Here is a 72,089-nt window from a genome sequence, read left to right on the forward strand (position 1 = left end):
AAACTCCTGCTTCCTCTGTAACAGATGACCAGAGCTCAGCCAGTGTGCCATCTGAAATCTCCAGCACCGCAAAAACATCTCCTACAGCTTCATCATTATTTAGCACAGAGAAACCCACAGCTCCGCCAATACAAGACAAGGACAGTGTTGGGACGGTTCAGACTGACAAGAGCTCGATTTCTCCTGTAACCGACAAGACAGAGCAATATTCAGTCATCACATCCATCGATGAAGAGAGTTCAGGTGTACATACTACAGATACATCTTTCCTGAGCTCATCAGGGCGAGTTACATCATCCTCTGTAGACTCTACTGAAGATTTAACAACTTTTATGACTGGACCAACAGAAACTGTTGCAACAGATGAGACAACATCATCATCAAGTCAAGAACCATCCTTATATCCAATCAAAACGGATGAAACTCCTGCTTCCTCTGCAACAGATGATCAGAGCTCAGCCAGTGTTCCATCTGAAATCTCCAGCAGCCCAAAAATATCTCCGACAGCTTCTTCACTATTTAGCACAGAAAAACCAACAGCTCTACCAACACAAGACAAGGACAGTATCGGCACAGAGCAGACCGGCAGGAGCTCCTTTTCTCCTATAACTGTTGAGACAGAACAATCTTCAGTCATCACACCCATTGATGAAGAGGGTTCAGGAAAAAATACTACAGATATGTCCGTCCTAAGCTCATCTGAGAGCTTTACATCATCCTCTGTATTCTCTACTGAAGATTTAACAACTTTTATGACTGGATCAACAGAAACTGCTTCAACACATGAGACGACAACATCATTGATCAGTGAAGGACCATCCTTATTCCGAATCAAAGATGAGACATCATTAAGCCCATTAATGGTTTCTCCAAGTGACACATCTGTTATATCATCCACAGTCTTTCATATTGATGAAGATGATAACAGTACTGAAACTATGGCAGTGGAGTCCATTCCCTCTATTAGTGGGTCAACCACTAGAAGTGAAACATCATCCTTCCTCGGTAACATTGATTCTGAGAGTTCGGGAGATGGGACTAGTTTTTTTAGCAAAGATTCAATTATCATGTCAACTACTCTTTCCACTCTGTTGAGTACTGAAATTACTTCAGCATTAGATTCTGAGACATCTGAATCAGCTGCTACCTTAAAAACGGGTGTAACAGCAACACCATCTCTTTTCACTACCAAAAAACTACCAACAGTATCACCTGAGAGTCAAGAAACATTCACAAGTATGGCAGAACAGGATTCACAAACAACAGAGCAAAGTCGTTCTTCCTCTGCAACAGATGATCAGAGCTCAGCCAGTGTGCCATCGGAAATCTCCAGCATCCATAAAACCGCTCCTACAGCTTCATCATTATTTAGCACAGAGAAACCAACAGCTCTGCCAATAGAAGACAAGGAAAGTGTTGGTACGGATCAGACTGACAAGAGCTCGGTTTCTCCTTTTACCGAAAAGACAGATCCATCTTCAGTTTTCGTACCGATCAATGAAGAGGGTTCAGGTGAAGAGCCTACAGATCCGTCCTTCCCAAGCTCATCTGACAGATTTACATCCTCATCTGTATTCTCTACTGAGGCATTAGTGTATTTGAAAACTGAACAAACAGAAACTGTTACAACAGATGAGACAAAAACATCATCATTAAGTCAAGAACCATCCTTATCTCCAATCACAACGGATGAAACTCCTGCTTCCTCTGCAACAGATGATCAGAGCTCAGCCAGTGTTCCATCTGAAATCTCCAGCAGCTCAAAAACATCTCCTACAGCTTCATCATTATTTAGCACAGAGAAACCAACAGCTCTGCCAATACAAGACAAGGACAGTGTTGGGACGGTTCAGACTGACAAGAGCTCGATTTCTCCTGTAACTGACAAGACAGAGCAATATTCAGTCATCACACCCGTCGATGAAGAGGGTTCAGGTGTAAATACTACAGATACATCTTTCCTGAGCTCATCAGGGGGAGTTACATCATCATCTGTATTCTCTACTGAGGATTTAACATCTTTTATGACTGGACCAACAGAAACGGTTGCAACAGATGAGACAAAAACATCATCAGGTCAAGAACCATCCTTATCTCCAATCACAACGGATGAAACTCCTGCTTCCTCTGTAACAGATGATCAGAGCTCAGCCAGTGTTCCATCTGAAATCTCCAGCAGCCCAAAAACATCTCCAACAGCTTCTTCACTATTTAGCACAGAGAAACCAACAGCTCTGCCAATACAAGACAAGGACAGTGTCGGCACAGAGCTGACCGACAGCAGCTCCTTTTCTCCTATAACTGTTGAGACAGAACAATCTTCAGGCATCACACCCATTGATGAAGAGGGTTCAGGCAAAAATACTATGGATATGTCCTTCCTAAGCTCATCTGAGAGCTTTACATCATCCTCTGTATTCTCTACTGAAGATTTAACAACTTTTATGAGTGGATCAACAGAAACTGTTGCAACAGATGAGATAAAAACATCATCAGGTCAAGAACCATCCTTATCTCCAATCACAACGGATGAAACTCCTGCTTCCTCTGCAACAGATGATCAGAGCTCAGCCAGTGTTCCATCTGAAATCTCCAGCAGCTCAAAAACATCTCCTACAGCTTCATCATTATTTAGCACAGAAAAACCAACAGCTCTGCCAATACAAGACAAGGACAGTGTCGGCACAGAGCAGACCGGCAGGAGCTCCTTTTCTCCTATAACTGTTGACACAGAACAATCTTCAGTCATCACACCCATTGATGAAGAGGGTTCAGGCAAAGAGCCTATAGAAATATCCTCCCCAAGCTCATCTGACAGATTTACACACTCATCAATATCCTCTGTTTTAAATCGAGAAACAGCAACTTCTTCCTCTATTGACACCATAAATATTTCAAATATCACAGTCTCAGGAGAACTATTTGAGGAGGTTGACTACAGCTTCAGTACCGATTTCACTCTTGTTGAATCCTCACCTCCTACAAGAAAAACCACTGTCAATCCTTCTACTATTGAGTCAAATTCATCATTCAAGGAAGAAGACGATTCGATAGATGCCACCAGTTCCCATGTTTCCTCCATGAGGGGTACAGACACACTGACAAACTCCCCAAAGAGCACAGCAACCGATAAAACATTTATTATGTCTCAAGAAACCACTACAAGTGCAGCCATCACTGTTTCTCCAATTATCAGCACAGCGAAGCCAGTATCTTCAACTAAAAGATCTGAGCTTTCAACCACTGTTTCTACTCGATCCGAAATCAAAGTCACACCAGAAAGTGAAAGCTTGGTAGGTTTGGATCATACCACATCACAACTTGGTCTTGAATCATCAACCCCCGCTGAGTTCCAGACACAACAATCTACTGATCAAACCACGTCTGAGTTAATAGTATCATCGGTGTCTGATTCAGAAAGTGGTGACTTCACTGAAGCTGAATATTCAGGGGATAACATATCTGCATCCACAGATGGTCCTCATCACGAAACACAAACACGGGTAGCTCATCCCTCTATGACATTTATGACTACCACAATAAGTCCCTATATGTTTAAAACGTCTCAACCTATGGCATTACCAAGTGTTACCGTGTTCACTTCAAAGGACACCTCTACCTACATTGATGGGGAGGGCTCTGGTGGTTTGCCTGAAGAGGATGATTTGGAGTCAACTCCAGATGGGTCTGGTGCAGAGGCATCCATTGACGCTAGCACAAGCCAGCAGCAAGAATTTATTGTAACAACCGATGAGACTGAAATAGATGAGAGTCAGAGCACTTCTGTCATGTATGATGTTACTACATCAACTCAATCCAGTACACAGTTTCCAAAAGTGTTGATGTCATCAACCCAATCTCCTCATAAGACCAGCACTGAGATGTACCCTCAGGAACAAGGCAGTGGGATGTCCACAGATGGTTCTGGAGATGAAGACGAGTTTTCAGGTGATGACATTAGTGGGTCGACTGCATTTGTACCAATGACCTCAACTGTAGCACTTTCAAAGCAAGTCCAGTCCACGGTTGGTACTAATATACCGAAGCCCACTGGCTCCACAGCTTCTTCTCTATACAGCACTGAGAGACAAGCAACAATGTCTCCTCAAACAGATACCTCAACCGTTCAGGAGAGTTCGGTGTTACCTCCCATAAAGTCATCAGAACGATCTTCAAATATTACTACTCCCACAGATGGTACAAGTTCAGTGTACACAGAGGTTGCCTCCAATGAGCAAACTACTGATGTGCTTGCTAAATTGGATGCTACATTATATTCAGCACACACCACAAAGAGACCAACAATTACAGCCTCAACTTATGAACCTGCATTCGCTGACACCACAAAGAGCGTTGCCTCTTCCCTCTCCGGCACAGAAAAACCTAAAACAACAACAGCAGTATATGAAACGTCATCAGTGAAAGAGAGTATCACATTTGGAGAAGCAGCAGGCGAAACACAAACCTTTGTTTCAATGACACCAACCGCCGATGTTCTTTCTTCATCACAGGGGGTTGGAATAACGACAAATACAGAAACCCCCATCTTTTCTGAAGCAGCAGAACCCCCTATTTCAGGCTCGGTGAAAGATCAAGCGACTGAGCACATAACTCAAACTTCCAATACAAGTGTTTCAGTCCATTCAACTGGATCTTCGTTTAGCGATCATACTGTTGTCGAATTCACTTCACTAAGCTCCAGCAGTGAATATAAGCAAAACGAATTCACAGCATCGCCCACTCCCATTCCCAGCATAGTTTATCACAGTGTTACAGATCAACAAGTTGTGATTATTACTCCAAGCAGCAGCCAAAGCAAGACTAACCTAACTGAACACACACCAACCATGGTCCTACATGCATCTAAACCATCAAGCAGCACATCTATCATATTCACAGAGGAGGCAAAAGATGAAGATGATCTGTTCTCTGCAGTTACTGAAAGTGCAACTGAAGGCAGTTCAACTACTGGGAAAATCATCAAAGATGACACCATCATTGATGTAGACACTATTTCTATAGTTCCCTCCTCGTCATTTTACCCAACTATTCGGACAGAGGAAGCTGGAGGTGTCACGGCAATCACAATGACACAAATGATGGAGCTTACAGAGGAACCAGAGGGATCAGGAACTACCGCAATAACGACACATGCACCTTCAGTCACTGATTCATCATTAGCCTCAACATCATCGGAAGCATCACCAGGAGTCAGCATTTCTCCAACAGAGACATCGAGTGAAGCAAAGAAGCTCGCAATGTCACCTCAAACCATACATACTACTACTGTTTCTATAACCTCAACTTCTGAAGAAATCCTTGATTTAACAACACCCAATGTTGTTTTTCCTGTTGAGAATAAACCAGAGGATGAATTGATAGGAGAACACGCCACTGAAAATAAAACTGAGATTCCGTCTTCTTACTCCCATTTGCCTTCTCAAACCTTAACTGGAGCAACAACCACAAGTATTCCGTATGTAGAGGGCTCTGATAAAGAGATCACTGACAGAACAGCTGCACCATCTGAAACAGAGGCGTCCGAGAGTCAAAAGACCATACCCACCCCTCATTTCAGCACAGAGGAACCCAACACATTTACCAAGAAGGATGACAATCAGGCCACAGATGAAGAGAAAGTATTATTGCCCACCACTGAAGGAATTTCAACCTCAGCAGGTGACAAGATCACTTCTATATCCAAAAATGAATCTGCTTTTACATCAACAGTGTTCCCGCTGCAAACCACATCAAAACCTGATGTCATGGTTCAGTTTGATACTACGAATGTCCCACAACCAGGAACGACACACACTGAGGTGGCCTTTCAACAAGCGAGGTCTGAGATCACATTCACACACCAACCCCATATTGACACCTCTTCAGAGAAAAATAATCTGGCCACAACCAGCCCAGTGTTGTCTGGTGAAGAGACAAGAAATGAATTTGATTCCACTTATGTGACTCCTCAGAGTGCAGCCATTGTCACGTCACTGGGAGGCAAGACAGATGTTACATCAAGCCAGCCAGCTGCAACCAAAGAGAATTCAACTGGTGCTGAAAGTGGCTCAGACAAAAGCAGTGCCATCCATGAAACATCTACTCATCCTGTAGTGACATCAACGCACACAATAACAGTTACAGAGAGAGCATCTGCAGGGGATGACACTATAGCTACAAAATCTACAAGTGACATACCTGTCAGACCTTCAAGTAATGCAACGACATCTTCAGGAAGTGGAGAGGTATTCGTATCAACAGAAAAAAGCACAAACCTTCATCCAGATGTTCAAGTAACTCCTTCCCCACCTGATTATTTTGACAAAGATCCAGATTATCCAACGCCAGATTACGATGCATCAGACCCCAACAAAGTAGAATCCATTCCTTATGACAGTGAACCAACAACACCAAGAGAAGATGGAGTACTTGCCACTACAACGCATGCTGTGTCTCGGACATCTGAGAGCCCACCTCTTGACCCACTGAGCAGCTCTGAAAGTATTTCAGGAGAAAAAGGCACCAACTCACCTGTAGGAGCAGCAGCTATCTCTGTCATTGCATCAACTCCCGCACAATCAGGCAGTTGTTCTGAGAGTGATTCAGGGAGCAGCAGCACCTCAGATGAGAGCATGATCAGCCCAGACATTGCTGATAATGAGGAGGGTAGTGCTGCTGTGCCCGCCAACACTAAATCGCCCGCTATGTCCAGCACCAGAGTTCAAACTGGATCTGTCAGTTATGAGAGTACATCTGTCAGCTCTGATGTGGCCTCTGGAGAATTGATTACAAAGAGTGACGGTACAGCTCAACATCCTTTGTCCCCTGATGAAATCCAAACTGTATTCAAGGTGAATTCTACAGCGACTTCAGAAGTGGAGATTAATAGGATGGGCACTACCTTTGTCAATGAGGCCAAAATCGATACGGATGTCTCTTCTCAAACACCATTTGAATCTACAACAAGGTCTCCAGCTCACGTGCAAAGCCAGCTAGTTACAGTCGCGTCTGTGACCATCCCACCATCATCTTCATCGCAATACCATGACAAACTGGACATCGACTCTACTGCACAGTCTTCACTCATTGAAGGACACCCACCAACCAATGAGGGGACAACGACGCCTGTACCAGATCCAACAGTTGTATTGGGACACGCTGTTGTGGGCGAGCCTGTGGAAATTCCTGGTAAGTTTCTTTCAATATCTTTTATTTAAATTATATTTTTCAGGGAGATACGCATTTTTCTTTATCCTTTGTTTTTCCTTTTCTTAACAGGATTGTATGCATGTACAGAAAACATCTGTCTGAATGGAGGTTCTTGCTACAAGAGGGGAAATGTCTATTCATGTAACTGTGCTCCTGGTTACGGAGGGCTCCGATGTGAAACAGGTATTTCTTTAATCTCAGTACCCTAATTTACACACCAGAAGAATTCAAATATTGCTATAAACACTCCTTTATAAATTAATGATTGGAAGTTGTTGCATTTCCTGTTATTGATTCTCTCTTCTTTTTTTTCTTCTGAAGATATTGACGAGTGCCAGTCAAACCCTTGTCGCAATGGTGGTACGTGTGTCGATGGTCTGGCTTCCTTCAATTGTGTTTGCCTCCCAAGCTACTCTGGCCTGTACTGTGAGGAAGGTAAAAATGACATGCCAATGTTTTGTTTTTTTATCATAATGTTTATTTTATAATTTGATTTATTTAGGCATCTTGTGCAGTCCCTGCAAGTTAACCACAAATAGTTTTTCAGGCTTGATAAATGCATGAAAATTCTCATGACATGATATAATCCAGATCTGTCTGTGTACAACTAAGTATTCTCTTAAGTTTCTCCACGGAATTAGCTGAGTCATGAGCACCACCTCCATCTCATCACTGCAATTACTTTTAACCGTTTCTTTTTTAGTGTTGCCTGACGGTCCATCATGTCTGATAGTACTCGGGATGATTCAAACTCCCGTGAGCTCCTTTAGAGTTTTCACATGCCTCAGACACAAAAGACAGCTCATACATTGTCTCCTTTCCTTATTTTCCACGTCACTGCCTTCATGTCAAGCCAGGGTCACTGCAGGTGGGCCACACTTCATGGCACTTGTGAATATTTCCATCTAGGAAACATGTCTGGACAATATATTAGATTACTTGAATGACTTTTGACATGTAAAGAGTATTTACACATCATTTCATAATGTGGAGAGCTGTATTCTTAAGTTCTGGGTTTTACAGTATTACTAAACCGTGGCACCATACAGCTTTAGCTGATTTCTGTTGACCAGTGTCTACACCCTAAATTCTGTCTGGATCACTCATCAGGGAATCCCACCCATATTGTGTACGCAGACACAGCTGCTAACTGAGCTGTTTTTTCCAAACGAAAGAGGAGAGTGGGAGAGAGCGAGAGAGAGAGAGAGAGAGACAGAGATAGATAGAGAGAGAGAGAGAGAGAGAGAGAGAGAGAGAGAGAGAGAGAGAGAGAGAGAGAGAGAGAGAGAGAGAGAGAGAGAGAGAGAGAGAGAGAGAAACCACATCTTCATGAGGAACAACCTCAAGAATGACTTTTTCACCTCTTCTTTGTCTATTAGCCCTCTGAGTATTAATTTTGCTATGGCGGGATGGGACAAGTTAACCAAAAACTGATTTGTTGTATTATGTTTAGACAAACCCAAATACAGCACAAATACATATTCTAGAGGAGGCATACACTTTGTATTTGACAGTGACTCTTAAAATGTTTTAGTTTTGCTGAAATGAAATACAGAGATCCACCCAATTTTGTAGTTTACATATTACTTGTAGTTTGTTATTAAATCAAGTATATCTTTTTTTTAGAATACTGAATAAGGCATCGCCTGCTTTAGCTATTATTCAAACCTTTGAATAGTTATTGAGACCAAACTTGATTGTGTTTTTGTGAGAGACCAATCCATCACATTGATTATCTTTTATCGTACTTGAATGATCAGAGATGAATACAGATATGCAACATGCTCAATGCAAACAGCACAATAGAGTCAGTAGAGATCAGATGATGCCCATGGATGTTGAGGTGGTGAGAGTAATTGTTTCCTGAATGTCAAATAAAGATCAAACTTTGCTTTATTCAAATCCTAATTATTAAGTTAAATTGAAATTAAATCATTAAAGCTTCTCATCTCACTTTGGTGCTCATTATGTCTACTGTCTTTTCCATCAGATACAGAAATTTGCGACTACGGCTGGCATAAGTTCCAGGGGCACTGCTACAAGTACTTCCCTCACAGGAGAAACTGGGACACAGCAGAAAGAGAGTGTCGCATTCAAGGAGCTCATCTCACCAGCATCTTGTCCCACGACGAGCAACTGTTTGTCAACCGTAAGTTGAAGATAAATAATCAACAATAACTTCTTTTATCCCGGTCTTATGAAACATATTGCACATGATAAGAATGAAGCGGTTATCTAAGAAAGCAGCACTCAATTCACACATGAAGCCTGGAAAAGCCTTCAAAGTGCCACTGATGTCACTCTATTTGTCTTGAATGTTGTATAACTGAACTGTCCTAAAAAGGTCATTTGGCAGAATGTAATCTACATCCCTCTACTCTGCATGGCAGGTCTGGGACAGGACTACCAGTGGATCGGCCTGAATGATAAGATGTTTGACAGTGACTTCCGTTGGACTGACGGCAGCTCTATGGTAAGATATGTTGCTTTCTCACATATTTTTGTCTCAACAAATATGGCACAGAGGAGCGTGTAAATATTTGGAAGTGAAGTAGGAAACAGATTCAGTCATCTAGGGAGAGTTGTTGTTTTAAAGCAACTGTGATGACTTTTTCTCATGACGCACCCGCCTCGACCTCATATCGCTACACCCTGGTGACAGCTCTGGTGATGTATAATAGGATGTAGAAGATACTGTGACTCACCACTGAAAACCTATAGCAGCAACAATTCAAAGTGCAAAAGACAATAATGTAGGGGACAAGTACATACTGTACAGAAAAGCTGTGTTGATCAAACATTGTGGAAGTACATGTTTGCTGTCGAGGCACTAGCTGCTGAGGATGCTCCACACTTGACAGACAGGCAGTTAATCACAATGTGCTTCAGTGTTGTCTAGAAGGACGTGCCCACTTCATAGATGATTCTCTGGGAAAAGAGAGCTGGATTAAACATAAAGATGGCTTTGGGGGGGGTTAAAGATAAGAACAGGCCTCCCATGGGGACCCTGACTCAGTTGAGAGATTGGTGGGTGCCGAAGGCGTCAGTGACGCAGTGGGGAAGGGGGGTTTGGCAGGCGTAGACAGGTATGGTCACCATCTATCCCCCCACACTCATGAGAAGGTCCAGGCAGCAAGCAGCATGCAGCAGGCAGCAGGCAGACACCCGGGGGCAGGGCCACCAAACAGGCAGCCACACAGATGGACAGCACCTGTGTTCAGCTGAAGAAAAAGAAAGAAAAAAAACAAAACTGACCAGGGGGTCTGAGTGGGTGGTCATCTGCAGGGTATTTAAATATAATAAATAAGACTACTTTTAAACAACTGTGACGTCAATATAAGAAGAAGTGAGATCTTTTTGTTTTCTTCTAAATGTATTAACAGGAGGGCACAGAAACACACGAGCCGTAATATTTTTGGACGTGTGTTTAGGTGGGCAATCAAAGTTTGTTTGATTATTCTGAAGAGGATGCAGGCCCGCAGAGCATTTGATGGGTCAGCCATTTGTTAACTGGAGTGAGCAGAGCAGGAAGTTGGTGTATGTTTGTTAACCATAATGACAGAGCAGCACAGCCGTGGGGCCTGATTGGAGAATTAGGGGGGGGGGTCACAGCTTTGAAGAAACTGTTTGAACCTAGAATGTGTTGACAGGCTGCAGGTAGCATCAACTCAAGCCAAAATACCCCACAGCATTCCAGCTGTGTGTACACTGTATGAATGAGTGAGTGTTAATATGCACATGTGTGCAACTGTATCATGTGCACAATTAGATAAACTGTGATGAAATGTCATTACAGAGTTTGAATTGAACACAAAACTCTTTTAGTGGATTCTTATCATGATATGTGATACTGTACCCTGTTTCTTTTTTATGTAGCTTGGAAAAGGCTCTGTGGAAATCATGTCATGAGTTCTTTTAGTCTTGGCAAGATACTATTGCTCCCCCTAGTGGACATCATTTAAAACTACAGTGATTAAAGTGTATTCCTCTGTTTCTATTATTTTAGCCAACCAAACCAACTAAATATGCCTCAAGGGATTAAAAATCCCTAAAACTACAAACATATATTATACGGAATATTGTTTAATTCACTGAACAGGAATGCTATAAAAAAAATAAATTGTAAAGGTAAAAAACAAGCACCCATCTCAATATTACAGATTTAATATTTATGAACCTTTAACTATTTGTTTAAACTACATCGAAGTGAAGGAAGGACTATCACACCATAAAATAAAAAAAAATGTGTGAATTAAAAAAACGGCATCCAGGTAACAGTTTTTGGAAATCACAAGCAACCGTTATTTCTTTCCAACATGATGCACACTACGGTATAAGCTTTGAATTTCTGCCTCAATTTTAGTGCAAACTACAAGTACTGACATCACCAGCTATAAGTTAGTGTAAGATAGTGTCTGCTGCTCCACCGATCCCTCAATGCTGTTGCTGCTCGGTTCCAGGTGTCAGTGTTGTGTTATATCAGGTACTACTTTTAAAACAGAGTGTTCTCCAGGTATACACTGTAGTGATGTTGAGGTTAGAATTTTACATCGTTGGCAAGTTTAATAAACTACATTTATGTTGAAAGCAAAATCCCTCTGAAACCACGGAAACCAATATCACAACTTACACCTTTTCTTCTGCTCTAATTTAAGCAATATGAAAACTGGAGGCCAAACCAGCCCGACAGTTTCTTCACTTCTGGCGAGGATTGTGTTGTGATCATATGGCACGAGGACGGCCAGTGGAATGATGTTCCCTGCAACTACCACCTCACTTATACCTGCAAGAAGGGCACAGGTAAAAACAGACCCAAAAAAAACAACCCCACCCAATTATTTTGTGAAAATACGACGCAGTTCTCATTTAAGTGTTATTGCATTCCTCAGTGGCCTGTCGTCAACCTCCGTTGGTGGAAAATGCTCGCACTTTTGGTACAACGCGCGAGAGGTATGAGATCAACTCACTGGTGAGGTATCAGTGTCGCATGGGCTTCATTCAGCGGCACATCCCAACTATCCGTTGCCGTGGGGACGGACGATGGGATATCCCGAAAATCACCTGCATGAATCGTGAGTACAGCGAGTAAAGCTCTCAGTTGGAGCATCCACTCTCTGTGTCTTTTACAGTAAGTGACGCTGTCGTTGCGAAGAACTAACACATGATTGATGTTTTGTTTTGTTTTTCTTGCAGCGTCGAGTTATCAGAGGACTTTTATCCGAAAGCATCAACACAATAGTCTCTACAGCATCAACAACTTCAGAAAGTGGCCAGATGAGGCCGTCCGCTTTCAACGTCAGCGTTATCGGGGAAGGAGAGACAGAACTGAACACAAGCGGAGAAAACAATGACGGGCAAAGAATACGGCAGAGCTTTACTGAGACGAGTGCACATGCATTGATCCTTCCGCGGAATAAGGAAGAGAAAAAACTCACTAAAAACACATCACGGGAGGATAACCTGCAGTCTTTCTTGCATTTTGGACGATGATGGAATGAAGTGCCTTTCAGATGACATGTTGATTCATGACCATCCTCATGAGGGGGCGCTTTTATTTTTTATTTTTTTATTTTTTAACAATAATACTGGAAAAGCAAAAGTATTCTCTTCTTTTTTTTAAACTGCAAAAGCTTTTTCTTTGTTGTCAGTTTACCAAAGTAATACATTCATGACTGTTTTTCTACACCGACTGTGCTATTTAAAATCACTCCAAGTGTTCCTCATTCATATAAAGAAGGCCGATATGAATTACAGTGCTTGTATGCTCTCGTAAGGAATTCCTTGAATATGTTGTCAAGCGGTTTTCAAGCATGCATTAACCCTTTATCAGGCACATGTGATACATACGGTCATAGAATACCAAAGAATTGTAGAATTCTTTACCATTTCAATTTTCCAAAAGGAACAAAAATGACAATCTTCTGCTATACATATTGACAAACATGGTTTAGTGTTTTAACCAATGCACAACGTGTGAAATAAGTCAGATTTACTGTATTTTCATGGAGACAACACATTTGATGTACTGCTAAATCATGTACAGCCCACAGCAGCAGGATCGTAGAAGCATTTATAGAAATTTTAAACTGAATATTTCTGTCCTCTAAAGGGTGTAATGTGCATAAGCAGTGGAGTTTTCTTCCTCTCTTCTTTTTAACAATGTTTGTTCTCTGTCAAAGAGATCTCTGTTTGGTTTGTCAGAGCACAAACAGGTGATCATGCACAGGACTCATACTGTCGTTTACATATTGTACCTTACTGTACTCTAAACAGAAGACTAGATCTAAATAAAGAATCTTTTTTTTCTCCAGTATTCAAACATTGTCAATGGAGGCACAAATCATACTCAGAGACATGGTTTCACAGTTTACACCAGTAGTAGTTTAGATTACAGCTCAGTAATTCCCCTAATTCTGCAAATCTCTCAGTAATCAGTTGAATACCTTCTTTGCGTTGGCAGCTTTTAAACTACCAAAGTACCACCTTTCATCCTCCCCCGCTTCCAATAGACGTACTCTGTGTCAATTACAATGTTTATAGAGAGATTTCTGTCGAGGGAATCTTCAAAATGGTATTGATATTTTTGTATGGTACAATTTAATATGAAAGGTTACTCTCTAAGTACTTATCGACAAAGCATTTATCCACGGATGGAAATTGATGTCCATCAGCTTTTGTAAAGTGAAAGAAGGAAAGTGTGGCTTGAGTCGCCTGCATCTTCTGCTCTGGAATTGTCCGTGCTTATCTGACAGTTAGTTGCTGCAGCGTGTTTACAATATCTATAATGCTGGTTTTACATACGCACCCCGGAGTCTTGCTCTCACCTCTTTCTGTTGGTCTTTGGCTTTGTTGTATAAACACACGCCTTTCTTTATCCGAGCTTTTCTGTTATTGTGTTCAATTGAAAACAGCCATTGAGAGAATGTATATTGTGAAACACTCAGAAAGACTTGAACTGAACAGCTGTTTAGGCACAGATGCGTATAATTTATTTTCAAGCTGCTCTTGATCTCCTCACTTGTTTCATACTGGCACCTAAAAATACGATGCTGTCACTTGGCCCAGCAGTGTTCTTCATTTATGATACGGTATGTTCAACAGGAGACCAGCCACACACGTTAAAGACGGAAGCTCACCGAGCAATAAGACCAATTTACACGTCTCTTCGCATCTTTAGTGCCACCGGTGGACCAAAGAAGACGGAATGGTCACATCAGCAATAATCTGCAATAATGTTGCTTTTAACACAATATCCAAACATGTGGATGGTTTTTGTGTTTCTCTGGCATTTTGTTCATAGAGAAATATGACGTCTGCCTGTGAATGTTTGTATATGTTTTAGCCTTACTGTGCACATAATATCATTTTATATTTATAACAGTTTGTTTTCAATTTTTTTTTTATTTTACAATGTGAATGTCTGGGATGTTTGTGAATTTTCTAGAAATAGATCAAACAGTTTTTTTTTCTGCTTTGTTTCACCAAATCACCAAAGAAAATAAAAAAAATATATGATTCTTGAATACTGATACGACTTCACTTGCATGTCTACGGTCCTTTGAGTGTTGGCCAAGTTCTCCGTCTGTTTGTGTGACTCCGTGCCAGATGTTGTGGTTTCCTCTCAGACTTCAGAGACATATGGGTATGAGGGAGTTTGCAATATCTCTCTTTTTTCATTGTATATGCTGGGAAAAGAAAATCCCTCAAAACCAAAACAAAGAATGGTGAAAAAGATTACTGAGAATCCTTCATCCTCTTATGTTACAGTCATGTAAATTTCATACGATTTAAGCAGTGAGGTGATTTCACCACCAGGTGGTGCTGTTAGACTAAGTCATAAAAAAAAAAAAGAGTGCGCTGTTTTATTTCCTTCCATATAACACCCACAAAACTCAGAGAGGCAGAACATACTGTGAAGGATTAACACTTTGTGTGAATCACCCTCTGGAGAGCCTCATGCCAAAGTATTGCAGTGTCTTGCACGTACATCAATCACTTAAAACAAACAAAAAAAACTACTTATCAGCCATGCTTAACAAGGCTGTTGGTAGACAGACGGCACATTCAGGGGAAGCAAATAGGAAGTGGCGGTGTGAATTTTTAGCAAACATATGGAGTAAAAATTGGATTCACTCTAACTGATGCTGCACAACTGTGGACTTGCATACGTATGCAGCACTTTACTGTATATTCCTAGTAAATAGCGTGACTGAATGTGTACCTCCTGAATGTCACACACCACTTATGGGTACATGAAGTGTGCATAAATGAAGCAGGTGAATTCTCTCACTATAAAAACACGAGTCATTTTCAGCGCATTACTCTTCACTGCTATTCCCAGAGCAGCGCCTCATGCAGCACAGCAGTCACTTGAAGTTCACATTGACACGGTATAATAGCAGATAAAATACTATTACCTGGGTAATAGCATCAACTGGTAATCACTGTGTAAGTTGCTGTGGTTTTCACCATGACTGCCCACTCTGTCATTAGAGAAGGCTTGGCTTGTGATTAAAGACTGCTCCTGTTTGCCCCTGCAACAGTCAAACCTGCAATCTTTCCTCATGAAGTACAGATGTCTCATGGCAGATCAGTGGAAAAAAAGCCTGGACCCCTTTGACTCAGGTCTCTCTGGGATTTCACAGGATCTCTGGATTTATTTTAAAAAGGAAGTGCACCTTGGCTCCGACTGACATGTTGAGGTCAAGAAGACTCTGTGTAATCCCACGCAAAGTGTCTGGCATTAACTAGTATTTAATATGAGCACATAAAGCAGTCCGCTGCAATGTGTATTTCATTACAGTTATTAGTTACTTCTTCAGAGGCTGGCGTACACACAGTGTGTTGGTCTTTTTGATGTAGTCATTCATTATTGATGTACGGTATTTTCAAATGAAACTCCTGCATTCCACTGCTCATGGACCAGCGAGGCGCATGTAAATTTCTGCAGTCATGCAGAACTTGACATAACACCTGTTCTTGTAAGAAACAGATTTATGAACTAATGACAACTAGAGGAAGCAGCAAGAGAACAGCTGAGATGAACCAACGTGCAGACAGCTCTTATAAAGATACCCAGGCATTCGTATTGGACCGGACACAGCACAGGTGCTGTGGAAACTGGTTTATGTTCATTTTACTCAGATATTTTCCATGATACAGTCAGGAGGAATGAGCTTTTTCAAGGTTTATGAGCAGCTTCTCCTGCAGTAAAGTGAGGGTTAAAAAATAAAAAAATGGACAAAAACACACCAAACACGTGGCCCTCCCTTGAGAACAATAAATTCTACTCAAAGATCAAAAATCCTAAAATTTCCATATATTCATAGTATACCTCCTTCTCTCAATTCAGTTAAATAACAAAATAATATCTTATAAATAGGCATACATTCAGATGTGGGTCCGTGGAGAAATCAAAGTACAACAACAACTAATGGCTCTCTTTAAAAGTCTGACAGGACTTTAAAAAAAACATTAAACAAAATAACGCTAATGTTTTAGAAAGTCCAGCTTTAACAAAAATATGTTCTTGTCTAAAAGTTAAAGTGTTAATATTTTCTGTAAATAAGTGTTCAATAGTGTGTCTCACCACGAGGATTATCGGAATTAATGAGTACACTTATTTTCTATTTAGGGAATTGTCCGCATATCTTTTGTTGCTTTGAGCTGCTGTGTCTCTGTTGCAGTCTAGACTTTTCCTTACCATTGCATACATTCACATTTGTCTGGGATCTGCCAGCTGTATCCATCTGAAACTGACCCCATTCCCATGGATTCTCACAAGCCTCTTAAAGACTGTGATACTGTTCTCTTTGTCTTACTTAGTGGTGGGCTGGCGGCTGAATAAAAAAATGGAGAACGTAATCTTAAGTCCTCTTAAAGACATGGGTTTACGCCAGATACGTGGCCCCTGATTTGGTTGCTTCAACAATGCTGTCTAAATCTGTGTTTAAACTTCCACTTCTCCTCATAATACGCACTGATCCTGCATCAGCGGAAATTAAAAGCTGGTTTAAAAAAAAAAAAAAAAAAGGAAGACTTTGACACAAAAGACTGATTTAAAAGTTTTGCTCTTTATTCCAAACTTCTTTTTCTTTGAAAAAAAAAAAAAAAGGTACATGACGATAAGATACAAAAATACCTTCATCTTTTCTTTTTTTCATGCACAAGTGTGTATAAATACACAAGATTGAAAGGCAAATTTTGAAAAAGGTTTTGCTTTTACAAATAATGCATCGCCATATTACAACATGTAATCTGCAGTAAGTACCACATCAGTGCCCGGGGTTAGACAACATTAACAGGAAATCGTATCAAATTTCTGCTCGCCAGGTCACAGTCCAGTTACTGTTACATGATTTACAATGAATCTGTTTCTGACTGTAAGTGGTCATAGGTATGGACCGGGCCCATCCAAGTTCAAAGTGTCAGTGGTATGAACATAACCACAAAAACAAAACGTAAAACTTCTATCCATGCTAAAGAAAATATCCGGACTCCTTCACTGTGGTGATGAAATCCTGCTGGTATGAACTAGTTAATGTTACTGTTACTGTTTGTATAGGATGAAATCTGCACTTTTTCTTTTTCAAGAGCGCAGCAAACATTATAATATATCATTAAAACCATCATTAAAAAATAAAAATATTTTGTTAGAACATTAAAAAAAAAAAAAAATCCATCGTTTAAAGTTATAATAGTAAAAATGTCTCTCAGAATGTGATTGAGAGTTAATCTAACGGGAGCTTTCGGTGCAGAGAAGGTCACAGACTAAGACATTAACAGTCATTTTCTTGGCAGTTAATTTGATCACAGCTCGCGTGTTTGGAGAACCTTTCTGCAGTTTCAGAGGTTAAAAAAAAAAAGAGCTTCAACTCCGATTAGAAAAGGATCCAATTTTGAAGACTTACTGCAGGATAACATATATAAATGCATAGCTGGACAGTGGTCGTAATGTTGTCATCATTTTCTGTCACTGATGTCACACACCTGATAAAATAAAATCTCACATTGTTCCGTTGTAGACACATTTTTAAAGCAGCACATATCATCTGCACGTGAGCAGAAATTGCTCGAAATCTTGAACGTCACACATTTCTTCATTTAGTGGAAGACAAAACAAACTTAGATGTTGACCATTAAGTTCTTGTCTCTGTCACGTCAGTCCAACTTAACATAACACTGTTGCCATTTCCCCAGCAGCCAATGTAAAAATCGATGAATGCACAGCGAGAGAAAAACAAAACTTAACGGTTACAAAACATTTAGCCATTTATTGCTTATGGGTGTAATGTGCAGTAATTGTTTTAGGGTTATCACAGCTTTAGAACAGTATTGAGTTCATGCTAGGTAAGATCCAAAGCTTATCTGCTTCATTGTTGCTATTACTGGTCGTTGTTGATGCTCTTTGGTGGTTATGGCTTCACTGCTCCTATCTACCCCTCTCACTGGTCGGCTTTGTAGCAATAGACGCCATAAGACTTTTGCTGCTTGTCTGGGAATCCCATGAAGCGCACGGCAGCTTCTGTGGGGCTGCAGTTCTTGCGGGGCCTGGTGATTGGGTAGCGAACGCTGCCGTCAGCCAACCAGCCGGCATCACAGCGATCGTAGGCCTTGAGCTTCCAGGCGGCGTACATTTGGCCAACCTTGGCGATCTCCGCACCGTCATCCAAGCATGCCTGGGTAGCCTCGTCGAAGGTCAGCCTGTCAGGCTGGACCAGCCAGTACAGATGTCCTGACAGAGGAGAAAGCAAATATGAGTCATTTCGTCATGGTATTTTCTCAAGTAAGCTCAACACAACTTGGGGGGGAAAAAAACGAAAAATCTTAAAATCTCACCCTTGAGTTCATCAGTGAAGCAGAAGACATCGTAGCGGCCTCTGTGCTTGTCTCTGCGTCCGTAGTTTCTCAGGCCAGGTCCACTGCTGGTACCACCGCAAGGCTCACGGGGTTTGGTGATGGGATACTGCACGGTGCTGTCGTTGAGCCACCCAGCGTTGCACCAGTCCAGACCCCCCTTCCAGGCCTCAAAGAGCTGGTCGAAGGTGGCGACCAAAGCATCCTGGTCCTCACAGGCCTGCACAGCATCGTGGAAGTTGAGATTGTAGCGGCCCGCACTGGGAGAGTATGGGAATACAACTCCTGGAAGAGGCAGACAAGATCAAATTATAAAAAAAACAAAAAAAAAACATAAACCTTAAGAATCAATATTTCTTTGTATACATAAATCCTAAAACTGTTAGGATGTCTTAAAGATAGACAGATGTTTAAAGTGTGTGACTTCATCAAATATTAACTGGAAACCCAAGCTGAGGTGGTGCAGCCCAATCAATAAATTGGACTGGAGGTCCAGCTGGAATTCGGCAAATGCAAAACACATTTAAATGAAACATAGTCAGCTATCAAATTTTCGATGAATCACATCACATATCCGAAGGTGCCTGAGGTGAAGACACCTTGGAAGAGGAAATAAGCTTTTTTTTTTCTTTTTTCCAGAAATCTGTTCAGATCCGATCCGACTGTAGAAACATGTAATTGAGTAGAGGTTTGACCACTTCAGTTTACAATCACTTTACTGGCACTTCTAGTAGAATTCAATCTTTTTTTTTTAAGATCAATTAATGCGGAAAAAAAAAACCTGATGATCCCCCACAAAAAATCTAATGTTGTCACTCTTTGTGTGATGATGTGTGTCTCATCAGGTACATTTCTTAAGTTTAGTTATAGACATTTGAGGGATATGTTGGTGGCCTTTAAGTCCACTGCCACCACACCAGAAACGTAGGTGGCACAAAGTATGTTCTGAGTTATGTTACATATATGTGAATAGAGGCCTATTATAGGTACAGCAGCTCACAGCATATTGCCAATGGTTTCCAGAAGCTCAATTTTGCTGACTCATTAATCTTGTGATTCTCTGGCACAGTGGGGCGGTGGGGGATGGGGGGTGTTCTCTCATGTAAACTAAGTGTTAAGTTCTGCTACTTTAAAGATCGAAGTAGTGGGAAGCATGGTAAATGTATGGATGTAAGAAGTGGTAGAACAGTTTCAAAATGGAATTTATGCGAAAGTGAAATCCAGCTCAAGACAATGGCTTTCACAATATCCAGAGGTAAATGCTGCAACAAATAAATTACCTTTGTTGAGACCAGCACCGGCACCTTGCACCTCCAAGGTGATCTCCTGAACTATGTCGTTGTCTCCGTTCACAATCTCGCAGCGGTATTTTCCGTTGTCTTCCACAGAAACATCAGTGATTGTGATGGAGCCATCTTCATTGTCATCTTCCTGCAGAAAGGCACGGTCTGCAAATCTTCCATAGGTCTTCTTGTGGAATCCCATTGAGAGCAGCACCTCCTCCTCCGGGGCTGCATCGTCCGCTAATTTGGTCCATTGCACCCGGATACCAAAGGCTGAGCCATCTGACTGTGGCAGCCTGCAGGGCAGGGTGACGTTGGCACCCGGTTCAGAAAAAACCATGACTGGAAAAAGGAAGAAAAAAAAAGACATGCTATAAGTCTAACGTTGCAGTTTAGCCACTTGGAAAGTTTTACGGTGCTTATGTAGCATTATGGATCTCTTTTTATACACTAACTCCAAAGAATTCAGGACTGTTTGCTCTATTTTGTGTTTGGCATACAACTGGTGCCGCAAAACTGTTGGAGAAACACCATAAAAGGAGAAACACTCAGATGATCCCTTGCCAAGCCACCCCACCTTTATCAGCTTTGGCATTTTGTAGTTTTTGTCATGTTCTCGCTTGAAAAATGCTGTATATATTAAGATAATCCACTATATATGTACATACACATGTAGTGCATAAAGGATTACCTTACACAAAAACTACCAAAGAGTCTGGAGGTATCCTTTTTTAGCTAATTAGATGTAGTATTGGGCACCAGCCAGTCGTCAGCCCTTGGAGCCAATCAGCCTCTTCACGTTTTTTCCATGATGTTGCCTGTCCCAGCACTCATAAACCCTTGGTTCCTTGGCATTAACCCTCAAAATGAAATACTTATCTTTCTTCCACGACATCTGATTTTTATTTAATAACTAAGGCACTAAAGGAATAACAGGAATAAAGGGAGCAGATAAAGTTGTTTTTATTTTAAACCATGTGCACTCCTCGCCTACCCGACAGCTGAAAACCGCAGGTTTCAGGGACTCGCCGTGGGTTCCCATCATTTCCATGACCTCTTTGTTAAGACCCCACAGGATTTGCTTAGTTAAGAAGACCCCAACCTGCAAAGGGTTGCAATTTCCAGGCAATAATAGGCACCAGATGAATGGATGTACAGGACCTCTGACCCCACTCCACAGCAAACTCTCACATGCCCCCCTCCCCACTCCAACTTCAACAGGTTAGGCCTTGATGAGTCAAGAGACAGTGCACAGAACTAATTTAATCTGGAAATGAATGAATAGATTAAATCAGCTGCTTGGATTTAAGTTTAGGGCTTGAGTGTCCACTGGTTGTTTGGTATTCCCTGAGAACACTGGCTGCTCTGCATCTGATTTATGTTCTTCCCACTTACTCAGTATAGATGATCTGTGTGTAAACCAGTCTGTCTCTGATTTCTGACAGCAGATGCCAGCATTTATGCTGAGGCGCCTCACTTGGAGCAGGCACACTGGAGCCATTACTGGAATACTGTGTCATGGGCCCCGACAAACGTTTCCCTCATGAATAATACAGGAAATAAAGGAGCTACTGGCTGGCTGCCTTTTGCAGTGATCACCCCATATCCCACTGACAAGGCACGCACGCACGCACGCACGCACGCACGCACGCACGCACGCACGCACGCACGCACGCACGCACGCACGCACGCACGCACGCACACACACACACACACACAGGAGTGACATCAAATTCACTTCTAATCAAACCCATGCCTAAACTGTTCCAAATTTCAAGTTCACTTAAAATATGTGTGTGCGTTTGTGCACGCGTGCGTGCGTGTGTGCGCCCGTGCGTGCGTGTGGACCCTTTTCAGTGGTACACAGATCATTAGTATTGAGTGCTCCTGCACCAGAATTTAATTAGCAGAAGCACTGCTAACTGACCTAATCTACCCTTCAGTCTCACCTTATGCCACTCCATATTTAACTTTCTCAGTTCTTCTCTCAGGCTGCACTACTCGTAACAGCAAATCACCACACCCATCAGCATCACTGGCGTCTGACTCAAGTGGCCAGCACGCTGCCAGCTATTTTATAAGCTGGGAAACACCCTCCTGCTGCTGCTAATTATTAATGTCTTTGAAAAATAAGTAGAGCTTAAATGCCGACTGGACAAGAAATCCCCTTTGCTTATTTTGTCATTGAAAAGTGACTCACAGCTTCTCCGTGCCTCATAAATTCTATGCAAGTATAGCAGCTGCTTAAAGTGTGACTAAAACCTGAATGACTCACTGGCAAAGGTACCAGTGATGTGGGCAACCAGGTGTGATGCCATCAAATATAATCTAAAAATGTCTTGATTCCTAAATTTCACTCAGGAGATTATGTAGAAAGAAGGGTCTCATTGTAATGTCTTAAAACATAGTTCTGCACTAAAATGACAACCAGCCCCAGCCACAGAATGTGTGGGCCGTAATCCTGAAATGTGAGACGAAAGCAGAGGATTGATTAAATGCCACAGCGCCAGTGTCCATGTGAGACAAGAGCTTAGAATAATTTACTGAGTACATACTAACATAATACCTTGCAGAGCTAGGTGAAAGGATATGTGACAACTCTGTCACTCAGGTATAGTATATGTTCTGCAGCAGCCGTGAAGACAATCATGCTTGAGAGACAACAGCAGCAGACAGTGAGACAGTGAGACAGTGAGACAGGCATGTTGTAAGTAATTCCACACTCGTCCCTGCTTCTGCAGTTACCAACAGACACATGTCCCACTGGAGAATGTGGCCCCAGCCATGAGGGGCACACAGCACTCATAAAGCAACAGCCTGTTTTGTGAACTTTTTGGGGGGAAGAGAAGGAAGCCTTCCTTTCCTTGGACACACCTCGAAACACATGTGATTCTCTGAGGTGAGAGATGGGGCCAAATTGTCACATTCAGCAGAAATATGGGAGGACAAATAATACCAAACGCTTCCCATTTGAGAATGTTGACAAGACTCTGGCTGGAAATGAAAACACACCAAAGTACTAAATGAACATGTGTGTATGACAATAAAAAAGCTTGGCAGCTGCAGCCAGGACCTGCTGCCATTTTATTACCAAGCACAATTCTCTCTCACTCTGTAAAAGGTTGTATTTGCAAATGATTGGAACCATCTGCTTCTTTGCGGCACCAAACAGTAAATTAACAACAACATTACAGCAATCCAGGTCTACTCAGTACCCCAGATATTTTCAAACTCTAGTCTAATTAGGCTGTTATACTCTGAGACCTAATTTATTCTTAAGTAATTGAATGGCTAAATGTATTTAATTAGGTTAAATCTCCTCTTCCAGGCAAAAAATGGAAATGGCTTGTTGGTAGCCTCACTGGAGTGCCACACCCTCTGACTGAGGAGCAATGCACAGGATGAAGAGACAAAGCATCCCACAGCTTTGTTCTCGTTTGCTTATGGCCCGCTTGTGTCAATATGGAGAAAGACTTAACAAGCACAGCTGGGACAAACACAGCCGGCCAACTCCTCCACACTAATCCTAATAAGCTCCTTCCTGCATTTTCGCCCTGCAGACCTAGGTTGGAAGTGTGCATGTGATTTAAATGTGTGCGTGTGCATGTGTGTGTGTGTGTGTGTGTGTGTGTGTGTGTGTGTGTGTGTGTGTGTGTGTGTGTGTGTGTGTGTGTGTGTGTGTGTGTGTCTGTGCACAGGAGTTAGCACATAAGTATACAGTCCTCTGCACATGTGTAAAATAGACTGCCAGTCGTTAAAATACACACTAAATGATATAAATGCAATGGTAGCAAGCATGGCTCCATCACCGTCTCATCTCCCAGCCTGAACACATTTGCCACTCAGCCTCCGAGCTTCAGGCCATTTCCAGCCAGGCTCCTTTTCCCAGCCAGCCTTAGCAACTGGGCCAAGCCTCAGTAACCAACGACCACAGTAAGCATTACACTTAACAGACTATTACCTCACAGGGAAAGACAGAGTCATTTGGCTTCTGTTCAGCATGGGGCTCTATACATTTGGCCGTGGGTCATTAATCTTAACTTCGCTCTTGTCAGGCTGCCCGTTACCATGGCCAATTTCCTAAAGCTTCCAGCGCCAGAGTGAGTCAGTAGGTAGGAGGACAGGCAACGCCCAACACCCAGACAGAGAATACACTGGTCTTATGGTAAATATGATATACTGTATGGAACAGTGACTGAACTGGCTGGAGCTGAGCATATGGTTTTATATAATGCATACAATGAGGTCATTTATAAACATTGAAAGTATTCGGACACATTCACACACACACACCCGTGACATCACTGGCCTGTGGCAGAGATGTCAATGTTTGGATAAAACCACACAATCTCCATTCAAAGACAGAGAGAGAGAGAGAGAGAGAGAGAGAGAGAGAGAGAGAGAGAGAGCGAGAGAGAGAGAGCGAGAGAGAGAGAGAGAGAGAGAGAGAGAGAGAGAGAGAGAGTGAGAGAGAGAGAGACCTCTCCCAGTGGATGAGCCAATCCCTCTGCTCTTGGAAAAGAAGGAGCTCAGACATCCTTAATTTGAAATCTACTGAGTCAGCTTGGAGGGCTGCTGAAAGCATATTAAATATCACTCAATGCATATAACATGAGAGCTTCTTGGACCCCCTTCCTTTATTTCATGTCACCGCTACATCTAGTGCTTTTCAGCTCACAGTTACGGCAGCTCAACCATCTCACAGTGTCATCCTGCAGGCAGGTGTGAATATGAAATTCTAACAGTGTTATGATGGAGTCCAGGTCCTTTCCAATGAGCAATATTTCTAGGTTTTCACATTCTATCTGCAGCAGGGAGTGACAGAAATTATTATTGCAAAGGGGGAAAAAAACAGCATTGGACATAACAGTGAGAAATTCCAGGCTGTTAACACATTGTAATACAAATTTACTTGTGAATATGGGACAGCCACTAAATCACTTGTGACCCATTTTAAGAGTGGTTTTTAGTAGTGTGGTCATCATTCAGAAGAGTCAGCAGTTAGTCTCTGTGAACGACAGGGTCATTCATTTATCGGCCAATCCGTGCTGTGGTGGCCTGCACGCAGCAAGTCAATGAGTTGCTGGTGAGCCACACTGTGTCTGTGAGCGTTACCCCAGAGACGACTCTTTTACCCACCGCTACAATGACCCTGTTGTTACTCAAGCATGTGCAGTGATGCTGCTTCACTCACAGCTCATCCTCCTGTTCTTTTTTCTTCCCACATGCACATTGATATTCTTGCACATTGATACAAAATCATTCTTGGAAAAAAGTTTAACAAACACAAAACATTTACTGACATATTTAAATGTATAAAGAAATTAGACGTGAGTTCAGTCTTACCTGTCACTTGCAAGTTCGTGTCTTGACTGTAGGAAATGCCTGTCAGTGTCAGGGAGATTATTGTGATGTAAAGCAGACTCACCATTTTCTCTCTCTTTTTTTTTTTATTTTACACAAAGGGCCCTTTTCAATAGAAATAGAAATATTAAACTTAATAATAAAATCAAATGCACTAAGTTATCTAGGTTGCAAATAGTTAAAGTAAGCTAAAAAGTTGGGTTTTATTCTCTTTTATTCTTATTTATCTAGCTTCCCCCCTTCCTGTTTGTCTTTGTGCAGCAGCCGCCTGTGGTGCTACTGGAAAGTTTGGGCTCCTCAGAGGTCCAGACAAGTGCCTTTTATTGTAACCAAGCATGGTTAGACCACTCCTCCTCCCATCAGCCCATCACCATGCATAGCTCTATACCGGCACCCCTTTGCCACTTTAAAGTATCAAAAATCCCTCCTCTCCTTTGGGAGAAGAGAATGAGCAAACTCTAACGCGTTAAACCTGCAAATGATTAGTCAAGGAAAAATGCAAACTGGATGAAAGTGAAAAAAACTAAGAATTATGTGTAAGATGCAATACAATTGAAGTGAAAAAAAAAGCTTTATTTTTTTTTTTTTACATTATTAATATATTTTGAATCTTTACTATTAAATAAAGTGCTTAAATTATTAAAACGTAAGCACTTCTTTCAAACATCACCGTTCCATTCTAACTGAGATGTGTTTTTATTTGACTCTCTTCTCTAATCTCAAATTAACTGAATCCTACAGTAAACTGTCTTAAAGTAAACGAACTGCTTTGCCCGTACACTGTGCTTTATAAATTAATTCAGATGCAAACAGACAGTTGTGAAATACCAAGAATAAACATGCACTTGATGTAATTCTAGTAAATGTAAAAAGGTTGTAAAATGTGATCCACACCAACTGCCTGCCCTCGAGTCATCTGTTTTGTCTTGCCCTTCTTCCCATTTTAAAGTCATGGTGTTCTCTTCTTTTCCATTTTTATTGTTCCCTGTTGCATGTATTCTTCTTTTGGTATATACAGCTGTAATTAAGGAAGTAAGAGACCAAGTCAGCATCTGCCCACCCACCCCACAGCAGTAAAATGTGTGAGCATGCCTCTCTCGGTCTCCTCTGATGCTGTTGTGGAAGAAACGGCGATTCAGAGAAGCGAAGCAGAGAAGCCCGAGGCAAGTAAAACATGAATTTGCAACCAGTCATGAGCAGAGTAGACCTGTGTGGTCCTTCCAAAATGTTTTCTCAGGCGTTTCGATGGTGTTTGAAAGATGGCAAGGCTGGGAATTGAGCAACATGTGGCAGATGCTCCTCTGGACCGCTCCATCACTGGAGTTATTGCAGCTGGGACAATCCAAACTGTTTTCATTTTCCGCCTCTTTCTTTCTTTTTTCAGGCCCCAGCTGTCAATCCTTCAAGCCATGCAGCGATGACAGCAGAGTCCAAGGCAATCCTTTGTTGTACATTCTGGTCAACTATAGGTCCAAGCTTATTTGGATCCTCCAATCCAAGTTAGGGGCAAAAAGAAGAAAAAAAAAAAGCAGGGGCCCATATAAGGTACTGTTACATAAGATTGCCACAGGCCCTGAACGCTGGGTGAAATTATGATCATACATGGTCCCAGTGTGATGGCACAGCAACCTCTTTCATTCGTTGAGCTCCAGACTGAGCTGCAATCACCTATTTCACGAAGCAGGATATTTAGGCCACTCTGAGGATATCAAAGCCGGCGCTTGTCTGCAGCAGCTTTACCGTTGATGGCAAGATAGCTGTTTAAGTGAGCATTTCCCTTCCTCCCAGCAACTAGCCATTTGTAGACACACAATAGACTGGAAAACATGTGTGGCCAAACTGAACTGGATAATGTTACAATTTTCTCCTTCGGTGCAGCTTGACAAAATAATTAAAAGGTGGATGTTTTATGGGACAACTGGGAGTGTGTTTGAATGATACCGGTATAAAAGAAGCCGGTACAATCAACAGAAAGTGTAACTCGACTCAATGCAATGAAACTTGGACAGTCAACATGATTGCATTTGACAGAGCTTGGCAGTACATGTAAGAACAACAATGTGAGTCAGGATTTAGAGAAGCTGTATGGATTGCAGCCTCTGTGGGACTTTTAGCTTAACATGAAACTCCAGTGTAATCTTTACATAATCGCTGTAATCGCCAGGCATTTGAAGAGAAGCATAATGTACTATTGCGCTAACAAGGGACGATTATTGAGTAATACGATGTCATCTTGGTCATCATAGCAGGAACAGAAAGTCCCACTCAAAGTTGATCGGGTAGGAATTTTGAAAAAGACATTGGAAGATGGATAGAAAGCTAGATTTTTCTTCTTCTGATTTTTATGCTCCACTCTGGAGGCACCACAACCTACATCTGGCATGTCTGGTTTATTGACAGTAATCATGGGACTGCAGTAGATTTATGCTGTAGGGAAGTTCATATTTAATGATTTGCCCAGAAATACACCTGCTGACAAACTCTGACTCCGAAACTCAAAGTCCAGTCATAAACACATTCTATTTTTTTTTTTTTAACTAAAATAACAGTTTCCTTTTTAATTCAGCACTGCAAAAATGTTGCCATTCGTCAAATATAACATAATGGCGATGAAAAGTATCTTTAAGAAAAGAAAAAGGTGATGATGATTCTGGTCCCGGGCAGACACATACGTAAGCTTTCACATGTGCAGCTACATCTGTATGTGTGCGCTCATTTGAGCACTGGGAGGATTTGGAGCCCTGCCCAGGGACTTCTACATGGCTCTGCTGTGTCAGATCAAGTCTCAGGGCCATGAGCACATTCACAGCTGGCTCTCTGCAGGCTCAGTTCCCAGCCTTTGGCCGGGCTGCAGAAAATCCTTGTTAACATATAGCAGCTCCATGGTTTTGAGCCACTAAAAGCATTGAAGAGCAGGAGGGTGTGTAGCATCCAAAAAAAATGACCATCAGAAGCCTTGGGAGTCTCTCATGTAAACCTTCCCATAACATTGGATAGGATGAAATGGAAGATGAACAAGAACGGGTTACCCTGTGTAGAACGTGCACATAAGCCACAGCCAAACATATGGTTGTAATTATCTGTACAGTACCACACGTGATTAGGATTGGAAACATTTCTGTAGATGACGTGGGGATGATGCACAGCTTCGCTGCTGGTAAAGAAACAATGAAGCAAAGGGCTGGGACTTTAAAAGACCTGGGTGGGACGCGAAAGCAAATGTGCTGAATGGATACTTACGTGAGCAGAGCTGCTTTGACGCCACACAGCCTGTGTGTCATAGTCTCATCGCTTTCATATCAAGGAAGATCAGGGAGGAAGAAAAACAGCCTTTTTCATTTTGTGTTTTGTAATGGAGAGTTTCTGTCAACAGATCTTGATTAGAAGGGGCTCCATCCACACACGGTGGCCTTCGCTTGGTTGCTCCAGCTGTTGTGTGCAACCATCTGTATACAAGAGTGGCCAGGCTGGTGGGAGCAGGCCCATGGTACAACAGTGCTTGAATGATGGGATATGTCATTCATTAGTTGGCTTTGGCATAAAAACATACAAAACCACAATGCAGCCATTGAGGAACCCACAAGGTTCAAATGAGTCCTTAGAGCCAAGCGAGGATAACAAGATTAAAAGCTAGTTGAATTTAATTTGGCATTCATTTTATTTGGTGTGCGATGGCACTGGTGGCCCAATGCTGCCTTCACAGATGCACCAATGTCTGTAAATCTGTGGTTACCTTTTTATCAAATTTGCTTTCAGCATCGCATTAGACACCTTATTACCAATTAATTAGATACAGCTAAGTTTACTTACACATGTCCTGCTTTGTTGGATTTTTTTCTTTTGGTAGATACGTATATATTGGTACATGGTATTTACTAAGTAATTGTCATAACTTTATTGATATTCAATTGCAATGTTGTGTTTTATGTTTAGTCTTACTTAAACTTAATTTAAAAGATGGCTTTGCTCCCATATGCTTACACACAATATTTCAGAATGCATCCACAGCATCTATTAACATCACATTCTGCCTCTGTTAAATAGTGTCGGCCTCAAGTTAACAGAGCGTATACAGACTTTATACAGTACAGATTCAGTAATGACGCATTTCACACCTCAGTGATTATGTTTATCTTATTTCAGTAACACTAAACATTATGGTCTGGGGTCAGATTACTCTTCGTTACACTGAAAAAACTTTTTTTGCAGAAAAGATTGCAGATGATTTTGACCTGCTACACAACAGGAAGCTTCAAATGACACTGCTATGTGCTGTCAATACTCTTCAACACTGAATCAGATCTCTATTTGAAATTATTAAGGTTCAGATCTCAAACTCTGTACCCAAGTGTTTTATCTGACCCCAAACCCCACCAAAGTATCAGCCATATCGATACATAACACAAAATGCTGTGGTATGTGTGAATATGTCTCCCAGAGAACATCGCAAAGGCTTTTACATCATGAGGAAATTGTTTGCGCGCTTGCATTGTGCTGTCACAAACAAACATTTGTTTCTGCTTCATTTTCTATTCATTTTTTTCCCCCCGTCTCCATCTGATGGTTGGCCTTGTTTTCTGCATTTAGCTGCCAAGCTCTCACCAGGGGGGCACGTGGGTGTGAGGCCTCGCATTAGCTGCAGCTGTAAAGGACTGTGGGAGAATCGCTCTTGTAACACAATTTGAGCAATCGCGCCACTTATGTCAACTCGCGACATTAAATCATGTAGTCACTGGTGGCCATTCACCACTGGGCGCTTGGATATTGGCAGTTGGATTTTACAGGCAAACTGCAGCTAAGTTCTTCCAAATGAGCTGATAAAATAAATTCATCCTATCAATATGGACGACTATGTGGAAAACACATGTGCTAATTTTCCATCAGTAAAAAACATTAACTATAGAGTTGCAGAAATGGGCTAAGAAACGTCTGAGCTTTCATTTCTTTTGATAATGTTTCTCATCATGGAAATAATTAGCGGCAAGTTTTCTTAATACGTCATCTGTTGTAAAAACTTCAAAAGTGAATGAGCAGGAGTGTGGGTAACCGGTCATACAAACTGTTGCCACACAACGGCACAGACAAACTGTAAGCCGAACAGAGTTTACACTCCGAGTAGCTCTTTAGGACATGACTCAGAACAGCGAAAGTGTGAGTCATACCTTGCAAAACAAATGGCCCATGGTCTGAGTGCATGGTGAGGTATGACTGGAAGCAGCTCCTGGTGCTCATGTGAACTGTTTGAGGTGAGCTAATGGAGTCTGGGTCGCCATAACATGGCGAACAACATATGGAGATGGAATAGCACGCTATTTAAACCGTTAACTCGTTGATAACATGATACCAGTGTTACTGGAGAAAGGTATTCTTGATTTGTCCATTGATGTGCTTGTTTATTTCATACAGCTCAGATGATGCTTGTTTGCACTCTGAGAAAATGTGACTGCTCAATGCAACTGCACAAAGCAAGAAGAAACAGTGGAGTTGGTGTGACGCCACAGTTGATTTTCTTTTTCATATTTGCCTTTGAGGATTCAGTTCCAATTCATAAAAGCTTGGCTTGAGAGCAGTGATTTACTATGTAATACATGGAGACGAGAGGTTTTTCTGCTGCCGTCATGCAAACAGATTTGATTATATGAACATTGCCACTGCCATTTGAAATGACTGGGAAAAAAGAGGAAAATCTGAGCATTGTCATCAAATCACAAGACACATGTAATGTCTCCCTGTAATAATGTGTTTGATGATCAGGATTTCATTGAAAAAAAAACCCAATAATACACAGAGCATTGTCATTTTGTCATTTTAGTGGGCAAAGGAAATCCCATCTCCTTTCCAAGATGCGGGTGCTATTCTGCCTTTGAAACATCTGGTTTTTATACCTCCAGTGTCTCTACAACAGCCAAAGACTCAACAAGTTAGTACTGCTTTACATGTTACCACTAACAGAACAAAGTCCTGACAGTCTTGTATTTTTAGGCAGATTGTCCATTGTAAAATAAATAAATTCATGTATAAATTAATGTCACTGTTCATTTACGCAGCGACTTTTTTGATATGGGTACATCTGAACAGGCAAAATGAAAGCTTTCTAAAATATGTAATGACACTTGCGTACTACGGCTGCAGTCAATGCACATGTGCATGAGATCAACAACACTAACAATGGCTGATTGAATTTAACAGGGCTCCTTCAACAGTTAAACTGGACCTAAGTGACATTGGGCATGGCTTCTGATGAGTCATGGGTGTGAAGCAGCTCTGAGAGTGATTCACGGTCACCTTAGACAATCTGTGTTCCCACCAGGAGATGCTTGGCTCTGCACTCCATGGAAAATATGTCTACTACCCACGGAACAAACTTCAAGTTGCACACAAGGGATCAAGCAAAACAGGAAGTTCACAGACTAAATGTATTGTGAGTCTGGTCATCTTTAGCATAAAACATCTTTTGTTGAAAATGGATTGTAATTCACCTGAGTACTGTGACTTTGTGTTAAGCACAAAAGCACAAGGAAAGAAATGACAACAAGCTGCTCTGTGATGTGATGGAAAAAAAAAACACAAGTGGCATAAATTAGGGCAAGAGAAAAATCACTGTTAACTGGATGAATGTCAAAGCACAAAGATATTATATCATATACTTATAGGCTTTTATATACACCCAAACCATACCATCATCACAACACTGCAACCTTATTCCATTTATCTGTTTATATAGTTTTCACATATTTGCTCATACACAATAATAACAGCAAAGGTTCAGCAGCTCTGAATTGTTTGGGTCAAAATAGGTGCACAGACAACATGTCCACAAAACTGCAACCCTGGACCACGTGGTTCCGGTCATCTCGTTCACAACAAATGTTTTCAGTATTATTGTATATTGCCAAAGTATATTTGATACATTTGGAAGCATCATTAAGTATATTTGACACAAAACATAAGCTATATATTTCATCATGAAGCAGTCTTTAGGGTTAGGGTCAGATCTGAGGTGTGACCAGGCCAGTGTAGGTGTGAGGGAGGTGTGATAAGCTAAATTTGAGGGATTCTCAAGAGAAACAAAGATATGATACTATATTCAATATACAGTATATATGGACATATACTAGATATATGGAAAATATATAAAATATCAATTAGAAATAACAATATGTAAAAGTACTTTGTTTAGGATTTATTTTCTCCCCAAAATTCTGAAATGTCATCCATGGACGAGTTGTCCACTGAGGAGGCTGTCCGTTGGCGAGTTGTCCAGGGTTGCAGTTTTGTGGACGAGGCGGCCTACAATCGTCAGAATAAATCTCAGAGCTTTTGTTATCTGTATCAACCCTGCTTTTTGTTTCAACAGTCGAAACCAAAACTGCATCTAGTTATGCACTAAAGTTTTTATGTACCAAAACTGCAGGAGGGTTCCAAGTGTGGGTATTTTTAAAATGAAGCTGAAGGCACATTTCTGTATTTATTTTATGTTACACTGTATGTTTAACTCTTTGATTTTAAATGTTTTTATTTTTCAATTGCCTTTTTATGCTTTCTGTTTTATTTTTAATATGTTTGTTTATAAATTTCTTTTTTCTAATCACCTTTCTCTTCGTTCTTGCAAAACTGTACGTCTATGAAAGTAAAGCACGTTGAATTTCATTGTTGCTGAAATGTGCTACACAAATGAAGTTGCCTTGCCTGAACACTCATCGGGAAACATTCATCTGTTCTGCAGCCTGAACTCACCTCCTTCTCACCTCTTTCTCACCTCCTTCTCACCTAATTTACAATGTGACATGACCAGAGGTGTGAATAACACGTCCCACCTTTCTGTAACTCTGCTAATTTTGCTTCTAAAGGCTCCTGCAGACTGCATGATTTTAACAATCATGTAAGTTCAAGGCTTGCCACACTGTACAACACGAATCCAATAAACTGAGGTCATGACATGAATTTTGCTGTGTGCAGATTGCATGATGAAACGAAAGCTGAATCGCTGCCTCCGACAATGTGAATCGGAGCCTCACCATTTTGCCATTCATTCTTTCGCAGAGAATGCCGTCATGTGCGCAAAGAGGACCATTCTTCGCGAGAAACAAAGCCATATGATACTCTCCCAATAACTATACTAAATATATATGGACATATACGAGACATATAGAAATATAGAAATAATATGTAAATCTACATGGTACATGATTTATTTTCTCTAAAACATTCCGAAATCTCATCCGTGGACGTGTTGTCCTCTTAGGGTGCTGTCTGTGGACAAGTTGTTCGGGGTTGCAGTTTTATGGACAAGTTGTCCGTGGACGAGTTGTCCTACAATCTTGGTAGCGTCTATAAGCATTTTATGCTAGCATTCACTGTTACGGTCTTGCATTCTCCAACAGAACACGCTCTATGTAAACAGAAGAAACAGGTCGCAGCAGCAGTCATGATCATACCAAATATCTGACACTGTCTAAATTATATTGCTGGGTATCTTTGGACATAACCATGACAATGGGGGTCGTTGAACCGGTCCCACAGTGCAAAGTAGGACTGATTTAGAGCCAAGACCAAAGGTTTCACCATGATTGTCCCACGATTGTTATCTTTCATCTGCGACGCTGAAAATTGCACGGTGTGTCGCTGCCTGAATCAGCGAAGTTACTCGATAGCTATTTAGAATAGTCTCCTATTTACTGGAGAACCTCTTTAATCCTGCACTAACTCAGATCTGACAGCAACATGGAATATATTCAACCCAAAGTACCAAAAAATGCCTTTAACCAGAGCTTACCTTCATGAAGATGTCTGCATGTTTGGAGTTTATCTTGAATATTCTGATGCTGCATCATCACTAGTTCATCGCTTTTTTTCTTCAGGAACTGTTAATATCCAGATTATATCATTCTCTGACTTAATAACAGCTGAACGCAACAAGTGAATTAGTCATTAGACTACTGCATACGCTGATAACGGCTCAACTCAACACAACACTAAAAGAAATACAACCACAGGGACCTTGACATGATAATTAAATGAAACATTTACAAAGAATGACATAAATTCCTAAGTAAATAGTTTGACTTGATTTCACGAGTAAAGTAGCAAATGATGTTTTAACAAACTCAGAACTTTAAATGATCATTTTAACTTTTTTTCAGAAGGGATTTGCACACTTTCCTCGCAGCCTTCTTCTCAAAATACCCCAAAATATGTTTTTCTGTTGTTGTTCTGCCAAGAGTTGGAACTTTCTTGTGTTATTTCTTTGCAACAACCATCACAGCTTCACAAATAAAAGTTTGATAATAGGTAAAGTAAAGCATTCCTCTCTAGATTTTCCAACTGTAATGGGCCTAAATAAGCACCAGAAAGGTCACAGAAACTCAAGTATGCAATGTTTTTATTCAAATGTAATAAAATAGGTTGTAATATGCAAAACCTCTACTATGGCCCTTTAAAAGTCCCTTTAAATATTTTGAATGGAAAGCTGTAAATTCCACGCTGATGGAGCTGGGTAAGGATAAACACTGGGCCGTCATGGAAACCTACATGTAATTACTGTATGTTGTCAAAGTGAACAGATTTGACTTTAGATTTTCTGGGAGGCATCCACAGACCACGTTGGCACTATAAGGGAGCTTACAGTTGCCCAGGGAAATGAGTGTGTTCATTTATGGGAAAGCAATCTGTCTTTAGTTTTGTTCTGGGGGGGGGGGGGGGGGGGGGGGGAGTTACCACTATGGCTGTGAGTTCCCCTCCCTTTACTGGGTGTTGGATTCTTCTCGCTTCTATATTACTCATATGTACCTTGAACTCTCCCTGAACTATATGTTCAAACTGTTAAAATGTCAGAAGGGAGAGTAAAGTCCTCCTGCATTAGGAAAAGACTATTTTATCATAGGATTTTGAATGAAAAACATTGTGTTTTCCTATCGAAAATACAGCTTCCTAACTCAGCTTCCATCTATCCCCTTTGCAATTGTTGTCACCAAGTTTACTGTATTTAAACAGATTTGAAAATCGAAATGGAGATAACGGCGATTAAATCGCTAAATTCCCTGTTGAGTCACGGGGAAGTGTAAATGCCAAAATGTGACACAAAAGAGTTTTTACTGAGAAGAACGTCTTAGCATCAAATGACAATTGAGACATTCAAATCTGGGGTATTGGGGAGTCGTTTGGGTGGATTCACGGCATAATATTGCACCCTGAGCGGCTTAATGAATAACCCAGAAGCACCACAGCCACATGTGCTTTTATTCATGATTGATTTAAGGAGCCATAAAAAGTCATATAATCCGCACAGACTTCTGAGTCCCAAACCGGAGTTCCAGCCAAGGACACCAGTGGGGTCAGTTAGCCATCTGGCTTAGCAAATCAAACGGTGAATTCAACTTCAATCGCATCTCTGTCATGGTGTTTACCTTGAAACTAGGCAGCTTCATCACACATCTTTGTGGAAATTGATAAACTAGCACGGCATGGACTTTTGTAGACCTATCTGTTTCCAATTGGGGGAAAGAAAGTGGGATTTTACCATCCATTTCTTGATTAAAAACAGATGTTGTCCAAACCCGATGTGGAGGATGAGAATTAAAAGCCTAATGTCAGAAAAGCCAATGGCTAAAAATGTCCATAAAGTTGTAAAAAAATAAATACAAATACTCCAACTTGAGGTAATAACACATAATAAAAACTATAATTTAATCAGTAAATCTTTATCTTTGAACAGATATGTATACAGCACAGTTGGGCAGGCAAGTCGGATTTCCAGCAAAATAATGTAAATCTCTCCCAAGGCAGTAGTATAGTAAAGTTATAGATACCATGTGTTGTTGAGGCTGAAGGTGAGGACTCCTGGGAAACTAATGGCTCAATGTAAATATTTCCCATAGGGAAAAATACAAAGGAACATCAGGCACAGAAGGACAAAACAGACTTGTGAAACTATATGGTTAGTTCATTGGGTGGAGTTTAAAGAGGAACAGGATTTACTCCAGAGCAGCTCCTTCATTTATGATTGATTAAAAGAAATGTTACGATTCGAATTCAAGGCCTGGCAATTCTCTTTTAAGTGCTGCCTTTACAGATGCTTAAAACAGTTACACATTCTTGTATAAAAATGTTCCAACAAACTAATTGCCAAAATACACAAGTCATCAGGCATTCACTCACTACCTTTGATGAACAAACTAAAAAGAATTGGCTGCATCGAATGTGTTTCAATGAGGTGATATCGGCGAGTGAAATACTGCAACATGCAATATTAAACATCTGCAAATGGGAGCTACGTTCAAAGAAACATGAAAGAAATGTTTATGCTTCATTAAATAACCTCAATATAAATGTGTTTTTGGATTTATGAACGTTTGCGTGACCACAGTCCGAAGAATTTTGTGTGAAAAGTAAATACAAACTGCAGGCGATGACTTGCAATTCTACTTTTGAGAAACTATTCCTCTCCAATGTTTTTTTTTAATGTTTTGACCTGATTATTTTGTTTTGTTTGCTTTGATCATTTAAGCTGTAAGAATGAGAATATACATGCATTTCGAAAATCTTCAAATCATTTTCTGATATTTCTTATATTACCTCGCCTGGTTTGAAAATGGGGTTTTAACAATTATTATGTAAAAACATAAAATAAAAATAAAAACGCTTATTTTAGGTGTTGCTACTTTGAGCAACAAAACATTTAAGTTACAGTTGAAACTCATTCTGTGTATGAGTAAGGTTAATACATAATGCCAATATCTACAATTTAACAAATTAAAGCTACAAATACGATGCAGGCCAATTCTTGTCAAGTCATTCCTTTACGGAAAAAAACCCTAAAACCAGTACAGTGCAATAACGGTGAGAACTTGCGCCTCATAGAAAAAATATTCCAGGTTTGTGTTGGAGCTTCCATGTGCAGTTTGCATGTATTCATTTTGCCTTGTTTTCTGAGGGTTTCCTCCCACAGTCTAAAGTCATATGGTAGGTGATTTAATGTCTTTAAAGTGACCATAGATGTCTGTATGTGCAGTCGTTTGTCTCTCTGTGTGTAAACCTTGTGATAAAGCGGTGACGTGGGGGGGGTCATTGTTCTGACGAGAAGCACCATGATCTCAGATCGGCGAGTAAGAGCTTAATCATGTCACACAAACCTGGCACAAGCATCTTTTATTTGCTGATGGTTAATTTACAAATGGCTCGGTTTAAGTGGTAGCGCGTTTCTCCCATGGAGTAATATACCAGTTTGTTTTTTTATTCTGACACAGGTTGCATGCTACCTTTTGGTTTATTTTCAAGATCAACGTTTTTGATAAACTGAGCTGGTTTTGCGGGACACTATTTTCTTTTCCAACAGCCATGTTGTAATTTGCTGTTTTGTCAGGTACTGACATGTGAAGGAGGATCGCCGTCTGACAACTCTGGAGCGCCGATTAGTGGAAGGCATGCGCATAATAGTCAAGCAGTGCCATCCACGTGGCTGAAACACAAACCAACTTTACGTTTAGCCGACAGTCTCGTGCATCTCTATTGGCAACCTCTGTCCTACCTTGTCCCACAGTAAAACTGAGATTGACTGGAGTCCCAGGAGACCTGAAGCTGGATAAAGCAGTATAGCAGATTGGTAGAAAGCTTCAAAAAGGTATAAAAGAATAATTGAAACTAAACAATAAAACATTACGCCTGGAGGTCAAAGGTGATCAGGTTAGGGTAAGTGTCATTAAGGTTATTGCTGACTCGGAACAGCGGGTACAAAATGACCTGTAATCCATTTATCACCCATTACTTTCAATTATTGGAACAATAATAAGACTGTGGTTTCTCTGTTCCTGTTCCCAGTAAAGTAGTGATGAAGAAGCAAACATTAAACAAATCTGCAGAACTGCTTTCTTCGACCTGTGTCTCTAAAATCAGAAACATGCTGACTCAGATTGACGCTGAGAAACAATCCATGCATTTGTTACTTCCAGTAACTGAATAAGGGATTAAAAAGTCCTCAATTGATTCAAAATGTTGCAGGGAGAGTACTGACAGGAACCAGCAGGAGAGATCACGTCACTCCAATATTAGCTTCTCATCATTGGCTTCCTGTTAAATATAGAATAGAATTTTAAATATTTCTTTTACCCTATAAAGTTCTTAACAACCAGGCTCCATCGTATCTTAAAGAGCTGTTAGTCCCATATCTCCCCAGAAGAACACTTTGTTCTCAGAGTGCAGCTTACTGGAAGTTCCTAGGTTTTTTCTAAAAGTAGAATCAGCGGCAGAGCTTTCATGTATCAGACTCCTCTCATGTGGAACCAGCTCTCAGTTTCAGTTAGGGAGGCTGATGCAGTCTTTACATTTAAGGTTAAGCTCAAGACTTTTTTTTTTAATGAAGCTTACAGTTACAGCTGGTTCAGGTCACCCTTGACCATTTTCTAGTGAAGCTGCTATAGGTTTAAACTGCTGGAAGACCTACACTGAGCTACCTTCCTTTCTCACTCTCCATGTTTCACAATTACATGTCACTAACATTCTGTCTCTCCTGTAGTCTGTGCTCTCCTTTTCTCTCCTATTCCCTAAAAAGTATTTGGCACTATATACATACAATTGTAAAACATGTCTATCATGTCTCACAACATAAAACATGCACATTTGGTTTATAAATGATATACGATTAGGATCACATACTTGCAGATTCTAATGCACATTTGTTGATAATCCCCTTGCATGTGGCTTGACTATTCTATGCATTACGTTGCGGAAAACAGAATCTGTGTTTTTTGTATGGGCAGTACTTATGATGGAAAGATTGGAGAAAAATGACTTGAGAGAACATCACGAGTCACAAAGTCTGCATTGGTAGGTTTGTTTAGGGGTGGTCAGAAGGGAAAAACCACAGACTTCTAAGCAGGAGACCAATGTTCGTGCTCTGGTGAGAGGACTATAGTGAAGCCAGAACAGCGAGTACAATACAGTATGTTGTTTAATGGGATGGAGGCTTTCTTCACAGCACATGTCTGCATAGATCTGCCATTGTCGTGATTTAGAAATATGACCATAGACTTTACAATTATGTGGCATTTTTTTATTAAATTACTGTGATGCTGAGTTTAAGCAATATTCTCTACAATGTTAGTACAAGGTTATCATTATTAATGGTTCACTCCCGAATGTAGTCATGCTCTGTCACAAAGTTTATATGAATTATCTTCCCTCCTTTAGAAACATGCAATAAAAAGATTATAAAGTAGCTGTATTTATTGTTATATTGTTTATTTTGTTTTATACTAGCTCTTATTAAATAGACAGTACAAGCCACAGTCACCACAGCCACAGCATTAACTGAGCAGAAAGGTGCCTCTTCAGCACATTTATTGATAAATTACATGTTTATTCGAATGTGCTATGCCTCACAACACAGCTACCTTAATCTCACCCCAGGCTCGACCCCTACCCCCGCCCCCACCGTTGCCCCTCGCCACCTCTTCTCACAAAGGGTCCTTTGTGTAAGGAAAGGAGCCGCGTGAAAAGGGAGAAGAAATGGAAGAGGGATGAATTTGTTCCATCTTCTTCTCCTCCCTTCTCCCTTTTCTGCATAGCAGACCCCTGTTTGACAGGAAACATCCTGGGGTAGAATGATGCTTGTAAACTCTTAATCCTGAGCATTGCTGGAGCAGTCGCCAGCCAGTGGCTCCTTCTCTCGGTCTTTTTGAAACACACTTTGATTTACACTTTGCATGCATCGCAAACTGCTTCATATGCTGTGCCATGTTTACTCAGAAGCATTTACCAGTTTCTTTCTTGAAGGGGCGAACCTGAATCAAACATAATGTGCAATAATTGAATCATGCGTCACACAATAGAAAAGAAAAAAACATAAACAAGATAATGACAAGAGGAAGGAAAGTTCCAAAACCAAAAGACTATTATCTGGTAAGAACAACAAACTAATTTTCTCTTGTGTCTGGTTTTATAGGCAACGATTCTGCTGGGGAGGTGAAGTCCTTGCTGTGATGTGCTTGCCTCCAAATCCAGCTGGCTGTGATCACGCTCCAGAGTTAAGTAAAATGTTTTTGGGTCAATGATTCATCAAAACTTTGACGTATGTTGCACGAGATAAAACACTTCAAAGTGTCTGTAAACAGTTGAGAAGTATTAATGTTCAATAAAGGAACAATCATTGAGCTCCCGCCAAGGCTTCGTAACACACCACACCCATCTATCTTCCCACCCACCCAAATGAATGACTAAACAGGTTTTGGAAACGACAGTTTTTTTTTTTTTTTTTTTTTGGTACTGTCCCATAAATTTCCTTAGTGTTTTGAGTGTATGTGTAAACCGTCCATCTGTCCTTAAACTGAATATAAACACTGATTTAAGTGTGTTTAAGCAGCCAAAGTGCTGGGAACAAGGCTGAACTGTGGGGGACGCGGCTTCAGGACCACCCTATACTTCTTAAACACTCGTATGCAGGAAGGCCACCCGCCATATCCCCAGTGGGTTAAGGAACAGTGTTGGAGTACAGTGCCCAGCTGCTCCTACTTTCCTCTCAGGTCCCTCTGGACATGAGCCCAAGCAACATGTGGGCTTAATGGTGACTTTTAAATGGCTTGCATTTATCTATTCTCTGGTGAGCTACAGCAGTGACATAATCTGCTGTACAATGTCCCCTTTTTATTCTGTATAAAACACCATACAAGAATATGATGGCTTTTCACTGGAATTCAACATTACCTTAAAACTGCAGGTTACTCCCTCTGTGTCAAGTTTCATATGTGCTTATTCTGACAAGAAAAGGGATTTTTTATTTATTTTTTTCCGGTGTAAAGATTCACAGATTACAAAGCACAACCCTGATGAAGAATTTGTTCAGCAATCACACCCAAGGAAAGTGCAGATTCGAAGCACAGCTCTCTAATGCTGGTGTGCTCTGGGCTCTGTAACAGTACTCTTTTATTGCAGGGCTGTGTAATGCTCTATTCATGTCCATTCCCTTTCATTCTCCCCACAGACTGTTTCCTCTCCACACTTTCTCCCATACACCTTTTCTTCTTTCTTTTTTTTTTCCACGACCAGTGTTACTCCTGCCTTTTTCCATTTAATGAACATTTTGATAGAAAAGTGTACCGTCTATTAATACAAATAGGACTTGGTGCCCCAAAGGTCACCTAAAAATTAAAGTGCGCAAAGACACTTGAGAAGTGACTCACAGGACATTAAATGGAGTCTTTTCATTCAGTCCCGTCTTGCCCTTGAAACCATTTTACAACTTCTTCTAGTGTATCTTTCTTCTGAATCAGCTTGGCTGACAGCGCTGCCATTTTAACAATGATGTGCAGCTGCTTCTTGTAGCTTCCCTCTTCTGGGGTCTACACAGCAACATGAGAATAGCTTCCACATGTCCTTTACACTGAAGGAAAATAGGAACAATGGTTGGATGAAACTCAGCAAAAGAGGCAAAGACAGAAAGAAAATAGAATATTAAGTACAAACCATTAGCCAAACCAAGAGGGAATATGTACCTCAGCAGAAATAAACTTCTATAACGCATGTTTTTGATGGCGAGTGCCTGGGTTTTCTTTGATAATAGATCATTGATAATCTAAGTGAATGTTTAAAATCCCTTGATGTACTGCTGCATTTTGTGTCTGCATTTCTGTATTCTTAATAACCATGCAGCCCTGCTTGATTCACTCACTGCTTTATTAGCTTAATGGATAGCATGGGTAAAACCTAGGCAAAGTGTACTTGTTCACAGGAAAAACACAAAATCCTATGTAAATTTCCACAAGTAGAGCTCTCAACGTAGATTGAAGAGCTTGAATTGTATTGCCTGCTTCTGTCCCTCCAAAGTCCCATGCTTTTCTCTCTTACTGAGGAATAATACTGTACTATATTCTACACTGTATTTATATTTGGTAACTGTTGTAACTGTCTGGGCGTAACCGATCAATGATCGACTGAAAACACCAACATTTAAGTGTTTCGCCTACAGATGCTTAAGTTGTAAAAATGGTCGCTGTAGACACAAAGATGCCAGAAACATTGAAAATGATGTACATTTTAATTGGGGCCGCAAGTGAGTGCTGTGTTTATGTAACACAGCCTCTCACATGAGCAGGCAGAGAACAGGACGTGATAAACATACAATTGCCATTAAACTGTCTCTTTGGGTGCACTCAGTATCTGTATTTAAGGAAAAAAACGTAATCCAGATGATGGTGTAGCAAATGTATACTTTATCAGAGAACTGCTGTGAAATCTAAAAGAGACCAGCACAAACTGCACCCTGATTCCTTCAATGTTGGTGTCAAACTTCATCAGCATTTCAGGAAAGCTTTCACGGAGATGAGGCTTTTTCAAAATTTGCACTTCGGAAGCCATTTTCAAAAAGTTTGGTTTTCAGTTACTCCCGAAAACGCTGTCATGTAAATGAGCCACTAAAATGTAGCTAAAGTTTGCAGTTTAAATTTGTTTCCATCACATTTACACTTAATTCCATTCAAAAAATGTGTTTTAATAAAAAAACAACCCAACATTTAAAAAAAAAAAACAACCAGAAGTCCTGAATAACCACTGCTATAATTACATAGCATTTTTAGCCATACAGTTTAACTTCTACAAATGCTGCGTCCCGGGGAAACAAATATAAATGCAGCAGAGATTCAAGCCTCATTTAGCCAACCAGTTTTTAACTGGAGCCAGTTAAAAACTGTGAAGTGAGGAACAGTGGAGTCTTTGAGAAGTGCTGCTGGTATTTACTGTATGCAAAAGCTCTCTCGTCGACTTCAAAGTCCCACTGTGAAACCACATCGGTTTGTGTGTAGGCTGATGGGAGGAGGTCGGTTTTGTGGTCAGAGAGTTCGTATTAACAAACTTTTGTCTGTCTCATTTAATAAAGTGTGTTTTAGCCGTAACAAAACGGCACGCCAAACTGACAAAATATAGGATGAAGTTACTTCACGGAATTCATTAAGATATCCCTCTTGTGCGATGATGAAGAGCGGCCGCAGAAAGAAAGTTAAAAAAAACACAAAACCGTCATGTTAATATAATTATTCTCCTCTCTGGGGGGGTCTACACTTTACAGAACATAATTCCCCTGAACTCGACCACGTGCATGCCATATTCCCTGCTGGGAAATAAAACTCATTGGCTACCGAACATCAATCTGTTTCCAATCTTTTCCTCTAGCCTTTCCCATCAGTAACCTGATAAAAAACCCATAGTCTCGGAAAATCTTTGCAGGCTGAATGTTAAACACATTATTGATGTTGTATGCAGAAACATCTGAGAAAAACAGGAAGTGTCGAGATATCAAAGCCTGGTATTGTCATCTGTCCTGTTTATGGTAACATTTAGTTATTTAGCACCTCCAGAAGTGTTTGTAAAAAAACATCTGACATCTGAAAACAGTGAAAGTGCTAGTGGCTGTTTATCAGGTGAAATCAGGAAACTTGTTTCAAGACAAATTAGTTAGGCTGCAATGCCATAAGCATCTAAACATTCTTTTTATTTAGTTTATTCTTTTTACATAATCTACTACAGGTTTGTGCAATAATAAAAATGGGCTTATTCATTAAACACACGTGTCGACGCTAAACAGAGGTGGAATACAACAAACTAGCATTTGTCTTCTTAAATATGGAATATCAGGATAGCCTTTCAAATATGGTTAGAATAGTGTTTAACATGAAATGTGACGCTCCCTCTGAAAATGCATGTCTGACATTGGTGGGTTATGATTGCATCTGTTTAGAAAACATTGGTGAAAACCATCTTTAGGAGATATGCTGCTGCTATGAGGAGAGTCATTTCCTCAGCTGGCTCACCACGACTTTTGTTTGACGACTTTATTATAAGATATTATCCGCGTCATGACTCAAGCTCTGCAGAGCAATTGAACGTATCGCTCTATGGTGCCAGGAGACTGTTGTTTTGTAAGCAAGGCCTAACGCAGGAAAAAGCCCTTGTTTAAATTCATGTGTTTGCACATGATGTCACTCATGGTGTTATTCATTCCACTGTTTGAAAATGCTGCTACTGCACATACGCACCACGGCCATGATAAAAAAAAGTTCTTCTGCATATGCACAACAACAATGGCGGCCTCCAGAGTGGCGTGCCTTCCTGTTCATATTCTCCTGGGGCTTGTAGGTTTTGTAGTAATAGCTACAAACTTTGTCGTCTGCCTATACAATGGCCATATACTTGCTATTGTTAAAATTCATAGCATTTCGTATGTGTGTGGTATCATTACAAAAACAGACAACAGTGCCCACTAGTGGCCCTACTTGAAAACTGCATTGTTTTCAGCGTTTCTGCAATTTCCCTCTAAACGAACATCATTTTCAAAACATTGCCATTGAAACTTTTCTGAAACGAAAACGCACAATGTGTTTTCAGTTAAAATTTTGCCATGGAAACTGGGCCTTTCTAAATCCCTTATAAAACATGCAAACTAAAAGTGTAATGTATTTGCCTGAACGTGGAATTTATCATGCTTTATGGAACATATCGGTGAATTAATGTCAGCATTCATACGTGTTTTCTTTTTGCAACCCATATGTTACAAAGCCTTAACTAACATCTGCATTGTCTGACATGATGAGAGCAAAATTGTCTGAAGTCTGACAGCATGTTACTGTGCACACGACAACAGAAACAGCATAGTATGTCAAAAACATTATTAAAAGTATACATTTGAAAAAACAAAAAGAAAACATTTTAATTACTCTGCAGTTTCAATCCAGTATTGAAGCAACGGGAGCCAGGTTTAGAAATGTATAATTTTTCACTCCATAGACACTCAATGGAAAGCCGCCAGTCACGATGCTGGCAGATCTCTGATCTTAAACCTTTTTTCCCCACTGTTACAATACCCCCCAAACATGAACAGAAACAGTGTTTCAACTTGGGTTAAATCAAACAGGAAGTCTATAGATTGACCACAATGAATGTTTGATTCTTGTGTAATACCCTCGGGGAAAAGAAACATGTTTACGCAGCGGGGGGAGAAGAACTTGGACCGTGGTGCTCTATCAGGAGAATAAAGCTGATTCAGCAGAGTCAGGTCATAACTGTGTCAGTTTCTTCTGAGTCATTCTCAGCGTGAGCTGTTTCGCCATGAAGGAGGCCCAGCTTTGTCTTTAGTAACAAGTATACTGTATATCAGCAGGCCTCAGTGGGATTACATAACCAAGTTGTCCTGCCATGTTCTGCACCCTGGGGCTAGACTGTGCATCTCTTGCGTCTATTAGAAATAGCGGAGCACATGGATAAGAAGACATAAAGAATACATTAAGAATAATCTTTAAAACCGCTGGAGACTGGACATGTAAGCATAACCAGAACAACTGGAAAAGCATTGTCTAAAGATTTGAAGTTTATGTTCCAGCCATTTACTGATCTCAACTGGTATCAATCATGACATAAAATAAAAACGTATGCAGCAAGAAGTAAATGATCCTTTCTCTGCATCTGTTTCCAGTTGTCTTAGAAGTACATTGATCACAGCTAATTGCTGATGGAAAAGTCTTTTTAGCTTTTTGGATTTGTTGGCTTGGACCAAAGCTTTTAGGAACAACCACGGTTGCACTTCTGCAAATGATTCCGCTCAACACTGACCCATTGTTACAAAAAAACAAGGAAAAAACATTTGGTCCCACTTATATTTCAGGGGTCCCATATGCCTTCTTTAGGCTTCACAAGCTGTAAAAAAGGACATGTACAGTAAGCGCATAACTGACAATGTTGAGAGGGCCTATTTCTCTAATTGGCGTTTGGAAGTAATTCGGGTGTGGAAATGCAAACCAGCGCTCTGTAACAATTAATGAATTTTCCCAAACCAAGAAGAATCTTCTCTGTCTTGAATCTCCACACTGTCTAAGCAAATAAAATTGCAAGTGTCGGCCCATTGGCTCTCCCACTAAGGTAACAATGCACTGCCAGTGTGCAATACAAATTGATGACAGACTTGCTTAGTATTTTTGCTGGAGCTTACCATAATTGTGGTTGCTCACACACAGTGCGTATTTCATCCCTCTGGAGCCTTCTGTTTGGGCTTACTTCCTGCTAGTGACCCATGCCGGAAAGCGTAACTAGACAGGGAGTGGTGGGATTTCTCAACAAGGAAAATTCCTGTCGTTCCTTGTATCCCGCACTCACGTTAGTAAAGGACCGACAGCATGTTGGACTTGCAGCAAAATTAAAGATTTGACTCAACTCTGTATAACAGAGACACTCAATGCTTAAACTGATGAGGGCTCTCGCTTCACTGATTCATTCATCTTCAAGGAGCTGGCACACATAATGCTCATTTAATGACAGCCTGCAGACAGTGCGCTACGGGATTTTTTTATTAAAGGCAGACTGTTGCAGAATTTACTGAATACCAGACCTTGGACTGGTTGCCAAGTATTTCTCATTTAACCTTCTTCCATGAGATAAAATGTTAAAGAATTCAAGATTTTTCTTGATAAAGTACAAGAAAAATAATAAATATATGATCCATCTCCTGAGCCCATTCATCCTGTGCAGGGTCACAGGATGCTGGAGCTTCTCCTTGCTCACGGGAAGAGGCACATCCATAAAATGGACAGAAAATCGTTTGATCTCAGATGCAAACCTTCCTGCTAATTTTCCATTTCAAATAACCTTCATGTCTGAGGACAACTGGACAAAAGAAGAGCAATAACCTCGGGCAATATGGGAAGAATGTGCAAAGCACAGAGAAATCCACATTAAACCCACATTGTGAATCAGACTTTGAACGTTTGGAAAGAAAAGGAGATCTTGACAGATCTGATCAGCTGAGGTACAAATTAAGCATGCTATCGCTCTTAAACGACAACGACGGGATAATTTAAGTGAACCGCTGGGACACAAGAACAATTAATGTGCCCTGCCCTAGTAGGTGTGCAACATTTCATTAGCTGAGCTAACGAGGTTGCTCAATAAAATGACGTCAGCAGACATCTACATGAATTAGCGTCATTATACTGTGACCGATGGCCACTGTTACTTTTTAAGTATCAGTTTAATGTTGTAGCAGTAATGACGTGTTGTCTGATTCACAGGTAAAACAACTCTTCTGTGAAAGAGATTGGGGAGAGAGAGAGAGAGAGAGAGAGAGAGAGAGAGAGAGAGAGAGAGAGAGAGAGAGAGAAGAGAGAGAGATATTCTGGATGCCAGGCAACAAAGCTTCATGAAGCTTTCCTAGAAATATGAAGTTATTCTTGAATACATATCAGAAGTCACTCAAGATGTTCTGTGAATTGTAAATCCATGAGTACGGCGAAAACATTAATAAAACCCTCAGAACTACAGATTTTCATAACCACATACAGATTGAACAAATACTGCAATTTATTTGCCCCTAAGTAAAGCCGGTGATAGCGCCAGAATAATAAAGGGATTTTCAACAGAAACAGTCAGGTAGACTAACGTTAAGATCTTATTTTTGTACATATTTTCTAATTGACTTGTGACTTTTATTACTGATTGACACGTCCTATGGTGAACTCATTCAACGAAAGTCACTCGAGCTTACATTAAAGCTAAGAAAGTTAGGAAAATGTGAAGTCAATTTTTTTTTTTTTCCTTGGAGGACTTATGTGTAGTTTATGCTGGCATCAAGTGTTGAGCTTGAAGACTGCAACCAAACGAGTATTCCTTTCCACCACCCTTCCTTTTTCATGTGTGTAAGTGTGTAAGGTGAGGTGAGGTGAAACTCACAGAAATAAAATAGGCCTGCGCTGGAGCCACTGTCTGGTTTATTAAGTCAGCAGACAGAAAAGAATTAAAGAATTCAAAAACATTGTATTTCATTTCTGTCAATAGATCCTTGTGAATCTTACCTCACTGTCCACTTTCTACCGATTTTGTTAAGACAGGATGTAAGAGACAAAAAATCCAGAATATTATAATTAAATCACATTGCAAACAGCCTAAAACTGTGGAAACGGCCTAACTGAACCATCTCAGTACCGATAACTACCAGGCATTAGGTTCTCCATCAGGGTGCGTTATAAATTATTCTGGTGGGTTTCCAGGATCCCATGTGGTTTATTTGATGGTCTACAGTGTAAGTGCTGCAGTTTGCATGTATGAGCTGTACTGAAAGCAGTAAAAATGTACGAGAGCTGCTAACTCCATCAGCCGAGTCACACGAGAACGATCCAAGCAGTGAACACATACGGAATGTCCTGAGGGAAAAGCCGGAGTCAGCCAGCCACTGCCTTTTCTACTTAAAGCAAGCTTCACTTTGTCATATTAACACTCTTTAAGGTTGAACATGCTTCTGGCAGTATAGTAAGATGAGAAAAAAAAAAAAAAAAAAAACTTTGAATCTTAGCAGAGGTCTGAGCAGCCAATCTAACAGTGTCCAAGTACCTACAATATATGTATCAATCCATCCATCTTCTGATCTGTTTAATCCACAGCTTATCCAAAAGTTCATGAGGATCGGGATGGAGACCTTTTGGTATACGGACAGTAAAGCTCCTCCACCAAGAGTAGGATCTCTCCTCAAAGTATACGAGGGCAAGTCTTTTCTTTTTCTGTGATTTGAAAGGGCTGAGTCGCAAGTGAATTACAATATCAATCATAATGCTTGATGAAAGAACAGATGTAACATCAACATTACAAACACCCAAAATAATTCAAGTTCCCTTTACATATTATTTGTAATGCTGCAAAATTCTAGGCACGCAATAACAGAGGTCCTTGTAACTAAATGAGCACTAATTCAAAACATACTGTTTACATAATCAGGCACAAGCACATAGGCTCCATATTCATGAGTAAGTAGTGCCAAATATGTACTGAACCTTTGTTGTGTTCAATGTAACAATTGAGGAAACTGGTGATTATTGCTTTAACTGTTTCACATCATTTGCCTGAGAGCATTAGATCAATTAAACATTGGCACAATGGATAAAATTAAACGGAAAAAAACTCAAACAGTACCAAATAACAATGCACATTGTCTTTCTTTCACTCACTTCATTGAAGGTTTTTGAACAAAATCTAGTTTTTTCCAGCTTCAATGATATCACGTTTTACTGTTTGACATATTTTACAATTAAACAACTCTGAATGTGCCGTAATGACATGTTCAATGATGTACTGTGATGTCGTTTCTTCATATGGTGTCTCTGGGCTTTTCTCATATAGACTGCAATGTCTGTGAGGTAATGTCCTTGGATATCATGTATTTGTGCCACTAATGTACATGCTGTACATCTCTAAATGCTCTGTGCAATTTTGAGAAGACCGGTCACGGCAGAATATCACTGCACCAAACATTGTTCGCCATTCCCCTTCCAAACAGTTTGGCTACTGCTCCCAAGATGACACTTGGGATACATTTCCTCTAAGCCATTAACCTATTTTAGTAGCTCTAATGACTGTATGATACAGTATTAATGAAGGATGTCAATACACTAACATTGTGCATAATGACCCACAGAGATATCTCACACCCTAACGTCATCCCAGTAAGTTGTTGAGCACATTGTGTAGATGACATAACATGAATCAGAATCAGAATTCTGTAAAGCAGAACCACCATGAGTCAACTTACTGACCCTCCACACAATGAGAAATCATGACAAATGAAGAATAATGAAATGTTCAGCACATAATGTTCCTAGTCAGTGGTCCCAGAGTATACGCTGTCACATATGATACATTGCATACACCAGTAGAACATGAGCATCATACAGTGTTGCTGGCAGTTATATGCATGCAGCTGTGCTCCTTAACAAGATCTTCTTTTGTCGAATATCTTCTGTAATTATGCCAACAGTGAAACTCCTGTACTAACTGTCTTTACTTATTGCTGATTGCTTTCCTCTACTGGATTTTTTTGGGTGAATAAATCATAAAAATAGAATAAGGACTGAATGATACCCTGGAATAAACGTGAAGATCCATGAAGAAATAAAACATAATCCAGTGACATAAAGACTAGATAGTTTTATTACCTTTGCATGGTGATAAAACTGCAGTACTGACACTTTTAGTGCTTCAGAGTAGCAGACCTCGCTTCAAACCCCCTTTTTGTGCAGTTTTTGAGTTGAAAGGCAAATAAAACATAAATGATGATTTGTTGATCACCAACCTGTTAATTTCAGTGTTGAGCCTGCATTACGTTTTCTTTTATAAACAGGAATGGAACACAGATTTATATAACTAATCTTTCTTTGTGATGTCCTGTTTCTGTCACTGGCTTTATATGTGGGGATTGTGTCCATTATAAGTTAGGACTAAAGTATTTTCCCGCATATTGGATGATATTGAATCAAACTATCAAGTTCCAAAGTATATTTTGTATTTGCATGTTTTGATCACTAACTTAACCATACATTTTAGTCTGAATATCAGCAAAGGCACTTTAACTAGGATGTTCTCTTCATTCATCAAATAGATAAATGCACAAGCGTCTCTGAACATGGTGAACTTTACTCTAAATACACAGCCATATCATGCACCTTGTGAACATAATTACCCATAACCTAGTCACTCAGATTGTAAAACCTTTCCAAGAAGAAAAAAAATGTGACAATGCAAAATAACTGAATGGCCATTGCGTGTTGAATATAATAAAATTAAATATATAGCATTTTTTTTTTTTTTGTCAGATACTGGCATAAATCCCACTTCCTTGAGTGAATTCCCTCTCATAGCTTGTGGCAAATCAGCAGCTGGGTGAAGAGACAAGATGGATCGCTAAAGCGACCGCCAGCCAAACACCCACAGAAAACCCGGCCAGTCTCCATGGCTGCACAGACAGGCTGCACACACTATTCTCAAATGACTAATAAATCATAAAGAAAAAGCAGGGAGATGACAAAGAAGCTGAAAGAAAAGGCGGAACTACTGAAGGAAAAAGCAGAAAGATTTTTCTGTTGTGGACATGCACTCTGCAAACAATTTAGTTTGACTGTAAAAACAAAGTTGTCCGGTGATTTTAAAACACATACAGTACGTGCTCGGCGCACGTGTGAGTGGCAGTGATGACGCAAGCACAGCCCATAAAGGCTGTTGTGGATTCAGCTGCTCGCCAGCTCAAGGCAGAAGACAAGCAGTGCAGTTTATTAGTGATGAGAGGACTCGAGTGAAGAGTAACACCCTATCATGCAGAAATGGCATGTGAGCTTAGTCACTGGGTCCGGAAGTAAAACAATCCTTGAAGACCGTAAATCTGTTTTCTAAACACTATGAGCATGGAAAAGTGAATGTTGAGGTGTGACGTTGAAAACCTTATTTGAATACACTTTATATTGCAGTTCTGCATATCATTGTGTATAAATGCGTAGGCATTTTCATCTCTGTTATCTTCAGCTGAATCTTGAAATTGAATTGTTTTATTGAAAAAAAAAAAGAAAAGAAAAAAAAAAGAGTGCAGCATGCAACAAATGAGCACCAGCTTTGGGAGTGTGTGAGACATGTTCACATTAAATACCAAATGTTACCCCGAGGAAGTGACTCAGTCATGATAATTGGAAGCAAACTTCAAAACAAATGCATAGAGTTCAAAAGGAGAACCTCCCCTACTTCCTCTGTGGATGTAATGACTTTCCTTCACACTCCTGAGGCACAATGTGACATTCATACCAATCAGACACAGTCTGCCACTGACTTTTCTCTCTCTCTCTCTCTCTCTCTCTCTCTCTCCTGCTTTTTCAACCATCCATTGTTGGATCAGATGTAGTATTAATTCCATATTTTCACCAAAGTTTGTAATAATAATTAGTATTTTGATAACGCCTTATGAAGTACTGCAATGAAGTTACGACACTACTACTGTGATTGCTAATGGTCATTTCATATTCAGTAATAAAGTCACAGTTACCAACGTTTTAGCCGGTTTTTAGTTACTTGCACATGAACAGTGTTGTAGAACTGAAGAGTTACTGTCCTTATCCTGCTTAAAAAAGCGACTGTGAGCGGAAGCTTTTGTCTTAGTTGATATAATTTCACGAAAGTCCACCTCATTACCTGAACTAATTCAGTCCCTCTGGAAGGTAAGAGACGCCTGACTGTAATTAATATAAAGATGACAAAACATCCACTGGCTTGTCATGCATTAACACCATTACATAAACATTAGCTTTCCCTCATCAAAAACTGTCTGCTGCTGTCGGCATGTTGGCATATCTAAGCTGTTTTGTTGCTGTTTTCATTAGTTCATCAATCCATTTGTTCCCAGAATCCAGAACATCCACCCTATAGGGCACCTTCCTTAAATTGATGAAACTTAATGAGCTGTAACGTAATGTGTAATGAACGTACAGCTCAATACTGAGACAATAAAAAACAAACGCATGAGATACTTTATCAAGTAACTATCCACTTCCTTTATTTTTTTTTATTTCCAGTAACTTTTACCAACCTCCACTAGTTTTAAAGGAGCTACCCATAAACAGATACTAGCTTTGAGTATCTTGCACAACACATGCAATAAGGCGCATCATTGAACTCTCTAAAAGGAAATGGTTGTCTGTGAACAGTTGTGTAATATCGAAGGAAAAGGTCAGTTTAAGTTACTGTAAAAAATAAGTAATCAAGTCGATTGGTTGTCCACTCTCAGGTACAGCCAAATTGTGAGTGGAAGTGCGGGCAATAGTGGAGTAATTGTGGTAAAACAAGCTACAAGGTTACTTATCATTGTGGCAGCACAAACAGCATCAGCAGAAACAGTTTGAATGCACAGCAAAAAAAAAAAAGACCAAACCACACAACATCTGTCTATGCAGTGCAGGAGAGTCGTGACAAATGGGGGGACACTGAGTGGAATCCAGGTGACATTCTTTGGCTGACTGCCTTTTCTCTGCCCACCCAGGGGAGTAATTTCACACTGTTGAGAGGCTCCTGCACACATTTTTCAAATAGAGGAAGGAAGCTGCAGAATGAATGGTAGCATTTGATTTCCCATGTGTGTACCTGATGTGTGTGTACCTGATGATAGGTCCAGTTCGAAGAAGTTTCATGGATTATAGAACTCCGGAGTTTCCTGTAAAACAGCTTCACAAGGTGAAATGAACTCTCCACAGATTGAAAGCACATTGAGGATGTTGGTTTAAAAATAAATAAATAAATAAAAAAATCTCCAAAGCACATGTCACTTGTTTCACCCTTCCTGTTTAGGTCTTCCACTTCATTCCATGGACGGTGAATGAAAATGGGGGAGCAGATGATGACAGAACACACAACATAAGTCTGATACCAGAGTGATACCAATTACAGTTTTTTTGACTCAGTAGATTCTCAAGAGGATTATATGTGGTTGTGCATCTGTTCTTTGACAGGTCAATTAAATAGCACAAACTTTTTTTTTTTTTCTGAAGAAGAATGTGACCAAATACAAAGAGAAATACTTTGTTTGGTAACATCAGGGTAAGATGTATATATAGAACTACTGATGTGACGAAGTGGACCACATAACAAATCAGATATTCAGATTGTTATCCAAACCACATTTTATCCCATAATCAAAGCATCACCACTGTGCAAAAAATAATCCCCCCCCCTCAAAAAAAGTCTGTGTTTTGTCAATAAATCCCGAGGTTGGCGTGTCATTTACAAATTTCACCTTGTCCATGTGTCCTTGGACAAAATGGTAAATGAAGTCCACATATGCAGCACGTTTTCCAAAGATTCACTAGCCCCCATAGCACTATACAACGTCAGTCACATTCCCCAATGGAGGCGCCTGCCATGCAAGGTCCTTAGCCCATTCATTGGAAATCTCTTTGGGGTTCAGTTCAGAGTCTGGGGGAGCAAACCTGTAACCTTTGTATTGTGAGACAACTCGCTCTACCAACTGAGCCATGGCCTCCCAAAACACCAAAACCCTATTTTCTCATTTAGTGTCCAAGCCATGCGACCCTGAAAAGCAGCCATACCTTTGGATTGTGTGACTGATTAAGTGAACGCAGCTGACCGCATAAAGGGCTTTGGCAATGATGAGACGGTCGAACGTGTTATGTACATAAAGTCCGTTGTGCTTTTGTGCCCAGTCCACAAAGAGTTATCAAATTCTGAACAGTAATTCAAAATAGTCACATAACAAAGCACAACGGACATCCATCTATCAATCGTCTGTCTCTTTTATCCAACTTGGAGTTCTATGGGACTGAAGATGATCCCAGCTGAATATGTGTACAGGCAGCATATATATCCCAGACACGTCCATCACCAGTCCATCACCAGTCCGTCGCAATTGATCTCAAACAGCTATTGCTCTGTGGGAGGAACAAGAGTATCAAACCATGCACAGAAAGGCCCGCAAGGATAAAACTTGTGATTTTCTCACAGTGATGCAAAGGTGTTAACCAGTCTGTGGCACAAACAATATGTAATTCAACAAGTTCCCCAAATGAATTCAATTAATTAATTCAAAATCAATTTCCATAAAAGGATAGCGCTATTTACTGTGATTACGACAAAAACAATGTGAAAAATAATTAAACTTAGTGCATTGTTCAGTGGGCCGCACAGTGGTGCAGTGGTTTGTGCTCTCCCCTCACGGTGAGAAAGGCCTGGTTCAAATACTGGCCACGCCTTTCTGTGCAGAGTTTGCATGTTCTCACTGTGTGCTGGGGGAGTTCCGCCGGTTTCTTCTCACAGTCCAAAAATATGCATGTGAATTTAATTGGTGACCCTAAATTCCCCTGAGCTGTGTGTGTGTGTGTGTGTGTGTGTGTGTGTGTGTGTGTGTGTGTGTGTGTGTGTGTGTGTGTGTGTGTGTGTGTGTATTCCGACACAAAACTGGGATTGACTCCAGTTTACTGACTCCTGCACAAGATTAAGCAGTATAGAAGATGAATGGATGTCTTAAATATATCACCTTCACCATGTGTAGTAGAGGCAGTTGCAAATGAGATGGTGTGAGAACATATGTGCTTTAACTACCATTTATGGCTTTGGCTTTGACAAGAAAATATATCTGTTTGTGTCTGTGGTAATAGAGCAGAGAGGACACGCCAGGGGTCTCAAAGTGGGACACACACACTCAAAGAATGAGTTCATTGTGTTCCTGTTTTGGTTGGGTCAAAAGTCAAACCCAAACAGTCTGAACATGAGTGTTGCATCCAAGCAAAGTGGTGTGCCCCAATTAAAAGCAATCATAATAAGTGGTGGTTAAAATAGTGCTTAATTATTCTTAATACAGAACCAATTTAAATAAGTTTAACAGTCATGGTTATAAATGTGAACTGATGTCAATGTGAGGTTTGAAGACGTAAACATGCAATCATCAAAAAGAACAATGAGCCTACCGAAACCCTTTGAATAGGTTTATGCCTGTTGGAACAAATCACTGACCACATGTATTAGTTGGTTTTGAGGAAATACACAATTATAACACGTATATATCTAATCTGCATGTGCACTGGCTTCTCTGACAAGATTGTATTCTTCAAGTCTGTCAGTTGTGTAATGTATGTTAAATGTAATGCAGGAACACGCTCTCACATCATGCTCTCTCACAGTCCGGTCATGTAGACGCGCAGACGCCACACTCGACAAAGTTAAATCCCACAGAAATCATTGCATTCAAACACAGGTCAAAGGTCAAAGACAATCTGTATCATTCAGTGAAGGTGACAAAGCGGCCGACTTGAGTCAATATTGACTTTGTCTGTGTACCTACATTCTTCCTACTGGGAGACCGGAGGCACACAATACAAAGACAGCAGATTTCTTTGGACCTTTCATCTCCCCTTACACAGCTGAGAGTATTAATAAAAGGAGGAAGGACTCAGATGACTTTTGAAGTGAGAAAAAAAAAAAAAACTTCAGCTGAACTACACAAAAGGCTCCAGGAAAAGGAAGAATGAGTGAGTCGACTTTCAACCAGACATGATATTTTTTAAAGCAGTTGAAATGCTTGGGAAGACGATTGTCACAGACACACACACACACACACTTGTTCCTCATCACAAACGTCGGGTCGTTTCCTCACTGGCTTTAATAGGTGTTTTTGAGAAGACAAATGACAGCAAAAGAAAAGCGGTGACACCCCGTGTGTTACACGCCATATAACAGCCATTTCATCCATTCCTCCACTGATCCAACATGGACATCGGAGTCTCACGGGTGGGAGTCTTCGGGCATGACAGTGACACCATTTTTACTTCCTGCAGGGCCAAACACAACAATAACCACACACAAATGAAACCATAACACCTCACACTTTCTCATCCACACTGCAACAGGCCAGAGACATTCCTGCCTAGTGAAGGCCTTATCGAGCGATGATTGGCTGGTCACATTGACCTCAGCACGTCATCAATCACCACCGCCTCCAGGTGCTCTAGTTTTTGTTTTGTTTTTCCCCTCTTATTCGTCTCTACATGGCCAATGCTGTGATAGATAACACTATGGGGGTAATGCCTCTTCCCAGACTGGCAATAGGGTGGGACCACCCCCACATTCAGATATGAGAAACATGGGACATAAAACAAACATGTAGAGAACAGAACGGGCAGGGAGAGACAAGTTAAACAATCGACCAGTTAGGGTCGTATGTGGTATTATAAATCAGGGATTGATGCACTCCACTGAGTAAGCTGTTTGTCAGCCCACTCACCAAGGAAGGCGCTTTTCTTTTCTGAGGATTATCGCATTCAACCTCCTTATCTGTCTCCAAAAAGGATATTACATTTTAAGCCTATGCCGAGTAAGACTGATGTGGTATATTCATCCAAAACAAGATATAAATTATGCCCCATTTGGCATTCAGCAAGGAACTTATAAATAAAATCAAAACAGCAGGTGGAGCTCTTTGTACAGTTAACGGACCCAGGAACCTTTGCTTTCTTCTTCGGAATAAAGAAGAAATACAATTTCTTTTTTTTAAACTAATTAGGTTCCATAATGACAAAAACACAGTATAGAGCCTAATATAATATATTATACATCTTAAACAAATTAGGTTTTTGAATAGGTTTGTTTCACGAAATAAAACTTGGTGATTTTGAAATGCATTATATCAAAATTTATGCTGCAGATGCCATAATCTCTGGGTGTATGGTGTACACAAGACACCAGAGTGTTATTAAACTGCACTCTTTCATGATGAAATATGTTATGTGCAAAGTCTGCATCAGTCATTTTAAATGTCACCATAAAAGCAAGATAAATAAAAGATAAAAAAAATTCTCAGTTGGTATCCATCTGACATCAAAGTGACTGTAAATGCTTTCATTCAGATAAATAGTGTTTTCCTCCCTCTTCACACACGTTCAGCATTCAAGGTGCAGTGTGATCCAGTGAACAGCAGATAGCACCATTGGTCACATCATGCATCATGTGTTCTCTCCCAATGCAAAATGTGCTTGAGGATAAAGGTGGGCTGAAAAGAGTAGGTCTGTGTATTCTGGGGTTTTTATTATGTCACATATCTGTCCTGTGGTCTGTAACACGACACCAGAGCCTCTCATCTTTAGTCTAAAACTTAGAGTTGTTGAATAATCATCATTCCAAAATGTATATTTTACTTCAGTACTTCCTGATACATGACAACAAATTGAAATTAAATCCAAGCAAGAAACATGAAAACAAGTGAGGCGCTATGCATACCTTTTCAACCCAGTGTACCCGAAAACATCCACCGTCTGGTACATTGCATAATGTTACACAGGGGTGAGTCATTACATCGATGCATGTGTGCTGTAACAATGCTGCAAGAAAGTCAGAGTATGATGGCATAAACTGAAGATGCATGCCAACAGCTCCTCAGATGTTTTTTTTATCGGCTGGGCTCAGCAGAGGCTCAGGCCTTTGAAAGGTGTAACTCAGAAATGTAGATGTATGTCTTTTCTCTGCTTGTTCACGGTCACTCAGATACTCAGAGGAACACGATGGGCTGACATTGAAGGAATGTAACTCAATACTGTTCTAGAATGCTCCATAAATGTGTTTATTCTCCTTACTTCATCAGAGTACCTCAATTTGCTGCTCCTTGTGATCAATGCTTCTCCAATGAATTGTCACAAAAGCTTTTCCACTAAGCCAACAGTCAGAATACTGTCATATGAAATATACATTAATATTTTCCTAACCACTCCATAGTAGTAGGAAAGTACTTTACATCAGCAGTACGGTAACGGTCAGTTGTTTTTCCGTACATGTGCAAATACATCAACAATAATAATGGCAGTTTCCAGAGTATTTCTCGAAATGACAACTCCTCTTCAGTAAGTCAATCACATCATATTGCATGTGTACATGCATAAGTGGGTGTTTTACAAAAACACTGTGCCAGCTTGTGGCCTGACATGCTTACGACAGCATTTTTACCTTATCTGTGTGTGTGTGTGTGTGTGTGTGTGTGTGTGTGTGTGTGTGTGTGTGTGTGTGTGTGTGTGTGTGTGTGTGTGTGTGTGGCGGTCGTTTGCAAAAGGTTGTCTTCTGAGCGTGAAACTTATCTGAAACGAAATGCTAAAACAAAGCTGTTTCCAGTCAATTATTTTAAAGTGAACAGGGTCAACAATACCACCAGCTGTGCTTAGAAACACACATTTTTTGCAAAGAAATATGCATTGTCTCATGACGGGATGAATGACATTGAAATGAGGTTCAATGAGCACTTTGCTGACACGTTCAAATCTCGGACAGCACTCAAACGTGGAAGCCCAAATCGTCGGAAGATCTGGATTCAGACTTTCACTTTCAAGTGAAATAAATATGGCCGCGGCATATGGACGGATGCCACAATCAACAGTGATGAAATGTGCCAATCACAGAAGAAAGACGCCAAGGATATTGCCTTTATGTGGAGGGAAGCCAGAGTCTCACCAGAGTAGGAAAGCTGACATGTACAGGGTAAACATGCAGAAAGGCACAACCTTACCTTTATCAAGGCATTATGGACATTCTCGCCTTGAGGTGAGACTGGTAACCACTAACACACCTGCAACCAATTGCAAATTTTGTTCTGATGAAATACTGTATGGTGATAAAATAAGCATTGATCAAATCATATAAGTAAGTACAGTTGGGTATGCTTTGTACAGATGAAAAAAACTGACATTTTAAGAACTTCAGTATATAAAAAAATATTCTATTAATAAATAAAATAAATCTATTATATATAATATAAAAAAACAACATAGCCAGTATTCCTTTACTTATGAATGAGCTCCACTGGCTGCAGTATTGTACCTTTGTATGTTATGGCCAGAGGTTTTGGAAGGAGAAAGTGGAGCCCAAAACAAATCTATATCGTACCTCATAAGAAATGTACACACAGCATGTCCTATAAGTAGAAATAAACACAACTCTCCAAAATGGAGCACAATTTTTCTCCACAGTGATATCATATATCTTATCATTTTATTTTTCTTTCTTTCTGGAGGAAAATGATCAACTTACATTAATTTCAGAGTCGAACAATTAATGTCAATCATTACTACTAATGGTGGAACCCTAACGTTAAATTACCAGAAGCCAACTTTTATTTCAAAACATGTTTTCACCTGCCAATGTCTTCTTCAATAGAGACTTGCTTTTTGTTGCCATAAGGATGACAAGTCCTTGATTAAACATACATGCAAACACAATAAGACACGCATCAGCGCACTGTGTGTTTGACCATATCTGCACAAACTCTTTCATTTATGTGAAAGCCTTGATCAGTAAAATCATTAAGTCATAAAAAAAACTTCACCTTCATTACTGTCATCAGAAAAGGCTGCAACCTGAACACTGTGAACACATTTATTTTTGCTTTTCTTGTTTTTGGGTGAATGTAGCTGTATTGTTTTCTGCCAAGAAGATGGCTGGTCGCCCTTTTATTACTCCACTTGGTAATTTGGGATAATTTTTGAGAAGCCTTGATGACACACTCCAGAATGACATATTGTGTACTTTAGTCCATCAGGGCTGGCTAGACCTGGTTTTGTGTCCTCCTTGAAAAGGACCACGCCACAAAAGATACAGTTAATGAGTTTATTTGAAAAGGGGAAAAAAAAAGTGCAGTGGAAATGGGCTTAATAATGGCAAATGGTCGAATAGGCAAAGGAGCGTGAATGGAGACTCCAGGTCGAAGTCATGAGCGTATGAACTGAAATGGAGCTTTAAGTTGAATGCTAAATGAAAAAACGACTGAACGTACAGTTATTTAAACTCATGAGCTTCATCCGGTAAGGACGAGGTTTTAATGCAAACTGACAAACAACTGCAACAAAAGAAACTTGATGATGTCTGTTTTTGAGCAAACCAAAAGCACAAGTCTGATTAAAATATCCAAAGCAGCAGTTTCCCTTTTGCTAGAGCATCAAAACCAGATGATTATAAATTCCATTAGTGGCTCCTCCGCTGTGAAAATCCTACATAATGGTAGTTATTAGGCCCGATGGGTCTTTGGTCAGTTTGGAAAGCATCAGACTGCTCAGTGTTAGCACTATTTCCCCCAGCGTCCCCCTGCTGCTCCATCCAGCTGCGAGGTCAGTGAGCTTCAGCTAAAACCTCAGATGGACTGGTAAGAGGAAATTACTTTTTTTCCCGACCATGATATTAAATGTACACGGTTGGTTTGATTTTGAAGGCATCCTTTCAGATCCTCTCCAATGGAGTGGGACGACACATGGGTGGAGAAATGCGGCTTTGGGGAGTGGCGCACATTATTTCTACCTCTTTCTTTCTTTTCTCCATATTTGAATAGTGATCCTTCCTCGGTCATCACTTTTTGTATTGAGTTTGTTTAAATCTCACTTTGTATGCTTCATTTCTCTACATTCATACCGGCTCTGTTGAAAAGCGGGTACGAAATGGTTTCAGTGAACATTCTTAACTCATTCTGACTCCGCCTTGTTCGGCAGCAGCACCACAGCTGCCTCCGAGCTCTGCATTATTGAACACGCTGCAGCACGGCCAGCAGGATGGACACCGGGTCAGAGTCAGTGAATCAGGATCAGTTGTAGTGGACAAGCTATATTTAAATCAGGGTCACGGCCATTCTGAGACGAGCATTGCAGCATATTACCATTCTGCTAATAAACCTTCAATGGATCCTGTCTGCCTGTTAATAACATTGATGTCAAGTTCAGGGGCCCTAATCCCAATCAACAACAGCTAATGGGAAACACAAATTGCATTAAACTGCACAGGAAACGTATTTGTTTTCTTGTTCTTAAATCATAAACATAGACACGGGTTAAAACATCACTACTTTAGAAGCAAGACAAATAAGTGTAACGATTCTATAGATTTTTTTTCAGTATGTATTGAGTCAGGGACATTTGACCGCGAGAAGAAATACAATGTCTTATCAGTGCGGCTGCCAGGCTAAACTATAGGCCGACAAGACGTGGATCATCAAACATTTCCTCCTAAAGCCCCCAGAGCTCTCCTATGCTTTCACACATGAGTAGGCAAACCATCCAATATCCTGCATGGGGCAGAATTCTGAAGTATCTGCACGGTGCAGGTCGGCTGAAGTCATACTGTAGCTTTCCTGATGTCTAATTTCTCTCAGTTCTTTCTTCCATCTTTGTGTTTTATTCAACGATTTCTCTCTTTGCAGTCAGGTATGTGATGCCCATACTTAAAGAACTTTAGGGTGAAAGAAGGATCACCGGGAATGCCAAAGCAATTAAACCCATGACCTGTAATAGGTCACAGGGAGAGGAACATGGGCAGAATTTGATCACTTCAAAGAAAAACGGTCCATGGCCGAATAAAAGAAAACTGTGAAAGGACTCTAATCTGCACCATTTTCCGTCTTCTATTCATGGCCACAACTGCATTTTAACAGCTTTGCTATATTTTTCGCAGGTGGCAAATGTTGCGACTTCCTGTCATTTTGCATTTGAAATATTGCAAATGAAAACCTCCCGCTACAGGGGCAGGTTCTTTGAACTGTGCACCATTTGTAAAATGAAGATAAATGTGCCATCTGCAGAGCCAGGATCGCTGGCCTCCGCTCAAGAGCAGAAACCGAAATGGGTCGCACTGTGTTACATTGTCCTGGAAACTCCAACTCTGAAAAGTGTGCTAACTTCCACAACACCCATCAAGTGTGAAGATGAGGGAAAAACTTCCGACTAAATGTTCAAGTATTTACATATGCGTCATTATTCAATCACTGCTACACACCAGTGCACTAGATGATGAGGGGTTTACTGTGCTACACTGGGACACACTGGGCTGGAAAGTGAGTGCGATAAGTGAGCGGGCGTGTTTTTGCTCTACTGTCATACGAGCAGCAGTTTGACTGAGCGGTTCAGTATGACTCGAGCCATCCCAGTGTAGCTCAAGTTAAGATCAGGTGTTTGATTCCCCTCTCCTCACACCTCCTCCGGATGCTTAATAAACCTCTGTGAGCACACTTTGACTTGCTCTTTCACAACGTCACAGCCTGGATTTGGATTTACTGTCTTCACAGTCATGATAAGGAAAGAGTTTGAAACCAAGCATTCAAGCTAATAAATCGCATCGAGGTTGTGTGGGTACACATACCCAGACACATACTAAGTAAGTGCCAGGATCATGTATATCTACCCATTTTCACGTTGTAAAATATATTAGGTCCAGATGCCTGTGGGTTTTTTTCCCGTACCGCAGAGGAATTTGACATTAAATACTCTGTGTATATAATCTGTACCATAGACCTCAATGCCAGATACAGAGATTCTAGATAAGATGTTTCCAAGCGTACATTTAGTGAAATACACAATTCATGGCTGCGGGCTATAAGAATTTACTGATTATCTGTGTGTGCAGAAAATCAACACTGTTTGACTTGGATGCAGTGAGTATGTTTGAGTCTGCAGCACAAACAGAAAGAAGGACAGACAGTGCAGTAAGCTCTCCTGCAAGCAGGCATCCAGCCATTGAAACACTATGCATGCGATGAAATGACAGTGCCACTCGTCTAAAAGACATAACATTCATTTTTTCCCCTATTGATCTAGACTGTCCATGTTTGCATGTTTCAGTCCAAATTTATTTACATTTCTTTATTATGCAATTAATATAGAACTTGAAATTTTGAAGTTTTGAAATTGTGAATCACTGAAATGAAAATAGTGAGAGAAGAATAAGACGAATTCTATACAAAACCTAGTGTAGTCTTTTATTGTTTTTGTTTGTTTCCTCATAAAATCAATGCTTGTCTGAAGTGTGGTGAAGCCAAACTTTAAGTTTGCAGCTTTTGGTATGTGGCTGTATAATATCAAGCCAAAGAAGAGAAAAAATAAATATGGACTCCAGCTAATAGTGGCCTACAACAAGAGGTGAACATCAGCTGGAACAGAAATAAAAATAGAAATCACTGGAGTAGAAAGGGAAGTCATCAGACTATTACTGTGCAGGCGTTCATGTGTATGTCTTTGTGTACTGGCGTGCCTGTGAAGCCACTTTTGAAAAGAAGTCTTCTGTAGGTCAGGAAATTCTTTGATACAAAGAGTTCGTCGCTCAGACAGAGCACAGGTGACAGATATGCATTATGCATGAGGAAGGAAGGGAAGGGCGGATATAAAAAGAACACTAAAATATTCACAGTTGCACATACAGTCGAACAGAGCCATACTGTATTGTTGCTTGCACAACTTTATCAAATAGCCCTCGACAGGTACGGATTGCGGTGTGCACTGTTTCAAACACATCAACATAAAAGAATACACCATTATCTATGCAGCATATACATAGAGTTCACGTACGTCTGTGAGGGCTTTGGTGCAAACATAAGCTGCTCAGGACCTATATTCCCACCACAGCTGACTGTGCTCCTTCTCCCTCAGGCTCAAGAAGGCAGTCAGACGGTGCACTTTAGTACCCAACGGCAAAGAACAGCTTTAAAAGGAAAGTCTTAGGTCTCCCCATCTGCTGCTCTGTTCAGGGCCAGGCAACAAGAGCTACTGTAAAACCGCTTCAGTGGTCAAAACTTACAAACCTGATGTCAGCGGCAACAGGGTGTACATCAGCTCTTTGGAAGTTCATGTTCATTCTCCTTTGTTTGTATGATTGATACTGCAGATACAGAGTATTATCTATCCTCGCTTGGTGCAGATGTTGATGATGGCTGTAATTAGCAGCAGAAGATTAATCATGCTGATTAAATGGCAAAATAAATCTGTGTACACCTTAGATCTTCATTTTAAGGAAAGGAAAGTGAACAGGTCACTCATTCTCATCCTTATTTTTAGGATATCATTTTGGTATTTATGGAAGTCAGGCAACACATGCTGGAATATATTTGAAACTGATTGTAATAATAGATGTAATGAAGATCATCACTAAACCTCTAATAATACATGTTGCCCATGTAGGACAACAGATAAATTCCCGAAAATGTCCGACATTTGGGGAGGTAAAGATAGAGAAAAAACTTGGTGTTCTTCAGAGCAGCCTTAAATTTGTTGTAGTATCTCCCTGTCTCTGCTGGATGAAGATTCGGGCACATGCACACTCACACATTCCTGTTCTAGTTTTACAAAGCAAGAACATATCTCTGTTTTGTTTAACGCTTGCTGCATTCCCAAGAAGTGAGAAATCCATAAATGCATATGAAATGTAAGATGTTGGTCATTTCAGAGGAAACATTAAATGCCCCCTTACTTGAAGCTTGATCGCATTCAACAGAATATTCTAATTTAAAGATTTCACCATTTTTTTTTTTAAATTAATGATATAAATTGAACTTCTGCATCTCTGGATTGATACAAACTAATAATGACCCTCGACTCTCAGCTATACTGCCTTTGAAAGAGGAAGAAAGGAGTTACCGCATGAGGCAATAACGGGTGGAAACAGCTGACGTACGGAACTCCTGTGAACTTTTAGCAGGACACGAAAACCTGAACAGAAGACTAAAGAGAAAACAGGAGGAGATCTCAGAGTGCACATGATTACAAGCACAGACAAACAAGTGGGCATTCTCCTGGCTGCCTTTGTGAGGTGCCACCCACAGAACTGCACAGAGTGCCTCATAATTAGCCCTTCAACAGGCTGGACATTGTTAATCTTAATCTGTCTCTTATCTCTGGTTCCAGATGAGGGGAATTAGTGGCCTTCACCCCACCACTTGGCTCTTCTTCATGGCTCGCCATTTTTCCTTGTTACGGCATTAGAGGGCCGCGTGGCGGGTCGTGATACCACAGCAGACCGCGGCTAGCTCGTTAGCACTATTCCTGATGAATGATATCTCCCTTCTGAGGCGTTGGCGACTCAGCGACATTGATTTCCCCGAACTTGAAAGGTTCTTTAATCATGCAAGAATTGTAATGGAGTGCTCATTGCTCCTTGAGTGTGCATGAGCCAGAATCTATTCTCACATTCACATACAGTACAGCGACAACTCACACACACACACTCACACACAAAGCCATGCGGACTCTGTTTTTTCTCAACGTATCGCTGAAATGCCTAAAACGTGGCATGCATTTAAAAAAAACCCTCGCTTGTTTTATCAACCGATGTCTAGATGTATTAGGGCAACGTGATATTAGAATTCTGAATAATCATTTGCATCAAGCTTCTTCTACTCCCATCCAGATAAAAGGCCATCAATACATTGGATGCGTCTGCAGCCGTACACAGACTGATATGTTTACCTCCCACTGGCAACTGGGCCACGCCTGCCAAGATTCACACATCGAAGCTAGCCTTTAGCATTTTGTCAAATCTCACCCTGCATCTGAAAGTTACAGCTCATAGTCATTCCATTCACAGCAGAAATCCCAGGCCAGGCTATGCCAAAAACAAGAGATAAATAAGTAATGAAATAGAGAGTGGAGAAACAAACAACAGCAGAGAATGGAAGACAATACTGTATGCGAATAATGAGAGGAAGAAAAGATGAGAAGTTTTCTCTGTGAAAAAGGTTTTTCTTCCCTTCTCCCTTGATTAAAGACATAGCCCTGGCCTTGTCTCAGGACGAGGACATTTGGCTCGGTCCTGCACCATCTGATTGCTCTTTCACTAATGTTATTTTTATGCAAATGTATTTTTCTCCTTGTCTTGTTTTTTTTTTATGTCCTAATAAAATGTTTGTTATGCTGGCAGCGATGCCCTCTCTGGCTACAAGCAGGAAAATTCACCAGATACGCGTCTCAACACTACTGAGTGTTGGTTTTACTTCCGTGATATTGCTTTGCTGGATGCGTTCAGGGTGAAGCAATTTTGATGTTACAAGGGACAGAGGTGATGCTTTTCCTGCATCGGGTACCTTATAAATATTTACAATGTGAAGATCACAACAAGGAAATTATACAAGCAGCCATTTCTGCGCATCACAAAAAATGTCTGGCTTCTTGTGTTGAATCTGAAGTGAAAAGGTTTACAGCATTTAAACACTGAAAAACTTGGAACTCAGAGTCCAACCTCACTCAATAATTACACTCAAATCACTTCAGAAAAAGGTTAGTCATTTGTGCCGGTAGCATGATTATAGGGGCGGCCATTTTCTTTCTGCCTCTAGATGATTGGGCCGCCACTTTGTTCAGAGAGGAAAACCTTAAAATCAGTTAGAGAGGTTGTTGCCACATTTTGGTCGAGAAAAAATTATTATAATTTTTTTTTTTTATGTGAACCTGCTGACATATGAGATTTCATATTTACTTTGACAAATGTTTTAACATTTACACATGGGGTCAGCACAGCATCATGTTCAGTCGTTTTGGTGATAATAATGTTAATGTGCTTGTGCAAGTGTGACTTGGCCCTGTTGTAGAGCTTTTTCCTGCAATATTTTTCAAAGCTTGTTTCAGTGGGGTTTTTTTCTTTTGTCATTTTTGCTGCTTTTTTCATCAAATAATTTTCAATTGGATGTGTTTTGTAAATTCATCGCGAGTAGTGACACATATTTAAAATCCTGTCATTTTGGAATTTGCAGAGCATGTGTTGCATTGTGTGTTTGTTGATTTTGCCATAACAAAAATATGTTATATATTCTGCAACCTTACCTTTAAAAATATAACATGAAGCCTGGATGTGAAAAACCTTTTTTAAATCCACTCCCAATCTGGCATTCAGGCCACAGAGTGCATTTGATGGTTGCGCAGCTATTACGAAAAAAATTTGAATTGGCAAAATTAAAAGTAGGGTAAGACAATAAAGACGGCTGATTGAAAAAGTTTTTAACATCGCATTGGAGTGACACCTTAAGATTGATATCTTCACGTTCTTAATTTGAAGCAGAAGCTCTGATGAAGATGACACATTTCTATGAATATCCAGTTAACATTCTTCATTTCACGTTTCTGATGAGAGCCATAAAACTAAAGAGAGTGTTTGAAGCAGAACCTGAGAATATGAGACAGAAAGTGTAATGCTGTTAAATTGGATGAAGTGTTAAACCAAGTGAAAGGATTTAAATTCTGAAGCTGCTGCCCTTATAGGAAAGGAAAAAGAGTATTACATTGGTTTATGAAGGGGCTAACAATGACGTGGCTGTCGTCAACAAAGAGGGGTATTGAATAGGTGCCACGGATCCAGTTGTCCCACTTGTTTCCTATTTTACCAGCAACCGTTTTGTTTCTGATTGTTATTAACAGGGTGTGTAAGCATTGCTATGATATTGTTGTCTTTTATAGAACAGAGGAGCTGCTGAACCCAAGAGCTATAGCAAGCATCCTAAAGGTTATTTTACTATCCTTGTTATAAAACAAAGGCAGAGGATCCAAACGGGTCTGTAATTAAAATGTCATTAATTTGTGGTCTCTTATCAGGCCCCACAGACAGCCCTTAATGCAGGCCTGCAAGAAAGATAGAAATTGCTGGTTGGCGGACAGCGCCACATGCTGCTATACCATTCTCACATCAGCTACCTCAATAATGAGATATACGTGGCTGCGACAGACTGCACGGCAGTTTGACAATTAGCCAATTACATTTCTCGAGTGCAATTCTGGGATTGGCTTACAGGAATCATGGCCTTATGCACATATCTCATTAAGGAAGTAAATTAGGTTTCATGATGGGCTTTGATGATTCATGGCCTTTTCACTTCATGTCACAGACATGTGTTGACACATGAGCACCCGTGTGCAGCTGGGCTCGTGACAACAAATGCACATACACGTTTATCTCCCACCACATGTATCGTAAACCGAGCGTGTTCAGTTGCATTTCTTTTTTCAGGCTTATGAATGGAGCTGCAGTCTGTAATGTTATTTCCTTTGGATAATTGTGTACATTTATCATAAAATACCATAAATTCAATGTGACTTTTGAATTTTTTTTTCCCATTCAGCATGTAGTAAAGGGATATTCCATCAAATAGTTCTGCCAAGAGATCAAAACACAGAAGACACAATGAGTTTGAAGATGGCGTGATGCAAGAGGTAATTTAAAAAAAAAAAAACAGCGGCCTCGTTTGAACTGACAGCACATCTGTATTTCACTTTGCTTTTATCTATTTCAACCCTCCGTCAATGATAGGTTCTCAATTTCCTCTCTGCCTTGTGTGAAATGGGGATACCTGAAAAAGGTTTTCAGTGCAGCTTCTTCACTACAGTCATAGAGCTCAGCTATTATTGGCTATTACTTTTACTTTGTGATTACATAACTACCGGATTGTGAAAAAACAAACAAAAAACATTGCCCGGAACATCTTGTTCCCTTTATATTTTTTGTTCTCTTTGGGATTTGATATAGTCCTGTGTTTTAACACTCTACTTTCAGGTGCCCTTGATAGAGGCAAGCGCTCATCTGGAAAGTCTGTTCTCACGCCTGTGTGCGGCCTACATCATCTACATCATGTGGTAATGCAAGTCAAGTTGAAATAAGCTGGGGATTAAGCAAGTAGGACTGCAGAGTGTTTAAGGGGTGTCAAACTCATTTTCATTAAGGCAGAACAGGCAGCTCAATTCTACCCTGAGGGGTGGATCTGGAACATAACATCATATCAAGCTTTTAATACACTTTTTAGGTCAACTTCAATTGTTTCCCTCCGCTTTGTGTGATGAAACGGTGGAAAATATCACATAAATGTTTTCATTTAATCTTAATAAGTTTTCACAAAACCTGAACAAGATGAAATCTCCAAAGGAAATAATTCAACATGTCATTTTTAACAGTACCGCTTGGTGGAATATACACTGAAATGTCAAAAAGCCAATTCCTCTGTTTGTGGCATTCAGTCAGCCTTCATGCGTGTTTCTACATATTCACCCTCAAAGCGTGGCTTTAATGTTGATTACATTTTACAATCAATAAGATGCCGAGCTGCCACTGCTGCATCAGCGATATTTCAGCTCATTCTTTTGCTATGAACACTCCTCTCATGAAAACACCCCAATTCCTGATTCATGGATAATGACCAGCTGAGTCAATATTACCGCAGCCCGGACCAGACTCTGTGGTGGGCTTGGTTGGCGACCGGGTCTTATGTCAGACACTCCTGGTTTAGAATAAGTCTTCAGGAATTAGGTTAATGTAAATCATTGCAATACACATGAATAATACCATAATGTGTGACTCTCTGTGACTGTAATTTTTATTTCAAAGAGAAGCAAATTTGATATGTTTTAGGAACGATAAAGGGAAGCGAAAATGTACTTTAGAAGAACTCAAAGTCAGAAGAAAACCATTAGACTATCAGTCTTATTTACCAAATCAGTCTAATCTGATGAATCTCCTCTGTCTATTGTTGGCATCTGCCTGACCTTTGTAGGAACGCTCATGTTTGAGCCAGGGCCTACTGCTGCGCAACACTGGCTAAATGTGCAGTAATAGATGAGACTCATGATGGAGATCAAACGGGCTGAATGATGGCTGGATGCAGCCAAGGCAGTTCACCTGTCCTGGATGCTGAACAACTGTTGTCATGAGGGCTCGTGATGTCGGAGCCCAAAGCCAGCCAGAGGAGGTCACAATAGGTGGCCTGACCTGAGCAGATGAGAACACAAGCGAGGACAGCTGCTCTGGACAGATGCCGCCGTTTGGAGAGCAATAGCGGGTTTTAACTGTCTCCGTTATTAGTCTGGGTTGTCAAAGCGACTGAAGCCAGTGCAGTAATCCAGGGTACATGCCAGAGCATCTACCCCACACTGCACTATTATCACACATATGCACTGCAGCCTCACTTGTTCCCACTAAACCTGCTGTATTCAAATCTCCTCTTTAGTTTCTGTGTGGAGGAGGAAGACATGTGTTGTGCTTTTCTTGTCAGCATTTTCCTTCTTCTGGCACTGATTTCAGACCTACGCGCACTCCGTCAAATACCCGGGAATACAATCCCAAACAGATGTCATGCATGAATACACACACAAGGACAAGTTTGCTGTAGCCAAATGTCCAGCTCCAGTTCCAGAATGATAACGATTTCACATGTGAAATGATCACATTCTGCAACAGTGTAGTGACACAAAGCACCACCAACGCGACATATAACGAACAACAGGCAGACATGATTTCACAAGCCGGTGTAGGGAAGCTATACCGCAGTATCACAGCAGATGTACTGAGAATATTATAAAAACTGGGTCTCTCACATCAAAGCGTATGCAATACCAGTGACGTATATTATTATTCATTCTCCCGGGCTGTTTGAGTACCACTTCCCTCTGATTCTCGATCCGTACCTGTTGGAATACAATATTGTCTCTTTCTCTCAAATAACTCTTTATCTGAGGGCGACTGCAGCTCAGGCAAAAGCATTGCACTGGCGGGTTCCCATAGTTGATTTAACTGTCGTTACACATCTGCATCAGCAGCAGTGCTGCTGAATCCAGTGTCGAAAGCCCCTCATTAGTGTTTCAGGGTGCTCTGATTGCTGATTGACCAGATTGAGATTGCATACATCAAAGCTGTTTCCTCTTCTCAGTCACATCCTGCCCTATATTTCCTTCCTCATCTTTTCCCCCGTCTCTCAAGCTTTCAAGGGTTCGGTTTGGTTGAGGTCAGACCTGATGGCTCTTTATTCAGGACCATCCCGTCAACCTCTGACTTGAAAATCGTTTTGTGAACTTGAAGCGGCAGAGAATGTGGACTTCCGAGAACGCTTCAAAAAGGCTTTTCCTCAAACTAACGTTCACATTAAAAATGTATATCTCCAAAACCTGAGAATTAAAAAAAAAAAAGGATTTAATTTGTGACATATTCTCCAAGTTAAAAAAAGAACAACGTTTCATTGAAGAATAAAAGATTCCTTTTTTCTCTTTGGATTGGGGTCTAAAGAAAACGCCTGAAATGGATACAAATTATTTTCTGATCGTGTCAGTATCATATTCACAAGTTCTGTGGAAAATACAAGCTGCCTGCTGTTTACCACCATTAACCAGCAATAAGCTTTTATTCAAAGAATGATTATAATAGTTCCCGCAAGCACATCGTTGCTCCATTCAGTATCTCCGAGCTCACTTTCAGCACTGAATATATTTCATGCAAAGGAACGTGTGTAACTGCGCAGATGAGATCAGTGATTATTCCTTTTCATTTCCTCCTCATGACTTTTTTTTC

The 72,089-nt window shown here is 40.5% G+C and overlaps 2 protein-coding genes across 2 annotated transcripts; one reads left to right on the plus strand and one right to left on the minus strand.

Annotated features, from left to right (window-relative positions):
- Positions 1-3,572: 3,572 nt before the first annotated feature.
- On the plus strand, positions 3,573-13,521 carry vcana (versican a; the record flags this gene model as incomplete). Its single annotated transcript, XM_080466573.1, has 8 exons — positions 3,573-7,188; positions 7,279-7,392; positions 7,531-7,644; positions 9,200-9,358; positions 9,600-9,682; positions 11,865-12,009; positions 12,099-12,281; positions 12,403-13,521. 8 exons carry the CDS (start codon positions 3,573-3,575, stop codon positions 12,558-12,560), a joined length of 4,572 nt encoding a protein of 1,523 aa, XP_080322699.1. The 3' UTR covers positions 12,561-13,521.
- Positions 13,522-17,263: 3,742 nt separating this feature from the next.
- hapln1a (hyaluronan and proteoglycan link protein 1a) lies at positions 17,264-26,009 on the minus strand. The gene is made up of 4 exons (XM_080467678.1): positions 25,695-26,009; positions 20,346-20,690; positions 19,048-19,350; positions 17,264-18,943 (listed from the first exon to the last, which is right to left on the minus strand). The coding sequence occupies exons 1-4, from the start codon at positions 25,777-25,779 to the stop codon at positions 18,654-18,656; spliced, it is 1,023 nt and encodes a 340-aa protein (XP_080323804.1). The 5' UTR covers positions 25,780-26,009; the 3' UTR covers positions 17,264-18,653.
- Between the last annotated feature and the right edge of the window lie 46,080 nt (positions 26,010-72,089).

Source organism: Lipophrys pholis (genome assembly GCF_963383615.2).
Source record: "Lipophrys pholis genome assembly, chromosome: 7".
NCBI lineage: Eukaryota > Metazoa > Chordata > Actinopteri > Blenniiformes > Blenniidae > Lipophrys > Lipophrys pholis.

Coding starts and splice junctions, on each gene's coding strand:
- hapln1a (XM_080467678.1), bottom strand. CDS start 25,779: ATGGTGAGTCTGCTTTACATCACAATAATCTCCCTGACACTGACAGGC. Junction 20,691..25,694: donor CACGAACTTGCAAGTGACAG/GTAAGACTGAAC, acceptor TCCTTTTTCCAG/TCATGGTTTTTTCTGAACCG. Junction 19,351..20,345: donor CGGTGCTGGTCTCAACAAAG/GTAATTTATTTG, acceptor TGCCTCTTCCAG/GAGTTGTATTCCCATACTCT.